Source organism: Hibiscus syriacus, unplaced genomic scaffold (assembly GCF_006381635.1).
Source record: "Hibiscus syriacus cultivar Baekdansim isolate YM2019G1 unplaced genomic scaffold, ASM638163v2 tig00111715_pilon, whole genome shotgun sequence".
Taxonomy (NCBI): Eukaryota; Viridiplantae; Streptophyta; class Magnoliopsida; order Malvales; family Malvaceae; genus Hibiscus; species Hibiscus syriacus.
Window position 1 is genome coordinate 695,143 of NW_024063160.1, and position 72,089 is coordinate 767,231.

Below are 72,089 nucleotides of genomic sequence, written 5' to 3' on the forward strand. Positions count from 1 at the left end.
TCAATTAAATAACATCTGTTATTTAAATAATAGTCTCCTGAGCCATTTAAGAAACTTAATTCATGTTTTGATTATGCTTTTACTAATGAAAAGCCTAATGAGTGAGTCAAATTTTGCTTCCAGGAGTGAGCCTAAGAGCTTAAGGATGATTAAGCAGGAAAAAAAACGAATATGAGTATCATTTTGTTATCTTTTGAATCAATATGTATTGCCCCTTCATAGAAAGAGTGTATTCAACTCGCTATTGCTAAAATTTTATCGTTTGATAAAAAAGAAGATTGTTAACCATAGATAATGAATCCCTGCATGAGACCATGGAAACAAGTTAAAGAGACTATAGTGTTGTTGTTTGCAGGGTCGTGTCATTTAAATGATGCCACATCAAAATAGTTATCCATGGATTCCATCAATTTTGCCCCATTTCTTATACACATAAATTTTTCTCATCTATTAAAGCACGAGTCTAATTAGGATTCTTGTAACTTCAATAGTGCACCGTGCCATTAGCTCTTAGGCTTAATTTTTTAATCGAAGTTTTTATGGATAATACTTCTACTAAAGCTATTACCTTAGGTTATGATCTAGGTGAATATACCCAAGCCTTTTTTTTCCTTGTTTTGCCTTACATTCTTACTTCATTTTTTCCGAGTTCATTATATTTTCTTATCTTATCCTTGTATTCAATCTCTGGTTTACCTTTCCTTATTTTCTAATGAAGAATTGATTGTTGGAAAGAGAAATTAATGTGTAGTTGTTGCTCTTTTTGGTTTTGTATCTCTTTCAGAACATAAAGGAAAGAAGATAGGACAGTGATTTTCATCTTATATTTCAAGGAATTCCACTCAAGGATTCAGTAGTAATACAAATATTGAGGCGACATTAAATTACACTTAGTTTTTCTAACATTGTTTGCATAGTAGTTTCTGTTGCAGAAGACGGCTATCGGATAGAGTAAAATCGCAACTAATAATTTGAGAAAAATAAAAATAAAGATAAAAGAGACACAAAATTTACGTGGAAAACCCCTAAATAATATAGGATAAAAACCACGGGAAACGGTAGAAGAATTTCACTATGAGAAAAATAGGAATTACAACCTCTCTCGATCTACTAAGGAGAAAACAATGATAATTCTCTCTTGATAAAAAGGAGAAAACAACTCTCAAGAAACTCTCTAAATTCTCTCCAGTATTGGAAGAAATCTAGAATGCTTTGGGATGGTTTTGAAGCTAAATGAGCTAGGGTATTTATAGTTTAAGCTTTAAGGACTAATTTGTAAATACCCTAAATTGTAATGACTAATTGCATAGTTTTATCATCCAAAATTTTCAACAATTTGGTGGCCAAATTTGACCAATTTTGCCACCCCATTAATGCCACCAAATTATCACCCATAATGTTGACTAATGATGTAATTTGGTGTTCCAATTTTCAACAATCTCACACTTGAAGATTTGATTGGAACAATCATATCTTCACACCATTCTTTCTACCTTGTACCTTTCATATTGCTTACGTATCTGACAGGCCACAGGAGGATCGACACCAGGTAAATTTATCAGCGTTGATCACCTTCGTCATAAAATCTGTTATGTTGTCTTTGGTATGGATCTTCTGCATATCTACTGTCCCTTCTTCCACCTTTTCACGAATGAAATTGTACTGAACTCATATGTGCTTTGTCCTTGAATGAAATGTTGGATTACTTGCTATATGCAAGGCGCTTTGACTGTCACAAAACAGAGAGGCATACTCTTGATTGTGCCCAAGCTCCTCCAATAGCATATTTAACCATATTGCTTCTTTATTGGCTTGTGTAACCTACTACATATTCTGCTTCTGTTGTGGATGTAGCCACAACTGACTGCAATTTTGAAACCCAGCTTACAGCTCCACCAGCAATTTTAAACACATATCCTGTAGTAGATTTGCTTTTATCCAAGTCCCCTGCATAGTCAGAATCTATATACCCATTTATTAGTAAGTTTGATCCTCCGTAATATAATGCAACTGTTAGGATTTTCGGAAGCTCAAATCGACAACCGGAACGGTTTGTAAAGAGGAGTCGGAACGGTTTTGTGTTTAGGGAGTAAGGAGATTAAAGATAGAGAATTGTACAACGATTTATAGTGGTTCGACTTTCTCAACCAAAGTCTACGTCCACTACATTAGCTCCTCACCAAGGATTTTCCAATAAATTCACTAATTTGTTCTTTCTTTTGAGGATAAAGAGTAACCTTACAAACTCCCTAGTTTTTCCGGGGTAAACTAGAACTTTTTCCTAGCTTTTACAAGGGATTAGCTAGAACATTTCCCCTTTACAAAAGGATAAGAAATGTAAACAAGAAAACCTCTCTAAGGTAGGTGTTTACAAGATTGATCTTACAAGAAAAAAATATATACAAGAGAAAGATGAAATAAGAATGAAAAACTCTTCTCTTGTGTTTGATTGCTTGGATAGTTGTTCTATTGCTTCTTCAAGTGTCCTTAGCTTGTATTTATAGCTTGGAATGTGTTTGAAGTCGTATATAGTCGTTGGGGATGTTTTGGAGCTGTTTGGGGATGAGAAATAATTAATAAAATAGCTTGGAGCGTGGGGGGAATCGATACCCCCTCATGGGGAATCGGTTCCCCCTGGGGGGAATCTGTACCCCTGGACAATCTGATTTTTCTTGAAACCCTTTAAAAAAATATTTTTGGCTCGATTAAGGCTCGAAATACTTTGTAAAATTGTTTTAAAATAGTTTAAGTATAAAACACAATTTTACACTTTAGTAAAGATTAAAATGAACTTTGAAAGACTTGGAGTAATATTTTGATATTCGAATAATTACATCGAATATACTTAGAAAATCTTTTGTAAAATCTTAAAATTTATTTAACTTAATTTGTTATATCGAAACATTAAAATATTTTCAACAGCAACATTTGAGGTCCCTTTGATGTATCTCAGGATCCTCTTTACTGTATTCCAATGCTCTTTTCCTGGATTCGCCATGTACCGACTAACCACTCCCACTGCTTGTGCAATGTCTGGTCTTGTGCATATCATAGCGAACATTAAACTTTCCACTGCTGATGCATACGGTACTCGAGACATCTACATCCTCTCTTCTTCACTGCTAGGACTCATACTGGAGGATAATTTGAAGTTAATAGAAAGAGGGGTATAAATTGGCTTACAATCTTGCATGCTGAATCGTGACAAGAGTTTCTTCAAGTAATTCTTTTGTGAAAGCCAAATCTTCCTATTGCTTCTGTCTCGGTGAATTTGCATCCCTAGAATCTTGTTTGCTGATCCCAAGTCCTTCATTTCAAATTCCCTCGCCAGTTGCGCCTTCAATTCTTCAATATGATCTTTGTTGGGTCCTGCAACCAACATTCATCCACATACAACAGCAAAATAACAAAATCGTTATCACCAGACCTCTTGAAATAAGCACAAGGGTCTGCATTAAGTCTGTTGTATCCAAGACACATAATGAAAGAATCAAATCTCTTATACCAACACCTCGGCGCCTGCTTTAGACCGTACAGAGATTTGTTCAACCTGCAAACCAAGTTCTTCTTTTCTTTTTCTTCAAAACATTCAGGCTGGAGCATATAAATTTCTTCTTCAAGATTTCCATGAAGAAAAGCTGTTTTAACATCTAGCTGCTCTATATGTAAGTCCAATGTAGCGCACATTGCCAAGACTACTCGAAATGTTGTTAGTCGAACCACAGGAGAAAATATTTCATTGAAATCAATACCTTCTTTTTGAGCATATCCTTTGACCACCAGTCTTGCACGATACCTCTCAACTTGATCGTCACCATTTCGCTTGATTTTGAAGACCCATTTGTTACCAATTGGCTTCCTTCCTTGTGGTAGTGGTACAAGGTCCCATGTATTATTTTTATGAAGGGCTTCAATTTCTTCTTGCATCGCCATCATCCACAGTGAAGCATATGAGTTGTTTATTGCCTCCTGGTATGTTGATGGCTCACCGTCCTCTGTTAAAAGGCAGTATGCAATATTATCTTCTATAACATAATCTGAGTGCCAATTGGGACATCTTCTCACACGATCTGATTGACGAGTTGTTGGAGCTTCAGAACTCTCTGGTTCTTGTTCATCATGTGCTGGTTCTGCTTCAGAAGAATCTCCTTGTTCAAACTCTTTTTCCACATGTATTTGAGTAGTCTCTGACTTTTCAGCGCTATCATCGTCTTCTTTTCTTTGTAGTTTATCTTCTACAAAGATAACATCTCTACTGATGATCACTTTGCGGGCAGTGGGATCCCACAAGCGATACCCCTTTACTCCATCAGCATACCCCAAGAATTTACATTTCCTAGATTTTGGATCCAACTTTGAAATTTCTTGGGAGTTGTATATCACGTACACTATACTTCCAAATACATGGTGGTTTGAATAATCAGCTGGTTTTCCAGTCCACATCTCCATTGGTGTCTTCAGCTCTATTGCCGTTGATGGAGCTCGATTCACAAAATAACAGGCGGTATTGACTGTTTCTGCCCAGAATGATTTTTCTAGGCCTGCATCCCTCAACATTGCTCTTGTTCTTTCTAACAAGGTTCTGTTCATCCGCTCTGCCACTCCATTTTGTTGAGGAGTGTTTGCCACTGTGAACTGTCTTTTGATGCCTTCTTTCCTGCAAAAGTCATCAAATTCTTCGCTTGTGTATTCTCCTCCATTATCTGTTCTGAAACACTTGATCTTATTTCCAGAATCAAGTTCCACACGCGCTTTGAAGTTTTTGAAAGTTGAAAACACATCTGACTTCTTCTTAATAGGGTGCACCCAACATCTCCTGGAATAGTCATCAATAAATGAGACAAAGTATTTTGCTCCACCTAGGGATGTTACTGGTGCTTGCCATACGTCTGAGTGAACCAATTCTAGAACACTTTTGCCTCTAGAATTTGATGTGTTGAATTTCAACCGGTGTTGCTTACTTGTTATGCAATGCTCACACAAAGTAAGTGATACATTTGTTAAGCTTGGAAGTAGCTTTTGCTCCACAAGGACTTTCATTCCTTGTTCTAACATGTGTCCAAGTTTCTTATGCCATAGCATTGTAGAATCTAAACTACATGAGGCAACAGAGGCTTCTGCTTCTAGCAATGTCTCTCCCTTCAGCATGTACAAGTTTGCAGCTATCTTTTCACCTTTCAGCACCACAAGCACTCCACGGAACACCTTCATGATTCCTTTCCGTGTTTCAATCTTGCTAGCATTATTATACAACAATCCGTAGGATAATAAATTTTTCTTCAGACCTTTCACGTGTCGCACATCTCGAACAACTTTAATTGTTCCATCATACATCTTCAATTTGATGGTTCCCACGCCAACGATCTCTAAGGCATGATCATTGTAACTATACACAGATCCTCCTGAGACAGGTTCATAATGATGGAACCATTCTCTTCTTGAGGTCATGTGATATATTGCTCCCGAATCAATTAGCCATATATCTGCAAATCGTTTTCTTCCTTCCACGGTGGTTGACGCTTCACAACATAGAGTATCTCCATCATCTGAAGTGTTTGCGGTATTGCCTTGTGGATTGGAGTTTTTATTTAGACTCCAACAATCATTCTTCAAGTGACCCTTCTTTCCACAGTTGTAACACTTTAAATTTTTCTTGCTTCTCGACTTCGATCTACCATGTTTGTGACTGCTACTTTGGCCACGTTCTGTTGATCTCCCTCTCATCGTTGTCATCGTTGTCAATGCTTTTGCTTGTTGCAGATTTACTTGTCTGTCTTTCTTGTTCTTGCACCGATTTTCTTCTTGTAGAACAACAGCTGCAACGTCATCGAAGACTAGATTGGTGACATTACTATTTGTCAAGTTGATGATGAGTTGATCATACGAATCTGATAGACTTTAAAGTAGAAGTTCAACTCGTTCTTGTTCTCTTATTTTACAGCTTAAGGATGTAAGCTGAGAAAATAAAGTGTTCAGTGTATTTAAGTGCTCCGTCACTGAAGTAGATTCTGGCATACGGAGAGAGTATAATTTTCTCTTAAGGAAAATTTTATTGTGCAGCGATGTGGCCTCGTACAGTTTGGTGAGATGATTTCATATCTCCTTAGATGTCTTCTTCTCCTCGATACTTGACAATAATTCATCTGCTAATGCTAGATGAAAGTTTGCCATAGTATTTCCGTCCATTTCGATCCATTTGTTGTCGTCTGTGAAATCTACTGCCTTTCGCTGATAGCTGCTAGACAACCGTCTTTCCTTAGGATGGCCTTCATCTTCAATTTCCACAATGAAAAATTTCTCCCATTGAACTTTTCAATATCAAATTTCGTTGCCATTGCTTCGTTTACAGATAGCTCCCACTATTTCACTATCGTGAATAGTTCTCTGGAACCTTCAAAGAATGGGTAATAACTTCTTACTTTCTTATGTTGGAGGATCCACCTTTTGGTGGCAACCACAAAGTTAATAAGCAGATATTACACACTCTAATCTGGCTTGGATACCAATTGTTGCGGAAGACGGCTATCGGATAGAGTAAAATCGCAACTAATAATTTGAGAAAATAAAAATGAAAATAAAAGAGACACAAAATTTACGTGGAAAACCCCTAAATAATATAGGGTAAAAACCACGGGCAACGGTAGAAGAATTTCACTATGAGAAAAATAGGAATTACAACCTCTCTCGATCTACCAAGGAGAAAACAATGATAATTCTTTCTTGATAAAAAGGAGAAAACAACTCTCAAGAAACTCTCTAAATTCTCTCCAGTATTGGAAGAAAGCTAGAATGTTTTGGGATGATTTTGAAGCTAAATGAGCTAGGGTATTTATAGTTGAAGCTTTAAGGATTAATTTGTAAATACCCTAAATTACAATGACTAATTGCATAGTTTTACCATCCAAAATTTTCAACAATTTGGTGGCCAAATATGACCAATTTTGCCGCCCCATTAATGCCACCAAATTGCCACCCATAATGTTGATTAATGATGCAATTTGGTGTGCCAATTTTCAACAGTTTCATTGTAGTTTTGTGTTGCAATGAAACCATGATTGACAGGATGGTATATCAGAAATTTAAACAAGTGACAAAGAAGAACGTGTGAGAACTAAACCTGGAATAGAAAATAAGTTCAACGGAAAACAATCTTCAGCAGAGAGAGCAGGCTATAGCAAGTGTCAAAAGGTCTAAAGAGTTTTTCACATGAATTAGGACCTAAGGGTGGTAAAACATCTGCACATCCTCGAGCTCACAGTTACAACGATTTAAAGGTACTGTGTTGGTATTTTTCAAGAAAGAACTTGGTTAATAACATGATTTTCTCTTCCTCCATGACATAAAATAAAATCTAAAGGATTTTTGCAATTTATTTTCAAAATTATTAACATTCTAGACATTACATGAAGAATTCATAGTATTATTTACTACAATGTAGTTTTCTCTTTTCTTGAGAGGTTTCGCCTATATTGCATGTTGAAGTAACAGCTTGATTCTAATATTTGTTTCTCAATCTCATTAATTAGATTTTTGATAGTTTACCAGTTTGCTGTAGAAAAAATTGTATCACTTTATGTGGATCACTGTTATTGCAATTCTGAATGAAAAAATAGTAGTACCATTATGAAACCTTAATGGAGAAGCTGGTGCTTAACTGCTTATGTTTCTGATTTTTTTCTGAAATTACTTATGTTTCTGATACTTAGCCACAATAGCAGTTCTATTGGACTCTTTCATTTCTGATTAATTTGCAAAATGTTTCTTTTCCTTTCTCTTTTTATTAATTGATAATCAGGAACTATTTGGTTCATTACATTCAAGATTTGATGCTGCTAAAGAGGTGGTAGACATGGAGCTGGCTACTTTTGCTGCAGATGTGATGGATTTTCTTCAGACCATAAACTCCTCACCTCCAGAGGGTCGCAAAATGGCAGAGGATCTTTTTTATCTTGCTCAACAATGTGTTCAAATGACCTCTTCCGAATTTCGTGTTAGATGTGAAACAATAGTTCAAGCTTTGACAGAAAAAAGACAACAGTGTCAAACAGTATTGGTGAAGTGGCTGTGCACACGCGTGCTCTTCATTTTGACACGTTGTACAAGGGTTTTGCAGTTCCAGAAAGAGAAAGAACCAATTGATGAGAATTCTATGATCAAATTTAAGAAATGTTTAGAAAGCATTCCTGCTGTTGAAACGAGTTGGGTTCTCGCTTCTGATATTGCTGATTCTTACTCGGCTAATGCTATGTATCAGAGGGTTGGTGGTGAAAAAAAATTGCAGGGACAAAGTGAGGTGTCTCTTTTCCCCAAGCCAGCTGTACAGAGGGACATAACTTCTGGAAAAGATTCCACTATTCCTGAGAAAATTTCAGCTACACAGGGATCTCAACCTGATTTTACTTCACACGAGCGACCATTTTGTCAAGCTGATGGCAATTTTGTAGGAGATTAAGAGAAAAATTTCAGTTGTAGTTCACTTCATGAGCACAATCATAGTTTTCATGGTTCACTTATGGAGCCTGAACAGACACTAGATGGATCTGACTCGGTGATCTGTAGGATATGTGAGGAAGCTGTTCCTATTTCTCATTTAGAATCTCATTCTTATATATGTGCATATGCAGATAAATGTGCACTGAATTGTATAGATGTAGATGAACGCCTTGTAAATCTTGCAGAAATATTGGAACAAATTATAGAGTCACGGAATTTGAATTCCATTGGGAGCCCTGAGAATCCAAGAATGCAAAATTTGAGCTCTGCAGTGACATCTGAAGGTTATTCTCCCAAGATAAGTGAGTGGCGAAACAAGGGTGTTGAAGGAATGTTTGAGGACATACATGAGATGGACACTGCCAGTATTGAGGATTCTCATCTGGCCTCTATTGACTTTAAGGGTCATCTGGGCATGAGGCTTGGAAACTATGGAGCATCATCCTCAACTGGGAGCATGACATCACAATCATCTAACAATACTCCAAGAGGAAGTCACTTCGATTCTTTCTGGTTGGAACATAACAATCTGTCTGAGCTAGAAGATGTACAACAGGTCTGTTGATCTAGAGTATTTCGGATTTTTTACTTTGACATCGTCATCCCTTTCGTCTTGGTGCAAAAAATATCCATAACGATTTGCCAAAATGATTAATGAATTCCTCATGAATATTATAGAACTAATATGTTAATTGAGCAGTTCTGTCAATTAGAAACTCTCCATTTATATATTCACCCAATTGGTGTCCCAATTAAATTGATAAATATAATCTGCTCATATATTTGGATAAAGCTATATATGCATATGCATTAGTTGCATGTGTCTAAATATATACTTTCTTTCAATCATTTTCCTGATGTTACGCTTGCCATGAGCTTCTACCTTGCATCTAATGTTGTAACGTCAAAGTGTGATGCTGTGTATAGGTTGATCAGCCCTTTTTTTTTTTTGTATCTAGCAGATGGTTGACCTTTCAGATATAGCCCATTGTGTAGCAGGCACAGACTTGTCCAAAGAAGGGTCTCATGAGTTATTGCTTGCATGCATGCAAGACTTGCAAGATATTTTACGGCATAGTAAGCTTAAAACTCTTGTAATAGATACTTTTCGAGGCCGGATAGAGACCCTTATGAGGTAGTACAGTGTTAAAGAATAATATTTGTGATACTGAACACATATCTCAACTTATGAATCATTCATCTTGTTTTTTAGCTACTCATGCAGAGAGAAATATATACTTGCATGTGAAGCAGCAGATATAAAAAGCCCAACGAAGTGCTGTGAACAGAGAGAAAACTCTAGAGTCTAGACTTCTCTCAGAGAATGCATCTCAAAGTAGTACGGTGTCAACTTTAAATATGTCCCACAAAGAGAAAACAACAATAGATGATTTTGAGATCATCAAACCAATTAGCAGAGGTGCCTTTGGCAAAGTCTTTCTTGCACGCAAAAGGACAACAGGCGACCTATTTGCAATAAAGGTAAAAAAAAACTAAAAATTCCTTGATGTTTTTTCTACCAACGGAAAACAAAGTCAACATTCAGTACTGTCCTCTTTTTTTTAAAGAATCTATAATGTCTGTTATATTATGCATTTATATGGCAATGAAAATGTTGAAGAATCTTGTTTCAGTTTCTAAGAACTGAAGTTGACAAATCATGCGATTGCTTAATTGACTTCTAAGAATAAATTTGGGACTTTGTGCAGCCTGCACATCTCTTGAGTAAGTTGTTTGGAAGTTGCACTCAACATTTTGCTTTCAGCGCCAGAACATACTACCAATAAGTTCTATTTATAAGTTACAAGATTTTAATTTCCTTGTAAAGCGTTAGATAGATGAACTGTAATCTTGAGCTTTTTTTCTTGGAAAAAGAAATGTCTTTTTTTGTTTTTTAGCTTGATGCAATTTTGCTTCTTATGCAGGTTCACAAGAAATTGGATATGATACGTAAAAATGATATTGAGCTTATATTATCTGAACGAAATATACTAATAGCAGTTCGAAACTCTTTTGTGGTAATTGCCAATTCAAGCATGCATGCTTAGAGCTGTTACATTGTTTACTCGATTTAAATAAAATGAATTTACCGCATTTTTCAAGTTTATCTTGTTGCTCACAATTTCTTTTTCGTCTTGAACCTATTTATCCTTGTTATCACTTGACAAAGATGGTTAATGTTGTAACTACTTGTAATTTTCTTATTGCCCAAACCTCTAAGAATTATGCTAGTTGAATAAAAGAAGTAAGCTTACAATTTCAGGTTCGATTTTTTTATTCATTCACCTGTAGAGATAACCTCTATTTGGTTATGGAATATCTCAATGGTGGTGATCTATACTCTTTACTCAGAAAATTTGGATGCCTTGACGAAGAAGTAGCTCGTACATATATTGCAGAGCTGGTTTGTACCTGTCGTAACCGTCTTTCGGTTGGGCCCCGGAATTGGGCTTCGACTTGAAATAATTGGGTTAGAGTCGCCACCGACCATTTTAAAATGAATTTAGGTGGGTCGGACACCATCTTACCTGATCTGCGTTGTACCAGAAATGTGTCGGGTTCGGGAGTCGGTTACGGTCAAGGAAGGATTAGCACCCTTGAACCGCCCTTTCGGTACCAATTAGTTTATCGGTTGTCTTTAATGGCAAAAATTAAAAATTTAAATTGAAATTTAAAAACTCGATTCAAATTACTTACCTTTGATCAGTTGAAGTTACCACTGAAAATGTCGAAAAATGTTAGATGATAAAATAATAATTAAACATTAAATAAATAAATAACAAAACAATAGAATAATAAAATAAAAAAAAACGAAATTGAATAAATAAAAAAGGTTAAAAATAATATAAAAAATGATGTTAATTAGTGACCAAAATAAAATTTGCATAAAACCTTGGGCCAGATTCGGAAATATATAACTTGGGGACTAAAATATAAGCATAACAAATTAAAATTCCAAATTAAAATACTGAAAAATAAAATTTAGTGACCAAATTACAAATATGACAAAACCTGATGGCCGAGGACCGAGTTTACCCGTGAAAAAAAAAATACACAGAAGACCCCTAGGTGAAACGGCGCCGTTTTGGATCCTGCATAAATACATGATACCAAGGCCAAATGGCCTAACTCTCTTCATTCTCAACAATAGCTTTCTCTCTCTAAACAGAGAGAACCTTTGGTTCTCTGATTTCTCTCTACATCCTCATCGGAGAGGATGACCGGCCCCAGGCCGACCGTCACCGCCGCCATTGCCGGCCACCGCCGGCGGTGGCCGAGAAAACGAAAATACCCCCCAAAGCTTCCTCTCAACCTCTCCAACCCAAAACCGAAGCCCAAACACCTAAATAATGCCCCCACCGGCGTAGATCTAGGAAACAAACTTTGTTTTTTACCTTTTCCGTCGGTGACGCTTCGGGTTTCGATGGCCCCTTTCTTCTCTTGTGTTGTTCTTGATGAGAAGGGCTTCGGCCTTTTCGTTTCTGTTGATGTATCTGTATTCTGCTTTGTTTTTTTGTTTTTTTTTTGTGGCTGTGTTGGCTTCGATTTGTTGGCTGTATCGTTTTTGTGTTTATTGATGGTTTCTGTGTTGGCTTACTGTGGATGTAGTTTTGTGGTTTGATTTGTTGGCCGATGATTATCTGCTTGCTGTGGGTTCTGGTTTCGCTCGGTTTTACTGTGGCTATGGCTTTCGATGTTCTCGCCCCCCTCCCTGTACTGTGTTGGTCGTGGGTTTTTATAAACCCCACCGGCCGTTGTGAGTCCCGACGATCTCGGGATCGTGGTTGTTGTGGCCAGTCATCCCGGGATGGGTCAGTCCCGGGGATCTCGGCCGGCCGTTGGCACTGTTGACCCTTTGGCTCCCTGCTCGGTGACTGAAAACTGGGAACCCTAATCCCTTGCCGGGCTAGTTCAGGCCCAAACTTGGACTGGATTCTTGAACATGGACCCTGCACAAAAATAAATGAGAGAAAAAAAAATTAAAAATAAAAATAAATAATAATATATATATATATATAAACGTTTTCAAAAACATATAAATTTTTAAAATGTTTTTTAAAAAACTATATATTATATATATTTTCAAAATGGTTTTTAAAAATTATATATTATATAAATGTTTTCATAATGTTTTCAAAAAGTATATATTATATATTTTAAAAACGTTTTCAAAAACTATATATTATATAATTTTCAAAAAATATATTTTCAAAATGGTTTTTAAAAATTATATATTATATAAATGTTTTCATAACGTTTTCAAAAGTATATATTATATATATTTTAAAAACGCTTTCAAAAACTATATAATTTTCAAAAATATTTTAAAAACTATATAATATACATATTTTCAAAAAATGTTTTAAACTATATATTATATATGTATTTTCAAAAACAATTTGTAAACTATATAATATATATGTGTATATATGTATAAAAAAAATATGGACGGAAATTAGTGTCTACAGCTGCCCCTCTTTGTCCTTTTTCGTGGAACGAAAAATAGGACAAAGATAAAAAGACACAAATTTTCGTTCAGTGGGGTTGAAGAAAAACCCCCTGTCGGATTGAGCTGCGGATGACCCCTCCGTCGTGAAGTCAAGTTAATCTTGACATGATATGGAATTGAATCGGAATGCGACTTCTTGTTGCCCAATTGTAGTCAACCTCGGTCTTGTCCTCAGTTTAAGGACCTTGGTTAAAAATTCGGCTGGAAAATATTTCTTTGACTTCACCATCTGGTTTGACAAGCCCTCGAGCTGAATAAAATCGAACTCGAAAAGTCTTTGTTGACAAATAGCTTTTCTCGACTTAAGCTATGTTGCTGGAAAACAGTTTCTTGTCACTGAGGCACGGTTAACCCAGGTCTTCTTCTCGATTTGAAAACCTCGATTGCAGCCGAACAGTAATGTGATTCTGATTAGAATCGAACTCGACAGTTTTATTGACAGATAGCCCTTCTTGCATTGAGCTATTATGTAAGCTTGATTTGCCTCTAAGTTGAATATAATCGACCTCGGAGGTCTTTAACAGATAGCCCTTCTCGACTTAAGCTATGCTGCAAATGATGTGCCTTGGAGCTGAGCGTAGTCGAACTCGAAGGTCTTTTGGTCACAGATAACCCTTCTAGCCTTGAGTTATGCTGTAAATGTTATGCCCTTGAAGCTGAGTGTAATCGAACTTAAGGGTCTTTGGCAGATAGCCCTTCTCGACTTAAGCTATTCTGCAAATGATGTGCCTAGGAGCTGAGCGTAGTCGAACTCAAAGGTCTTTGCTCACAGATAACCCTTCTAGCCTTGAGTTATGCTGTAAATGTTATGCCCTTGAAGCTGAGTGTAATCGAACTTAAGGGTCTTTGGCAGATAGCCCTTCTCGACTTAAGCTATTCTGCAAATGATGTGCCTAGGAGCTGAGCGTAGTCGAACTCAAAGGTCTTTGCTAACAGATAACCCTTCTAGCCTTGAGTTATGCTGTAAATGTTATGCCCTTGAAGCTGAGTGTAATCGAACTTAAAGGTCTTTGGCAGATAGCCCTTCTCGACTTAAGCTATTCTGCAAATGATGTGCCTAGGAGCTGAGCGTAGTCGAACTCAAAGGTCTTTGCTAACAGATAACCCTTCTAGCCTTGAGTTATGCTGTAAATGTTATGCCTTTGAAGCTGAGTGTAATCAAACTTAAAGGTCTTTGGCAGATAGCCCTTCTCGACTTAAGCTATTCTGCAAATGATGTGCCTAGGAGCTGAGCGTAGTCGAACTCAAAGGTCTTTGCTAACAGATAACCCTTCTAGCCTTGAGTTATGCTGTAAATGTTATGCCCTTGAAGCTGAGTGTAATCGAACTTAAGGGTCTTTGGCAGATAGCCCTTCTCGACTTAAGCTATTCTGCAAATGATGTGCCTTGGAGCTGAGCGTAGTCGAACTCGAAGGTCTTGGTGGCAGGTAGCCCTTCTGGCCTTGAGCTAAGCTGCAAATAGTTTGTTTAAAAATGGATTCCCTTTACGGGTCGAAAACGGTCATGATTCTTCCGGTGGTTCCCCCAAGCTGGTTTGGGAAAACCTACTGATAAATTCTGACAGCCGGATATCTTCCGTCGTGGAATTGAAATCTGGTTTGAAAGTGTTAACTGAAAACATGTTGCTCCTGGTTGGTTTGAACCGAACTAGATTTGATCTGAAGTGGTTCTCGAACCCATCTGAAATTGGTTCTGAGATCTGTAGTTATGTAAAGTCGGTTGAGGTGTAGCTTCTTGCTGCTGAGTTACACCATCATTCTTTAAAGGTGCTTGCAAGTCGAGTAACCTTCATCCTGAAGTCGAAGCTTGCCTCTGAAAGCTGCAAAATTATGTACGCTAATATGACGAATGTGATGCACCTAAGTATGTCTAAGATGCATGCAACATGAATAAATTATGTGTTATTTCTTGGATGGAGTCTCGTGCTTTGCCTGCCAATCTGGTCCATGGAATCGATCGTGCCCCATTTGCTTCTCGAGCTTGGGCTTTACAGACATTTCATATCTGAGATTGTTCTGTTTGAAAACGTTTTTCTCCTTTTTCTTGTTTCAGGAGAGAGAAATGTAAAGTATTGTTCGCAATTGAATCAAATTGTAAATGTGAGTTCAAAAAAATATCGAAGGAATCAAGAGCTCTTTTAATGCTTTCAGAGTTACAAATCTTTGACAAATGTTCAAAGGGACAAGTCGGCTTTAGGTTGGCCTATGTTCTAAGGTTTTTTGGTAAACATGTCATTTTTTTTTAAATATCGCCACATGCTTTGGCACTTTAATTGGGTGCGGACAAAATGACACAACTAGCATGATCAATTACTAGACCTTTTATCTCAGTCCTCTGAAATCTTTCATTTGTTCAAGCTTTGTAGGCTCTTCCAACAAAGGCAGTGTAAAAAATATCGGTCTAAAAATGGAATTCTTGAGTGCTTGTGTGTAGTCAACTATAACAGGTGTTCCTTAACTCCCTTAGTCCATTTTACCGAGAATTTCTTGCTTAGATAAATTTGATTTAATTTGGCGTCATCTGACTAGCTGAATCCATAAAGCCGGGGTGTTTAACCAATTGCTTTAGAGGGACAGCTTAATATTATAATCACAGTTATCAAGTTAACTGAAGGGTTCATCTCATCACAGAGTCTTCAGCCTGACAAGAGCAGTGGAGCAAACACCGAATTGCCAAGTGTCCGAGCAATGTCATGGTTTGAACGTAATCTACTCATAAGGCCAGGGCTTTCAAGTTTCCTCTATAACCAATTGCCTTAGTGGAATAGCTCAGTTTTACGGATTTAATTTCTTAAGATTGTCAAGAAGGACCTGTTATAGTCTACGTGTTTGTTGAAAGTAAAAAAATTTCATCTTTAGAGTTCAATTTTCAAGCAACTGACCTAAACTAGATTTACATACTCGACTCTTTCATTTGTAAAGATCATCATCGTCATTGAACATCTTAAATAAAAAACATAGTAATTGTCATATGCAAATGATGCCCCATGTTGTCCGCACCTTATGAAAGGAAAAGGGTATATTGGTTAATTACAAGAGCGGGGTATGGTGTTTGAGGGTATATTCTGGATAAGGTCAAAGTCATTGTTATTAAATCATGTTACTTCGTCAAAGATTCATAACTTTGAATCATTTACAGAGTTTCTTAATTCAAATGATATGCAAAGAATTACAAATTTGCAAATATGATCCATTGCTTGACATCTTTTAAAGTAACATAAATTTGATTAAAATGTTCTTACAAAAACTTTGAGGAAAAAAAATGGAAGAAAAACAAAGTCAAACAGAATGCCTCAAATGATGAAATGACATTCCTCACTTGGATGCCCCCAAGTTGTTGAAGTCGATCCAGTTCTGGTTACGCATCTTTTGTACGACCCTCTTAAATGCGTAACAGTTCTCAATTGTGTGCCCTGGGACTCCGCCGTGATATTCACAATACGCATTCTCGTCATACCATTTGGGGTATGGGGGCTTCATGGGTTCTACTGGATATGGTGACACCACATGGGTGTCAAGAAGTTGCTGGTAAAGCTCTTTGTAGGTCATGGGAATAGGGTCGAAATGTTCCCTTTCCCTTCTGGACTCTTGTTTAGAAGTACCTAACGGTACAGCCGCAGTTGGTTTTGGGCTGGAGATTGTAACACCTTTGCTGGAGTGTTTGATGTTGTTAACCTCTCCATCCCTCTCCCTCATAGGAGGCTTCTTACTGGCTTCCCCTTCCTTAATCTTGCCTTGCTTTATGGCCGACTCAATCATTTCTCCGGCCATAACCAAGTCTGAAAAACTTCCTGATGTGATCGCCACCAGATGCCCAAAGTATGGAGCCTTCAGAGTCTGTACGAAAAGTTTACGGGTTTCTTTTTCGTCTAACGGTGGATGAACTTGCACAGCCAAGTCCCTCCATTTTTGTGCGTACTGCCTGAAACTCTCGTTATGCTTCTTTTCCATGTTTTGTAGCATAACTCGATCTGGCCTTATGTCATTGTTATGCTTGTATTGTTCCAGAAATGATTTGGCCAGGTCCTTCCAGGTCTTGATATTTGATCGGCTTAGCTGGTTGTACCACCGAATGGCTGAGCCCGACAGACTATCCTGGAAGCAGTGGATCAGGAGTTGGTCGTTTCCTCCATATCCTGTCATCTTTCGGCAGAACATGGTGATGTGAGCGGATGGACAACTGTTTCCGTCAAACCTCTCGAACTCCGGGGACTTAAACTTCGGAGGAAGAACTAAGTCCGGGACTAGACTAAGTTCTGCTGCATCAATTTCATGGTAGTCACGGTCTCCTTTGACTATATTCATTTGGTCCTCCAATTGTTTGATTTTTTCCTCCATCTTCCTCGCTTTTTCCTCTTCGTCCAAATCCGGTACATGGTAATAACCCGGATTGTTCCTAGGGTTAAATACAGAGGACAAGGGCTTTGATTTTGCAGCAGATGAATCCCCTCGAAGTTCTGGTAGGATTTCAGGTGAGATAACCACTTGCGGGGTAGGTTGTATAGTTACCCCTTCCGGTGAACCTGTCCCGGGCGCACTGGTCTGTTGTAGGCCAACTAACTTGGCAACGATCTGGTCAACCAAGGACTCTTGGTTCTTTGTGATTGTTTCCAGAATATTTCGACTGTTCTGGTTTATCTTGTCCTCTAACTCCTTCTGTAGTTTTAACATATTCTCCTCGATTTGTGTAATTCTGGCTTCCATCCTCTTCTTTTTCAAACGAGTGTTATGTGGATGGGGGTGTGTCCAATACTTGAGGCGGTGTATCCAGTATTTGCTCCCTTTGATGAGACATGTTTATGTTAGTTAATGTGAATGCAGAGAAAATAATAAAATGCAAAGAAAAATAAAAAATGCAAAACGTCTAAATATATGATGCATGAAATGTTCGAGGCATTGATCCAAAAAAATGTGCCTGTTATTCTGAATAACCCTTATTGGTGACAAAAGTGTTACGTCTGAAGAGACAAAAAACTCTTTTTGATGGTACGAATCCTGTACAGCGTCTGACAAGTTGATTCGTCTTTTTCACTAGTTGAATATCCTGTCGAACCATTCCGGCTCCTTTGGCTAAAATGTGCAAATAATGAGATGCTTGCCCCAAAAACGATCTCGAAGGACTGCATCTTCGACTTTCACTTTCTACCGAGCTTGTTTCTAACGAAAGTGTCATTGGAGCCCTCCATTGAGAGAAACTATCCGAAGCTTGCTTATTGAATTCGTCAGTAATGGTATCTAGCTCAGCTAGTGTTTCACTATCTTGTTCTTGTAGTTTTCGAAAGGAGCGACCGGGTCAGTGACCTCTTCCTCGTCTTGCCCCTGCAACTTTTGCCTCTGAGTATTCTTTGATCACGGTTGGACTTCTGAGCTTTTTATCTCTTTGTATTATAACCCCTTTGCCCATTAATGCAGATTATTTACGTTTAACAAACACATTTTTGGTGGATCAACACCCCGTTTTAAATGATGCGAATGATAAAAACATAATAAAAGAAGACAAAAAATAAAAGAGTTAGTGAGGTAAATCAAAACAATAATAAAAATGAAAAAAATCCTACCCCACATGATATCTACCCCACATGCTTTAATTCCTGCCCGGACATGATCTCTATCCCGCATGCTAATTTCAAACAAATCCTAACCGCATATTTGTCTAGTTCGCATGCTTTTGAACAGAAAATAAAGCAGGAAATAAAACCAGCCTAGGGTTTGGAATGAGGTTTTGGGGTGGGCTCTAGTTCCCTGTACTCTCCCGGTTTAGGTTCTAAAAAACGGTACTCGAGTTCTTCTTGTCGGTGCCCCCTTGGGCTTACCAGACCCTTAGTCCTAAGCCCATTACAAGCTTATGTGGACTAAGTTAAACTCGAGGGGAAACATTCCCTTATGCCCATACGGAGAATAAATTCACACGAAGGCATAAGGTATATGAATCCCGAAGGTTACTTGCTAGGCCCATACGGTGAATAAATTCACACGAAGGCGTCGCTTTCGCCCCCACTTAAAACGGGTTTGGAGCTCGGGTATAGAGCCTGAGAAAACTTTGAAAAATCTGAAATCATTAAAAAAATGTTAGTACAACTATTTATTTGAAAAATAATCAAAGGTAAATAATTGGAACCGAATAAATAAATTTAAATTTAAATTTACAATTTTCGCATAAAAAGACAACCAGAAATTAATTCTGGCCTGACTCACTTACCTGTCCCCAGCAGAGTCGCCAAGCTGTCGTAACAGTACCTACACGTTCTGTATTAAGGAAACCAATCTAATTATTGTATGAACTTATCTAAGGGTACACAGCTTTATCTAGCACTGACCGCTGTTCATCATGACACTGATATATGGGGAGAAGATGCTAACAGATTCAATCCCTTGAGATTTAAAGAACCTCGAAAGGATTTAGCCTCGTTTATTCCATTCGGTTTAGGGCCTAGAATTTGAATCTGCCAGAATTTAGCCGTGGTGGAGATGAAAACAGCTATAGCTATGATTATCAGGCAATACTCACTGGCGGTGTAATCAACATATGTTCATGCCCCTATTCTGTTCATCACCACGCAGCCTCAATATGGTATTCAGATACTCTTAACTAGGATTGTGGAATAAGGAATGGGTTTTGAAACTCACAAGGTCTCTTCTTTAACGATGTGAAATTGATTTAAACGATGGTATGGTTTTTATTATGAGAAGTATTCGCTGACTCTGCTAATGTATATGGTTGCATTTACCAATTGATGATAAATGTTTCCTTTGGGAAGATGACACTGAAATAACAATCAGCGTTGGTTAAACAAGGAAATTAATAAAATTGAATTGACTTCAAAGGCAGAATTTATGCAATTAAAAACCAGAGAGCAAAATTATTGACATTCTGATTAAAAAAAAGGCTGCTCTTGTTATTTGCAGACGTTATTGACATTGGTTCAACGTTGGTTCATTTCTTTCACCAAAGCACTTTGAATGTCTGATTCCATCTTTCTCAATAATCAATAGAATGGTGGTGAAGCACATAATCAAACAAACATGTTCTCTGCTACATTAAAACCAAAACTGCTGTACAGAGTAGTTCGAGGTTGTTTTACTCAGTCAGGTCTGGGTAATGCCATTCAAGTCTTGTTTTTCCTCTTACAAGAGCTCCATTGTCCCAACATAATTACCATGGGGGAAGATGAGTGACCTAATGTTAATGTCATCGGATAGAAGGTTGTTGTCATGATTAGAATTATAAATGTATGACGCAACCACTCTCAACCTACTTGCATTAATCTTTGCCGATTGAATCTGAATTTGGAAGCATTTTGCATTCAAGGTAGGCCCTGGATTGATTCAACCACCAATTACTCAAGAAAACAGGTCAGATGGGTCCTTGTGATTTTGGATTGGGAATTGGATAAACTTTTTGATCCATTCACCATTGATCATTTTCTCCACCATGAAGATCTTAGGACTGAAAGGGAAATCATGGTTTTGGTTTAAGCTCGGACTCAACCAGCACCAAAAAAAAGCTTGATGAATAACAATCGCCATTGCAGACAATTGATCATTGAATGACATATTTGACGGAACAGCCTGCCCTTCGTATTTTCTTTGCCATTTTTCAACTCTATTGCATGGATTAATTTGTGGCTTCGAATCCTTGATCGACCTGTCAAACTTTCGAGCATTTGACCCCACACTGTGTGTGTCTTTTCCCTCGAACTTTCTCTACCAAAAACATTTTATTTTCTTCTCACCAAACCTCCTTTGCTTCATCAGCGGGAAACAGGATCAGTTCACCGCAGTTTGATTCAACTAACTGTCGTATCACGTTGACAGTTAAAAGCAACCTTGTCTTGATTTTCTTTTTCGATTCTGAAATGCAGAGATTTGCACAGAGAGAAAGTGTTGTTTTGGGGTATAGTCCTCAGAAGACATTCACGGATCCAAATTCTTCCCCCGATAACCCACGTAGAAACTTAGATATAGATTTTAAAGGTGTCTTCGGTGGTCCACCAAGGCGGCCATCAACTCAAGAGACAATATATGGTTTTGGTGAAAACCGAAGAATTGATGAACTGGTGGTTGCTGGATCATCACGGAATCCATGGTCTGGTTCGAGCGAAAAGCCGGTCTTCGGTGAAGAAGAGATGGCCCGGAGAAGGCGCTCGAAAACCGATTTCTTCCGTGATATATTTAGAGGGAACGAGCCATCGAGTGCTTCAAGGAAGTATGAAGTGAAGGACTCTTTTGCACCTGGTTCACAGTCAATGAGTCCGGCTTTGCCACCAAAGCCTGAACCTTTTGGCAGTTCATCTCCTCCTCATTTCAGGTCCGGCTTGCCTTCATATGTTTTATATATTACAGGGACAAGAGTTTAGAATGATGACATAATTCACTCCCTTACCCACATGTTAGAGATCACAGCAAACCCATATGAAACATTTTCAGTTCTTGCAGATATTTGCTTTTTCATGCTTCTTTGTTATGATTAATCTTCTAGTTTCTGATGCATTTGTGTCTTTCGTGTTTTTGTTGCATTGATACATTCTGACACGTATTCCAAGGCATGAGAACAGTGTTTAATTGGTAAAAAGTGAAAACTTGGTAATTTCATATGTTTCTGCCATTGGTTTAAACTTTACTTTGGCTGCCTTTAACAGACATCCAAACCTTCCCGCTAAATTGAGCAAAGGAATGGACCTCCCCATGTTTGGCTCTTCCACTCAAACCCCTATGTCTAAATTCTCAGGCCAAGCAAACCAAGATAAAGAAGAACCGAGAAACGGTTTTCAATCCTCATATTGCTTTAGTGAAGGTAATGAGGAGTCAACAAACTCGACTAAGTATGCGGAAACGGAGAGAAAGGGCAATTCGAATGAAGATTCAAGTAGTTCGGGGATTTTGAAATATGGCAACTGGTTTAACTTCTCAATATACAAATGGGCAAACAAGGGAAGTGTACCGGTATCCAATCCACCAAGGGGAAGTGACAGACGCAAAGGAAAGGATAAACTGCAGAGGAGCATAAGTGCTAATGGATGGATACCACATGAAAGCATAGCAAAGGAACCGAAAGATAAACTGCATAATAGATTTTTCTCTTTTGATGGAAGGTCATCAAGTTGTAAATCTTTTAGGGTAGAGCATGTCAAGAATGAAAAAACAGGCTCTCTAATCGATTCAAGAAATGATGGCGAACTCGGTCGAATTATCGAGGAAGACAACATTACCAAGCCTGAGTTAGAAATCATAAACGACCTTAAAAGTACTGTTAAGAATGTTTCCAAGGGAGAAGTTTCAGAGGATGGAAATGCAACTCAAGAACCTCAACCGAAACATCTGAATTTGCTTTTCGATGATGAACGAGGTAAGTGTCATATTCCACTTCGACATGATACGTTTTGGTGCTGATGCTGTTGTTCCTTATAATGTTTTATTCTATTACATATGTAGGCAATGGTGAAATAACTAAAAATTATGGAAGCAAAGGCATTCCTGAAATGAATGCCAAGAAGTTTTTTGAAATTCTAGATGGTAAAAAAACCAAAAAACAGGATGTAAAGAAAAGGGCTACTTCCAACGTGGAAACAAGTGCATCGAGCGTGAAACATTCCCCTAGGAAATCATGGGATAATGGAAAAGCCAGAGTCAGAGGAAAGGTCAAAGAATTAATCAAAATTTTCAACCAGGATGCTTCATCAAGACCTAGAACGGATGCTGCACTATCTGAAAATCATGGCTCTAGTCGGAAGGAAAGAGACAAAGTCAGGCCCGAGACTGAACCAAATATTATCATGAATACAACAAGGGTAGAGAAAGTTCACCTGAATAGCGTGATAAAGAAGAAACCACATTCAGATATTCCTGTTGCCAGTGATATGTGTAAGGGAGCATCCGAGAAGAACCTCAATAGCTCAGTAAAAGAAAGTGGTACATTTTATCTGTTTGCTTTCTTCACTCTAAATGAGCTTTTACTTTTTTTTATGTTATGGAATTCTGCATAATCTGCTTGTGGTACTTTTGAACCAAGTATATGGAGGGAAGTTCATTACGTATATAAACTGCAACAGATAAAATATTTTCTTGTTTTACATCATTTGATCTTTCAGTTAGCAAACCATGAGTTTGCAGATGTTCAATTCTGATTGTCGACTTTCTCTGTTGGCACCAGTTGCTGATAACTCCAAGAATATTGTTGAGGATCCAGCAGAGTTATTTGAGGAAGATTTTTGGTAGGTTACTCGTCTGTTTTTACATTTATGTCTATTTTTACATTTCCTGATGGTTGATATGAAAATCACTCTATCTGTACTATGAGTCTACATACACTTCCAATGATAGTAGGAACCAGGCATTTTAAACTGAAACATGGGGCTTCTGTTTATACAAAGGTTAATAAGTGAATTGGCCCCAAAGTCCATAACTATACACCTTTGAATAATTTCCAACCTGGTTACTTGTTTAGTAGGGAAGATAATATTTTGGCTGAACCCCTACTAAGCTGGTTCACTTTTGGCTTTATGAACAGATAGAAGACCCGACTCCGGAAGAGAACAACTTGCCAAAATTTGGAATTGATCCTTTAGAAATGGAGGTAATAGAGATTATACTAAATAGTGTTAGAACCAATTAACATAAATCCATGTTGCTTCGCATTTTTCAGCTGGCTACTCATTGATGCAGGTCATAGATGATAAAATACGGAAATGGTCAAACGGAAAACAAGGCAATATCCGTTCGCTTTTGTCAACTTTACAATATGTAAGTAGTAAAAGATCCATATTTTCTCAAGTAATTAAAGCTCTTTAAATTATTGGGTTCATAATTGCTTCTTGCCAACAGTAGCTTAATGGTTAAGGTTTCTAAAGACAAAAAATGGCCTCAAATACTCGAAAGTTTTAGGCATAGTCACAGAGTTGAATAACATTGGTTGTATACATAGGTTCTTTGGCCCGGTTGTGGTTGGAAGCCAGTTCCTCTTGTTGACATAATAGAAGGACCAGCTGTGAAAAGATCATACCAAAAGGCTCTACTGTGTCTACATCCAGATAAGCTACAGCAGAAGGGTGCTGCATCAGATCAAAAATACATTGCGCAACAAGTCTTTGATATTCTGCAGGTATTATGTAAACTCAAGTTTTGTGGCATATATAAACTTTTTCTTTTCTCAATTTGATCCGAATGGATTCATACCGAATAGTCTTCCGTACGTGTATTCTCAAAGAAAACTTTTATTATATGTAACAAGTTCTTTTCTGGAGCTGGCTCACCAAACACGTTTAATATGATCAATTATTATACTTGAAACAATCTCCAAGTTTAGACAACTGGGCCAACATCACCGGCACATCCGTATGGACAACCACAAGGTGAAATTTCATGCATATGGGATGATCGGTTGTTTGGCCACAATTTGTTTTGTCGGACAACATTTCTTCTTATTAGGACACCAGCATTTAAATGTGTCAATCTTTAGGTTCTTAATGTCTGAACGCCTCTGGTAATTTCAGGGTGCATGGACTCATTTCAACTCACTTGCTTCGGTGTGACTTACTGTTGGTTCGACTTGCGAAATTAGATGCTCCATGCAAAGAGGATGCATAGGATTAATTATTCTTGCTTTCAGACACCATTTTGATTCTTCATACGTTGTGTAATTACAGAACAGTTCTCGAACAGTGGTTTATATGATATTTCATGCATGTATACTTGTTTTTGAATTCAAAATCTTAGTAATCATTTGAGGCATGCCATATGATTCAAGAAGAGAGATTTTCACCTTCTTTGTACTTATTGGTTGTTTTTACCTATGTTGTCTGAATGGCATGAAAAGAATATAAAGGTGATGTACGGATGGTCAATTCTCTCTGTTGATTTATCTATCATTTTGGTATGTATATAAATACCAACAAATACTAATCGATCGATAAAAAGATGGGTGAAATCGCTCCTATTTCCTCAGAGCCATTCGATTCTCCTAGGGATCCGAAAAAACCTTGTCAGCGGGATGTTCCCCCCACCCCGGCGAACCGCCTCCTGATCCCTCCATAGCACAATCCCCACTCTTCATGGACTGTAATGTTTCATCGACCTCAAAGTCCCCGGTTTCTTATGAGGATATGGTTACAGGTTTGTCGACTAACCCTACCCATGATAAATCTGAGGATCGGATTTTTGACGTTGAGGAGTTTGATTTCGACCTTATGGAGGATGACATACGTGTAGGAATTTATTTCATTGATTTCCCTGAGCGGGTACAGTAATTGGCGATTAAGAGTATGGATTTTACTTTTATTGACAAAGTTTTAGGCCGAAGAGTTAGCTATATATAATACTCTTCATAATAGAATATATTCAATTTAGAAGCCTTCGCCCCCAGTTAAGATGATTGATATTGAAAATGATTATTTTCTGGTGAAGTTCTCTTGTAGGCAGGACTTTTATCGGATGGTCCTTGGACTATCTTCAACCACTATTTGACCGTGGAGCCGTGGTCCGTTGATTTCTTCCCGACTCAATCCCACCCTAGTTGGATTATGGCATGTGTGAGGTTTCCAGGATTGCTGATCACCTGTTATAAGCGGAGTATGATCGAGGCCATTGGGAATCGGATTGGTTCTATTGTTAAGGTTGACTATCAGATTGACAATGATCAACGCGGTCGATTCGCCTGCATGGCTGTGAGCTTGAACCTACATAAGCCCTTTCTCCAAAATTGATATAAACGATAGGATTCAACTCGTGGAGTACCAAGTATTACCCACCGTCTTTTTTAATGTAGAATATAGGCATGTGAAAGGGTAAAATGGTTGAGATAATGTAATAGAGATTTTTTAATTCTTAATATAATCTAACATAGGTATTATTTTCTCATCTAGAATGAATTGCACAATATTAATTTAAAGACGTCAGGTACTCCACGCGTCTTTCAAGTTAAATATGAAGATTTCACGATTACATGACATCTTTAGGCAAATGAAGAAGACAACACGACTGCATGACGTCTTCTACCAAATAGATAAGACCTCAAGGGTGAACTGCGTCTTTAGACTATAAGAAGTAATACTTCAGGAAATAATATGATGGATGTCTTGTATAGGAAAATTATTTTTCTCACAACCCTGTACAAGCGAAGAAGCTTAAAAGACATCTGTCCAACTATTGCTCCTCAGATAGCAGAGAAAAATGATTCTTCTGACGCTCCTCCCTTGGCAATGGGCCCTATTCCTCCCCCGATTCCAACCGAAGCTTTTGATCCATGGATGATTGTAGAAAAGAAGCAGCGACGCAATCAAAAGAAGGCCCTTAAGGTGTCCTATGAGGCTGCAAATTCTGGTATTGTTCCCTCCACTTTCAGTCCATTTGCTTTGGATTAAGATTCCATTATCGTGGCTGATGTCTCACCCGAATCAAATAACCCACCTGCTCAGCATGTTGCTGGTCAATCCCAGGCTAGTAGAAAAGATGGCAGCCAAAGGTTGGCTCAGAATTAACGCAGTTCCTACTATGCAGAACAATTTCTATCGAAGAATTTCCATAAACCTTTATTGCCTAAAGTGCCCGAGTCTGGTTGAATTTGTCGAACATCTAGAGCGCGATTGCTCGTTTTTAAATGATGTCTGGCCAGGACTACATTATCAATGATCGACTATGGGATCCCTATGGTTTGTTAAAGAATGGCTTGGTTATTTAACAATTACCCAACAAACAAACATGGTGAGATATCGACTATTTTTGGACAATTTAGTATCCTCGAAACCGTAGTTATTATTCAAGAATTTCTACTTTCGCAAGCGAGATTCTTTCTTTCACCAACTCACACTATGAAGAGTTTGAGACTATTAACTTTTGGCTCAGTAGTCCACTTACTGTACCTTCAATCACATGGACACCGTCTCTGGCCCCGATGGTCAAAGCAAACTTTGATGCCAGTTTCTCGCAAGAAAACAATTATACATGGTCAGGTGTGATTATACGGAATGCTGGGGGTTTGATTTTGAGAGCTTGTAGACGCAAAATCGAGAGGATTACCTCGGCGTTTGTTACGGAAGTGGTGGTTACCATACACGCGATTCAGCTGTCTCTCGATCTAAGAATCATCCATGTTGTCATTGAGGGTGATTCTCGCTCGGTGGTGAGGCGTTCAACGTCGATGAACCCAGATTGGTCAGAAATCGACATTTAGATTCCGGTAACCAGGTAGTCTATCTTTTGGCTACAATCAATAGCAACGGGGTCAACGATCAGTATTGGATGGAAGAAGTTCCACGACGAGCCTTGATTCAGGCGGATGAAGACAGAAGATGGATCGATCCTCCTTAGTTCCTAAAGGTTTCCACAATTAGATTATGCAAAGGCTTTGTTCTTATCTTTTCTGCTTTTTTTTTGCTGTTGTTTGTTTCACCTTTGCAAGGAAAGAAGGTCGGCTGCTCTTTCGGATCTCTTCAATTTCTTTTTTTCTTTGTTCATGTTTTAAACATTTTTACTTTTTCTTTAGTTTGATGGAGTACTTTATTTGTTGGTGTGCACAATTGAAAACCATTACTTTTCCTTTTTTTGGTTTAATAAACTCTGCAACCAGATTTTTTAGTAAAAAAAAAAATCCAGGTAAAATGTTGTGGACATGATGCGTTCTTTTAATTATCGTTTAGGGTTTGATTTTACTGTTTTTTAAAAATACGGTAAAAATCTAGTATTAAAATATCTTTTAAAATCATCTAATTAAAATTTTAAATATTTATTACGAATTAAGTGATTTTAATAATTAAAAAATTAATTTTAAATACATTATCTATAGAAATATTTCAACGTTAATTGTGAAATTATTATCCTGAATAACTCTCCCTCACGTGTTATTACGGAATTACAAAATGACAAGCCAAGCCAAACAATGCAATAGGGGGACAATTTTGCCGGAACACGCGTGCGTCAGCATCCTATGACAAACACGTGTGATGTTCACTATCCCCATGAAATATTCATTTCATAAACCAAAGCCAAGGTTATTAGTGATTGAATTTATTATTCCACTATTCATTCTTCTCAATATTATTTAAAATTACCTAAAGACTATTTTCAGAAAAAGAAATCAAATTGTTCATTAAGATTAAAATTATATACTTAATAATTGATTTTATTAAATAATGTTGAACCAACATTTTGAGGAAAATAATAATAATTTATCTTCTCCAACTTGTGGTTTTCGTATTCCAAAAATACATGGATGTCTAAAAATATATTAGTAAATGTCTTTGTCCAACCAAGACACCCATTGAGTACCCCATCACACGTCCACTTAATACAAGTTTTGGTGTTTTTGGCAAACATTACATTTTGTTGACAATATTCTTATTAAAATAATATATTTTTGGATCCAAGGACCCATTTTTTTTTTTACAGAACTTATAGATTTTGAAGTATTAAAAATTGCTATTTTTCACAATTTTCCTTTGAATTAACCAATATAAGATCAATTCTTGATATTATTTTTGGATAAAGGAAATAATTATACACTTGGTAAGAAAAAGGGCACAAAATGGTCTTCGTGAGTCGGTGACAAAAGTGAAAATTGTATTTTGTTTTTTTTTTATAAAAAGAAAAAACAGTAATACATCCGAAAGAAAGCGTGGCAGTGATTGAGCTGCGAAGTGGGACAAAAATAAATTGAGGAAGAAAAAGAAAGAAAACGCAAATTCTCAAAGCTTTCAGTTTTCAGAAGGCAAGGGGATTGAGCTTATTGAAAAGGGAAAGTACAGTCGTCTTCCTCCGTTTCGCCACCACAAAGCAAATGAAACGTTTCTTTCAACGCTAGCTGTGTACGATTTATGTAATTGGAGGTTGGTTTTCAACTGACGCTTCATGGCCGCCTTCCTTCTCCGGATCTGTACGCTCTCTCCTTCCCCTTTGTTTCCTTTAAAGAAAATGTTTCTTTCTTTCTTCTGGGGAGTAGGATTCGTTTGTTATAATTAAGGTTTTAAATCTGTATGATCTGCTTTGATTTATCCTGTTTTCTTCTGGGTATGGACGGGTTCTAGTAGATCTGAATTCTAAAATACCAACAAAGATTTGCTCCTTTTACCTTAATATAAAAATTTAAAATGTTGTTTGGGTGGTGCAGAAAATCTATTTTTCAATCGCTTTATGGTTAAATTTACTGCCAAAAAAGGCTACTATTTTTGCCCATTAAAATCAACTTTATTTATCTTTCCAAGATTAGATCACACTGTTCTGGGTTTCTTTTTTCTTCCCCCTCGCTTCAATCGTTTTCGAGGATTTGTATGGTTTCATGTAAAATGCATTGGATAGTAGAAGCATCGTAAAGTCAATAATTTTTGTACCTTTATCCTTTTGTTTTCGGATTCCATTATTCTCTTTCGTTAATCTCTATTAATGTACCCCAGGTTGTTGTATAAGGCATTAATCTCGCTATTGGAGCAATATGGATTTTGAGTCCAAGAAAAGATGGAAATCTATGTCTCTGCTGCCTTGTATTTTGAAGAATAAATCAGCCTCTCGTTGTTTTTTTACCCAAAGTGAAGCCGGCTAGTTTCGAACCAGGCTGCGCACCAGTGTATCTGAATGTGTACGACTTAACGCCTGCTAACGGCTATTTTTACTGGGCAGGCCTTGGTATCTATCATTCTGGTGTGGAAGGTAGCCTTCTTTACTTTTAACATTTTAACATGTTGGTTTTTCCACCTTTGTTGTCACTTCCATCCGGAAATGAAGGTTTGGCTTCTCATTTTTCCAAATATAGAATCTATTTGAACTGGATATGCAAAACATGGAGTTGACAATATATTATCCACGTCTCGTCATTGAATCTATTTTCTGGCAACTCAACCCATGTACACTGTGCAGTTCACGGTGTGGAATATGCATTTGGAGCTCATGACTACCCAACCAGTGGTGTTTTTGAGGTAGAACCACGACAGTGCCCGGGCTTCAAGTTCAGGAAATCCATTTTCATTGGGACCACATCCATGGACCCTATCCAAATAAGGGAGTTTATGGAGTGCAATTCAGCTAGGTTCAATGGGGATACTTACCATTTGATCGTCAAGAACTGTAACCATTTCTGCAAGGATATCTGTTACACGCTAACTGGGAAACACATTCCTAAGTGGGTAAACCGACTGGCAAGAATAGGTAATTCTTATGACATCCTACCACTTGCAAAATTGTACCAATATCCCGATGTTTTTTTTTTCTAGAAAGATGAACAATTCGGATAACATTATGTTTATAGTGATAGTGAAAAACTGATCATATCTTTCGTTTGTGTTAGGTTCAATGTGCAACTGCATTCTTCCTGAGGCACTCAAGACTTCGGTTGTGAAACATGATCCGAATTATCAACCATATGATAGTGAGAAGAGGAAGTTGAGGTGTGCCTTCAGTTGTCTTTCTTCAGTTTCAATGCGGCAGAAGTCTTCGGTACATTTTCAATCACCGTTAAGAGGCTGTCTACGGCCATGGGAATCGAAGAAATCGAGCAAAGTTTTATTGAAGGAAAGGTGAGACAGTAATGTGGAACGTTGGGGCTCCATAAGCTTAGTGATTGAAGGTTTTCATTTTTAGTGTAGACGTATGTAGTTTGTGGTGTATGTTGTACTGTCTATAACAGTATTGTATCTACGGTGGCTGATGAAGTCCTGTCCAGAGAAGGCCCGTGTATTAATGCAATATTTTTTGTAATTTGACGATGACAGAGATAATGGGCTTTCCTTTTTCCAATATTTTGATAACCATTACTTATTTTATGATTCCAATGAGTTTTATATAAAGAAATTATAATAAAAAAAACCATAGACAGATCACGAATGGACATCGTATTTTCAACATTTAAATTTGATCACGACACAATTCAAACTAAACTTATTTGATTGTGAGTATATTTTACATAAACGTCATTGTCAAAGTTAGAATCAAGTGTGAACCGTCAATCTGAATTTTAAAATTCCAATTATCAAGATTTAAACATGAAACTTTTAGGTGTTAGCGTACAACTTTAATTATTGGTGGTAGACTTTATATGTGACCTGTAAAATTCAGAATATCTTTTATTTTTTGTACTCCAAAGAGTTTATTTATTGGGAAAAAAGAGTTGGTTTCTTGTACGTACCATCAAGAACCGTTATCTTCACCATCAGGTATAACTTGAAGACTGGAGTTTCGTTCTTATCTAGAAAACGATTAAAGAAATAGAATAATGAGGGAGCAGTAAGGCTGGCAACGACGTTTTTATTTAATCATAATAATGGAAAATTGATTCTTGCTTTTGATTTCTTAAGATTGGCGGATCTTCTCTACTCTAATGCCTATCACATTGAGGCGAAGCAGTCGAGACTTAAGGTAAAGTTTGACCGGGAGTACGGATGGCTTAATCACAAGCAGCGTATACATTTCCACATTGTGCAGTAGCAGAGCATCATCTAACAGAAACAACGAACTACAAGCCAAGCACAAATCTTGAACAACTGACAGTTGCTTCATTAGTTTCTTTGCTCTCAATTTCTTTCCCCTTTCTTCTTCTTCCTTACACCCAACTCCTCCCAAAATCGCCATCTTGATACTCGAATTCAAACTAGCCTCTTCCTCATTCAAACTAGCCTCTTCCTCATTCATCCTCTTTAGTTCCCTAAGCTTAAGGCTAATACTTCCGATATACCCAATAAACTCGGCCCAAGCACTCATCTTTTGTAAATTGCGGGAATGTTTAGCGTCAATTAATCCCGATTTTGCCAACCAAATAAATTGTTCGACGAAATAGTATAAACCTTCGCCGCCGTAGGCGATAATTGAGAGCAAAGTCTCTTCTTTTGAATCCAAATGGGGGTTCCTCAAAGCGCTAACGTCTTGAACGAATTTCCCGAGCCGAAAGCTTTTCGACTCAGCCCGACGCTTGACTCGAAACTCTTGAATTGGCCAGTTAGTGGGGCAGTTTCTGGGAGGACCGAGGAGGCTAGTATGATCTTGGTAGCGTTACGAGAGATTTTGAGGAGATTGTCGACGCCGTCTCGCCTGACGAGGTAAGCTTCCAGATGGTTCAGGAAGTCCCCTTCTTTGGCCTTCGATTGGGGTTGCGCCGGAGCAACGGTGGTAGCTTTCGAATCCATGGCGGTTCAGAGAGACAAGACAAGAAGCAGGAGGAGAATGTGGGTTGAGGGGGGGGGGGACAGAAGAATTCTTATTTAAACGATGACGTGCGGATGCATTCGGAGCAGTCAAGCTCAGCAAAGCGGGTAAGACGACTGTTACTAATGGTATGTGAGCCAAACCCGAAGTCCAAAGTCCGAAAGATGATTTGGACCCGTAAATCATTCCAGAGTGGGTAATGTTCAATTTTTGAATGGGTCTGGTTCTGGGTAATTTTTTATGGGCTTAGTGAGTCAAACCATAAAAGCAATGATGGTTGGTTATCTTTTTCTTTTCTTTTTTGGGTTTGTAACAAGTAATAACATTGAAATTTACAAGTCCATCTGTGAATACCCTCTATATACTTTTCATGAAAAAGAGTGGGGTGTTCCGATTCATGTTGACAGGGAGCTGTTTGAGCTACTCGTCTTTTCACAGGCCTTAGCAGCTGGCCAACAAGAGAGACATATTCAGGCTAAGAACTGAACAAGATACTTGTTTGATTCTCTTATTTTTCCTATCTTTAGTTTTCCTTTTCTTTATTTTATAAGATGTCATCAAGAAAGGAGACTAGAAATTGTTGGATTCTTTATGCGGGAAGCTTTTTGATCCATCATCAATTGCACAGTTTACCGAGAAGAAGATGCCGTCGTTGAAAGTTGATGCATGGTTGACTTGACTGTTGTTTTCTGAACCAAAGCGTTAACGTCTTTTTAATACTTATTGTAAAATAATATGATGCAAATAAAATAAAAATATATCACTTTTTTATTTTTATTAATTTTACGTATGTGTTCGATTTAAATTTTATTTTTGTATATATTTTATTACATGTATTATTTAGTATTAATTTTTGTAAAAGGTTTTCATTTTATATTTTTTAATATTTTCTATTAATTTTGTCATATAATTTGATATGATATTTTGTTTTTCAACTCAAATATGTAACATATTAAAAAAATGTAACAATTAACACATATATATTTATATCGGTGTAAGTATATACATCTCTCAACCTAAAAGTAAACATATACTTACACGAGTGTAAGTATGTATATCTTCCAACCTATAAATAAGCACATACTTACACCAATGTAAGTATGTATATCTCTCAATATTTAGAACCTAAAATTAAATTAATAACTATATTGATATAAATATATTTTAATGTTTTCAAAAAGATAGAAAATTATATATGATAAAAATTATATTAAATTATTTATATACAAATTTTATTAAAAATATATAAATTTAAAATAATAAAAGAAATATTTCTATGAACTTTCATTTATTAAGAAAGAAAATCTATTTCAAGGATAATTTAATAAAATATATATTTATTTTATATTATTTTATTCAAATACTGTAATATTATATTTTTATTAAATAAATAAAATAGTATAATATAATATTTCTAATAATACACTAAGTAATATACTTTTATGATAATTTTATTTTTAATAATAATTTTATATTACGCGAATTAAAATAAACCACCTAATACAGTATCTCATCCTTCCTTGTCAGTCAGTCATTTGGTAGATGACAAGTATGGTATTTTCACGTCTGATGTGATATTAAGCATGAAGTGTTTCAATCCTTGTCAGTGCTTTCGTTGCGTGGGACCTACCGTTGTTTATTCGTTCGTGCGAGTGACCGGAATTGTTAATGATCATCTCGTAACCAAGAACTCAATGCAAATGTCAAAATAAACAGATGGAGATGAAATTTTAAATTAGGATGTCATGATTTTAAATTATATCTAAATAAAGTTATATAAATCAATGTATAATATTAAATTTTGATATGTAAAATATAACGTAAGTAATATAAGATTATCAAAAAACTGTTAAAATAATAACTAAAAATACTGAAATAATGATAATGAAATCATACTTTTAACTGAAAAGAAATATTAAAACAATGAAAAATAATTAACTTATCGTAGAATGAAATAAACATTAAAATGCATTGTTGCAATAAAAAAATTATATAGCGTTAATGTAACTATTCAAACGAAAAAAATGAACTTATTAACCTATCATAGGCAATAACAACAATTATCTCAAAATTTAAAACCAACTCAATATCTTCAATAATTTCAAACATTAAAACCATAAACTCATTATCAATATCAAATAATAATTTTAAAAATATTAGAACATTGAAAGCTAAAAAAAACAATGAGCAAATTTCATTAACTGTTAGAATGTGATTTGATTCGATTCATTTTTCACAACAACAATTGTTTAAGAATGAAGATGGTAGATTAGGGTTCATAGAAAAAAATTAGGAAAAAGATAGGTGAATTTGGTTGATCGAAATCTTGGGAATGGTTTTTTAATTTTTTAATATTAAATATTTTATAAAATAAAAAGATAGGATTAGAGTGAGGTAGAGTTAAATTTTAAAAGATAAAATATTTCGAGAAAATTATTATTGACTTGTGTGTAGGAAAAGTAAATTTTATTTTTTTTTATTTTTTTAAAAGACGACACATTTTTTAAAGGGGTCAATAAGTCATTTAAATATATATAAGAAATTTGGAAATTAGTCTAACTACTGAATGCCTAATCTCATACCTTCATCTTGGCTACTCCCACTGATGTTAGTAATGAGAAGTTTGTAGCAAGAGACTGACAATGACCAGATGATCCGCTATATTCCTTTATTCTTTCTTCATCCTCTTCTGTATGTTCCTTGAATTAGTCTCTGTGATTAGCATTACTTTTTTATTGCCTTAAACCTGATTCTGTTCTCATCATTTGGTTGAAAAAAGATTCAATCTGGTTATGCAAGTACAGAAAATTAGATAAATGAAACCATGGTGGATGGGCCATGCCTTGAATGGAAGGTCCGACGCTGAATCAACCAAAGAGATGTAGATAAGACCACGCCGGACAACTCCAATCAGGAAGTGGAGACTGGTCTTGCAATATCTAAAACATGTTCTCTAATTATTATTTGGCGTCTACCGTTGTAGTGAACGTGGGATTTGTCGGGGGACATCCCCACTCAAGAGGCAGCCAACTCCAGCGTTAAAAGAGAACAGTCCTACCGTTGTAGTACAACTCATATGCTTCTTGGTTAGGTGATTGCCACGTAAAGAGAATGAAATCTCAGCACCGAATATCGAAATATTGATTACTAACAAGATCAATGATTCTATTCAACCATTAACAGTACAAAACCACTAAAACCATATCATTCTCTGCGGTTTCACCCAAGACTACAAAGGCCTAAAAGGAAAGATTAAGCAACTCTATCACAACCAGAAATATCCCACAGTATCCACAAATAATGCTTGTGAAAACAACCCGATTCCCCAAGAATTCATCCAGGGAATACGGGTATCAACCGACTGAAATAGACCCAGAAATGAAACAATGCAGAAGACAAAGTGACTCTTCAACCACCTTTGTTCTATGATTTCGAGCTTTCAACTGAGTGGATGAAACTACAGGACTGAGAATGCTCTTCGGTATACGACTGCAAGAACTGAAAATGAGGAAGGTGAAACGGCTTTTCCTTCTGTTGTAACATACATTCACAATATCATTGGACCATCAGCCTCATTTTAACACCTAACTTTCCCACTTCCAAGAGTGAGCTCCAGATCATCCAATCCTACTTCATGAATCCTCTCTCCTTCCCATGGCTTTACCTGTACACTTTCAAACTGACACTCCGAACCTCGCTCTTTCTCTCCAATCAATTGTTGGGTAAACTTTGTGGAGCCAAAGGTTTTACAAGATAAATGTTGGCGAAGTCGGCACTTGAGATGTAGAAGGTGCAAACTTTTGAAAGCATATCCATTGACCAGATTCAACAGTGGATGTATCCGATTCATCGCATTCAGGTATAGTAGCAGGGGCAAGGAACTGACGATGGGTTGGACTAGCTGGCGCAGATACAGCATAAAAAGGGTAGCTAAAAGAGGCCATGGACTCTTTTGCAATGGCCTCCCAGTTGGGAATTGGCTTAGGGTTCCTTGAGGTTGGAGATGAAAGGGGTGGTGTCACAGGAGCACTGTTTGAGATTCTGAGAGGACGCAGAGACGACGGAATGGCACTTTGAAGGAACGGAAGGAGACTAGACGAGTTATTAGCATCAGTCCTAGTGGGACTTGGAAAGGAAGAGGAGGAAGGGCTGACTTGACACGAAGGAATTGGACTTGGAAATGCAGAAGATAATGGACTAGGGTATTGGGATGAATACGGGGTAATTTTAGCTGAACTGCCAGGTATATCAATTGGAGGTGGCTTACAACCCTGAACAACAAATCCAATTAAAAACCACAGAAATTATCAACCTGGAACTGGAATTTTTCATAATCAAGACTCAGAGCATCATACAGCAAAAAAGGACAAGAAATAGCAGCTAATCAAGAAAAGTAGTTCAAGCTTCAAAGTCCAGTTAATAAAAATTCACTTTTAGCACAGATCAATAGATTTTTGCCAAATCGGAAGCAGCTCTTTCCATAAATGACAATCTTTTATTTTTCCCAATGTCCCAAGCAAGCAAACAGAAGCAAAATCAAAATGAACTAACACATGTCAAATTAAAAGGATAAAAACCCAGAAACCATAGCCAAATAAAATCAAGATGGGAACAATATTAAACTAGATTATAACCCGAAAAAAGGAGAAGAGAAGGGGGGAAAAGTTGCATCTTGTTCGAACAGATCTACCATTATGTAAAAAGTGGAAGGACGCGAGAGAAGGGTAAATTAGATACCTTTCGATAAGTGGTGCCATCTTCTTCAACTACCCAACCACCCTCGGCACAAAGAGCTTTGAGAACCTCATTGTTATCACAGAGCTTGGGCAGATTGTAATTTCCTTGAGCTCTAAGCCCAGTATATATCTTCGCAGCAACAGCTCGTCTCCTCCTCTCCCTCCTCCTGTTATTCTCTCTCTCCCTCCACGACGGCTTCCTCCTTGGCAACGGCGCCGGCGTCGGTGTCGACGTCGCCCCATCTGACGTCATTTCTCTGATTTTACCTACAGTTGTGAAGATACAGATGAGAGGGTAGACGATAATTAAATATTGTTAAAGGGGAAAACAGACTGGAAGGAAAGGCTCACGAGGATTACGCTTTTCTTTCGCTTGAAAAAAGAAAAGCGTAGATACACACTCTCCGATTTTTCTTTTCTGGAAGTTATATAGTGCGGGCGTGTACATCAACGCTTGCCTCAATAAAAAATAATATAGAAGAGAGGAATTGAGAGCGTTGGATGTTGTGTGTGAGCGGGAGATTATGGGAACACGTGGAAATATAGAGAAAACGTGGGGAGGCGGGACAGAAAGGGGTGGCGCGTGAGTGGTGTTACGAGGGATGACCAGATAAGGTAGGAAGGAAGAGAGTATCAGACAGCTCATCTGATCAGTTTCTAACACCAGGGCTTTTATCGGTTTCTTTTTATCTGTTTGCGCAAAACAACATTACATTTATTTAAAATGATAAATTCTACCATTGCTATTTTACTATTGTCCTCTTTCATTTTAGATATCAATTTTTAATTTGATCAATCAGGTCATTTAATTATTTAAATGTTTTAATCAAACTTCATGTTAATATTTAATAGAAAAATTAATGTGATTGTTGGAAAAAATATAATTATATATTTAACCTTCAATATTTATACTTTTTATTAAACTATGCATAATTTTAATTTAAATAAATAAATTTAATCTTCAATTAGATGATAATAAATTCATTGCATCATTAGAATGTACCTTTAATTTTAATTAATTTAATTAAATTAAAATTGATTGATTAATTATAAAAAATTATATTTTTTAAAACTTATCATTTAGATATAATAAGCTTAAATAAAAAAAATATTATTTAGACAACTCGTCTTGTAGACGTGATGAATTTCTCATGTTCTGTAATATTTGTCGCATATCTAAAATTAATTTTGGGATGGTCTAATGGACAATCTTTTTTATCAGCCTAGCCTATTCGACTAAATTTGCCTTTAGTACTGTATGGCTGCATAAAATGGGTTTAAGGCCCTTCCAAAACTAATGAACCGGTCCTGGTTAAGTAGCTAACCCATTAAAACATTTTCATCTACGATCAGAGCTTTATCATAATAAATAACCACAACTAACACTACCTAACAAAACAATTACAAGAACCAGGCGTCGTTTTCACCTAATTTATCCCTCATCCTATGTCTACTACCTAAATTCCACTTATGTTAGAGTTTTACTCATTTGCAGTTGTCGTATTAACAGATTCGTTATTTCTCAACGTAATCGATTTTTTAGCAAAGTTATCGTTATGTTATAACATATATTTATTAAAAGTTTTTATTTTATTTTATTTTTGCTAGGTAAAAAGAGAACCATGCGAATAACATCAACTTTATATTTATACATGTGGGAATAAATATATTCACTATAATAAATGCTTTAACGCCTCCAATTTTAATGACCATAGTGTTAGAGGTTGATTTGTGTCATATTTTCTCACTCTAGGTTTTGTTTGGAAAAAAAGTTACGAAAACTAATGGTAAAATTGTTATATTAAACCTATTACAATAATGAGTAAAGATATTTAATACTAAAAATTGGGATAAAAGTGATAGTGAGATGAAGGACATTTGATTGTGAAATTCAGTTTGAGATGGCAATGACCGAGGGGGTAAAAGAGAGGACAAAAGAATATAAGGGATGTTTAGATTAGGGAATGTGGATTGGAATATGAGATTCTCGTGGGAATAAAATTCACATTCCAATATTTGATTGGTCGGGAATCTCATTTTCGGTAATGTTTTATTACAAATAGTAGATTTTTTGGAGGTATATTACCGGGAATGTCATTACCTCCCTTTCCTTATGTATTGTTGGATTACTGGAGTTTTGGACTAAAATGCCCTTAATTTTTTTCAAAAATATCATTCTCCTGTCATTAAATAATAAAAATTCTACGAATGTTAAATTACAAATTTATCCTTAAAATATTTTAGATTTACAAAAAAAATTATAATTAAAATTTAATATAAATTTCAGGGGTTAAAATAAAATTTTACCCTTTCACTAAACCTTTTTATATTTTCAATTTTGTAAAAAACATATATATAAATTTTATGAATTTAAATCTTTTAAAGAAAATATATAAATATTTTTCAACTTGTTAAAAAATAAATATATAAAAGGATAATTTGGTCAAATATATATTTTAATAATTTTTAATTTCTTTAACTAAACACGATAATCTTGCATTCCTATTAAACCAACCAAACACAAAATACAACCATTAATCATATTCCCTAGTAATCTTAAATTTTCATTTATAATCTTACCTTCTATGAATCAAACGCACCCTAATAGTAAAATATGAGGTGAAGCCCCTTGTTTTGTCTGTTGTTCGCTATCAATTCATGTCTCTTATGGCCACGCCCTTTTCCTTTCCGGGGCTGCCTGCCCATGCATGCATTGTATCGTACAAGCTACAAAATATGCTTCTTTTGGTAAAACTATCTCGCGTTCTATATAACATATTTAAAGGCCTTGTGTTCTGTTGAGCATGAGTCTCATTTAGTGTAAAATCACGTTTTTGAGAATACAATTTAGGAGTTTTTTATTTACTTCAGAATGATTAAGCGCTGAATGATGCAAAGACTCTGTATGAATTAGTTCTGAATGTGACATGTTTGATAATGGCTCTGAATCATTCATAATGTACTTCTGTATTGAATCATTCAACACTATTTTGTTGAATCATTCAACACTATTTTGTTAAATCAGTCAGCACTAAATCATTCAGAGGTGCGAAACAAACACGTTAAATGATTAACGATTCAGCATTCAGCGCTGGATGGTTCTATAAGAGGCAAACAAACAACCCCTTAATGTTTCAATAAATGACCTCGCGCACTACAAAATGTGATGTGCCCGAGATGGAAATTTATCGCATTCGTAAAAAATTGAAATTTGAAATTAGATTCCACGACCCCGCGTCCTACAAAGTGCGAGTTCGTTTTGAATATGAATCTTTTCACCGAACCTTGCGTCTTGTAGAATGTGATGTTCCTTAAATCTTGCTTAGGAGGGGGTGTGATCACTCCTATAAATACGCATTGCTATAATAGTAGAGGTTGGAGACACACACACATTTCATTTTTCTTGTGGGAAGGTGACTATTACCTTTGAAGATGTTGCATTCCATGTTGGAAAGTCTGTTTGACGGAATGCTATTATTGGTATTGTCGATGGGTATCTAGGTCGACTTGCGTGAGGAACTGCTTGAAATTTCTCCGAATGATCACAATTTAGATGGAGGAAGATCAATATTAAATTTTTACCCAATAATTTTACGCGGCTACCCCCAATGCTGCTCCAATAATTAAGTAGGTAATTTTTGAAATTTATGTTTATTTATTTTTATTTTTTATTTATAATATTAAAATTTTATTTTATGTTATTATAAATTTTTTACGATAATTTTTTATTTTGTAGTGATTTGCTTTTGCTCTTATTTTACGAGTTATTGAAGGGATCTTGATGCCAAATAAATTCCGAAAGAAAGTGCATCTGATGTGGTTGTATCATCTACGTGTTTTGTATGACTCTAAATATAAGAGTTGAGGATCGACAATGTTGACATTTCTATTCTGGGAGCTTTGTAAAGCTTTTAATCTGTACAAACAAGTTATTAGATGGTGTCTGAGTTGTTGCAATCGTAGGTTTGGTTATGAATGGCATTTCTACCGTCGATTCCTACACATCCGACCCTATTTCAATTTCCATTACTCCGAAAATAATTAAAAATAAATTATGTTTATATATTTAGATTACTATACGGTTTTTTAAAATTAATTATATTTGTTATATTAAAAATAATTATATATATTTTTAGGTTTTAAAATTGTTGATCGATAAAATGAAAGACGATGTAATAATTATAACTTGCTGATGAGAAAACTTCTTATAGTTGAGTTGAGACTTTCGAATAAATACATTTTTTATGATATGGTGATAAAAAAAATGTTACGGTAACATAAATAAATATAAAAACATTTTTGGACTATTTCGTTAAAACCAAAATGTCTTGTCACTTTAATGACAGTAATTTAATTATATATTGAGAAATATAAATTTTTTAATAATTAATAAGTAAACGAAATAAATCTTAAATTTGAGTAATCAATAGTATAATTTATAGTAAATCTTAAATTTTAGTAATCAATAGCGTAAATAAAAAACAATATCGTAATTCATATTTTAATAATCCTTTTCATATTTGCAGTCAATTAAAGAGTACTTGTTCGAAGGGCTATAAATGAGATGAAATAGATTGCGAGTTATTCGAGATCGATTCGGTTAAGGTTCGATAAATACTTGGATCGAATGGACTCGATTCGAGCTTGACTCGAATTCTTAACGAGTATAAACGAGCTACTTACTACTCAACTCGAAAAGCTCTTGAGCAGTTCGAAAATATAATATATTAATATTTTATTTTTTAAAATAAATATTAATAATATTAACATTTATGTGTTGATTTTTTTAAAAAAATACAGTAAGACTATCATATATTTAAGGTTCAAGTTCAAGTTTGAGGCTTCAATCTAGTTAAGTTTAAGAAAAAAAATTCATTTCGAGCCTTTTCGAGCTGCTCACGAGCTTCAATTCAGGATTTCGAGTTAAAATCGAGTTTAAAAATTTTAAACTCACAAATTTTCGAATTGAGTCAAGTTACATTTCAGAACTTTTGAATCGAATCGAACTCAACGATACTCGAACTCGACTCGATTTGTTTATACCCCATAGTGCAATAATGATCATAGAAAAAGAATTTGTACCGTTGTCATGTGCTTTCGTAACTAACTCTTAATTATTATTTAAAATTTTATTTGGCAAGTCATCTCAAAATTCGTTAAATTATAGTGCTCAAGTGTAATGATTTCCATTGGATAAGGTTGTCCGAATTCCAACCCCCAATAGAAACAGATATTAAATTCTAAACTTGGCTCCAAAACTTTTAGATGTGAACAAGGGGTGAGACCGTCATTTTGATTTTCTCCTCAAACTCCATTTGCCGCAAAACAAAGCTACGGGCATTTGCTCTCTGTAGCGCATGATTGAAAGAGAAAACTTGTAACATCCTTACGTGGCGTTGAATGACTCGTTCCTTTGAGGTCGTCCGGATTGATAACGTTACCAGCCAATAAGCTGGTTTTTATGTTCTCTGTTTCTCTTTTGTTCTCTCTCTCTCTCAACTGTGTTTTTACTTTCCTGATAAGTCGCACATTCCTCATTGATTTCTCTATCTTTCGGTTACGAAAACATCATGTACGAATCCAGCGATGCATAAGCTTCTGATCGATTGCAATTTTGATACTTAATGCTTCCATTTTCAACCGAGTTTGACTCCTGTTTGATTCACTGAGTTGGGCAATCTTTTATAAGAAAAGAAACATGTTGGAGGCAATGGAGAGTTCAGTCAATGGCGACGGTTTCTCGCAGTTACAGAGCTATGGGGACAGTAGCGAAGAAGAGCTATCGGTGTTGCCACGTCATACTAAGGTGGTCGTCACTGGAAATAACCGTACTAAATCGGTGCTCGTTGGTCTTCAAGGCGTTGTCAAGAAGGCTGTTGGACTTGGCGGATGGCATTGGCTGGTAATTATTTGTTATTTATTTTCAGTTTTTCTGGAAATGGGAGGGGGTTTAGTTGTATCTGGGCATTTTTATACTTCAATTCTTTTTTTCTTTATATGTAAATATTTTTTAAAAGATTTAAGATACCTAAAATTGATTTTTTTTGAGGTAATGTGGATTCAATTCGAGGAAATTTTAACTTTAAATGCTTGTTAGGATAAAATAAACCTTTACGCTTCCCTTATTCAATTATTTATATTTGTCTTTTTTTCTTCCTTTTGGTGATTTTTTCTCATAATATTTTTTTTTCATTGTGTTTTTTAAGTTTAATTTTCTCATGGAGATTGCAAGTTTAGTCGTTTCTTGTCTAAATTTACTTCAATTTTGATACTCGCTCTGCTATCTAATTAATTTTCCATACTTATCCAGATTTGGGTTTAGGGATGTGGGTTTCGATTGCATGCAAATGCCTGTTAATGGATCTGTTATTTTTGAATCGTTTTAGCAATTGTACGATGATATTCAGAATTTTCACAATACATTTTGATTTCATTGGGGTGATGATAATTTTTGTGAAAGAGATAAATTATGAAATTATCTAACATTGAGGTTATTGCATGATGGTGCTATTCATGTATTCTTGATTGATTTATCTTAGAATGTTGCTCAATAAGAAACCTTTTTTCTTCTTCTGAATTTTGAATTTCTTGGGGGGGGGGGTTAGCTGCCCTTCCGCTATCAACAACTTGCAATCATTTTCATTCTCAACTTTGCTTCCTTGGTTTTTAAGAAAACCGCACCCCGTTTTCTGTTACATTCATTGGTGGATTACATGAGCTAGATTCCTGGAAATATTCAGACTTTTATCTTCATTTTTGCTATTTTCTCAACTGTAGCTGAGCTAGTGGATTGAAAGACAATTTGACAATTGCAATTTTAACAGATAATTTTGTCATAATCCTGTAGGTTCCTAAGCTATTTTGACTTGGTAGTTTTCCAATGCTATGATTTAATTAATTTGTTAAAATTTTAATAGGATTTCCATGTCCATTTCCCGGCTGTTCTTTTGATTCCAAAAAACACGAAACTTGTCTACATGTTCGTCCACTTATCGGGAGCATAGGCATTAGGCATTTACCTTTTAGCTGATAGTAATATTTGTTTCCCTACTTGATGAAACCGCAGGTTCTTACCAATGGCATAGAAGTAAAACTACAGAGAAATGCCCTCAGCGTGATCGAAGCCCCTACTGGTAATGAAGAAGACGATGACATTGAATTTGAAAACATGCAGTGGAACATATCAGACATGGGTGAGTTTATTTTTTTTTATCTCGTTATTTCAAAAATTGCATCTGCTTCCAAATTTTAGTTTCTCATGTGAGTTCTATATGTTTCAAAATTCAAACCGAGAACAATCTTCAACACCGGTCAGTAATTTGTCTAAATTGTCCTGTTTCCTCCTTTTTTGTTCATATGTGCAAATTTTCACAAGTATAAAAGATATGTTTCTTATACTTTTACCGACTTTTGGTACTATGAATATTGAGCTGCTAGGGTCTTGTGTGAGACCTTTATATCTTGGAAGCTTAATGGGTTTTAATCTGTAAGGTAGAGAGCTTCAATATTTTGATTCCAACAGATTTATCTTTTGATTGGTCCCCCAACACTTATTTAAATATATACTGCTTGTTTCAACTTTTGATTTCCAGCTTCTGATGACACTCAAAAGTCTCACAGATCAAGGCGTAAAATGCATAAGTTGCTCGGGTCTTGTTACAAAACAGGGAGCAGGTCTCTTTCTTGTGACTCACAGTTTAAGGGGTCTGTTTCTGCACCCCGGGGGTCCATGGTAAATGAGTTTAAGAGCTTATATTTTCTTTTTTATTTATTGAACATAATAATGTACTGCCAAATGATGTTAAGCTACTTGAGTATGTATTTACATTATTATGTTTACCCTGTAGAAAGTTGACCTCAGCAAACTAGAGATGGCTGCTTTATGGAGATATTGGCGACACTTCAATCTTGTAAGTTTTTCATGGAGAAAGAAGTAATTAGAATTATCAACCTTGTCTGTAGCACATCTACGGTAAAACAATAAATGGTTTAAATGTCATTGCTTGCTATTGCTATTGCCAGGTAGATTCCATTCCCAATCCATCGAAAGAGCAACTAGTTGATGTGGTTCAGAGACATTTCATGTCACAGGTAACTGCTCTCCCACTTTGATTTTGTTTATTATTTCATTTTACCTGATTGTATTGTCTTATTGAGCTGTGAAATTAACAATATCCCTCGTAGAAAACGTTTTCTTGAACGCTTGCCAAGTTTCCATTAAGACAATTGTGTTTTAGTTTTTTTTTACACTTGGTGTTTGAATATTAAGGATGAGACGATTTGTGATTATAATATAAAAATCATCATCTGTTGGTGCAGAAAATAGATGAACTGCAGGTAATTGTGGGATTCATTCAGGCAGCTAAGAGATTGAAGACTGTTTGTAAATGAACCGAGGAAGACAGCCCCTAACAGATACTAGGGTATCCTAATGTCATCTTCCCGTGAATGTGATATATATATATATATATATATATATATATTTGTGATGTGTGGTATCTCTGTTAATTAGGCTTAGTAATTTTACTATGTTATAGAGGTTGTTCCATTTTGGTAGACTAGTTTATGTAGATATAAAATCCAAAACATCGTTACAATGCAAGACCTCTTTAAGATCTCATTGTGGGTTTCCTTTCTAAAATTAAACACCCAGGTTGTATTTTATAGCCCAGGATCAAAATTAAATAATAACGTGGGAATTTTATTTAAAAAATATTTTATGTGTTGATGATAAGTGTCGACACAAACACGAATCAGACAATAATAGCATACATGTAGGAACTTTAAGACAAGTGTCCAGCCCTTTTGCTGAAGTTCGAGCTATTGCTCGCTTTTGTTCCAAAGCATGCATTGTTGATTTCTTGAAGATTCCTCGAGAGACAAATGATACATGCACCATAAGGTATATATCAAAGGAAGATGGCCATTCTCTTTTAATTGATTCACACAAGCAAGCCTTGGAAAAGAGGACCAAAATAACAAAAAGAGGACCAAAATAACAATAGATTTGCAACGACTTTTTGAATAGGATTTAGGTGTTATTTGGTTAACATATCTTTTGGAGATGCAATCGACTGTCTCTTAGCTTTTCAACGGTACTTGAAACGTATCAATTCGATGTCGAGTACTCAAAATACGTTCATTTTAGTGAAAACAAAACATGCAGAAATTCTTATGCGTGATTAATACGAGATTTTATAAATATTATAAATTATCAATTTTTTTATTGATTATTTGTAATGTAATTTAAGGTACATTATAAGAATAATCCCTTTTGTTTTTGGTCTGAACGCATTTGGTCACCAATTTAAAAATTAAAGGTTCATGGTCTCTAACATTATCGGCCCGTTCGATTTTATTCCTTAAAGTTATCGGTTCATTCGATTTTAATCCTTCGACCTTTAATTTTTTAACGAAAGTATTATGTGACAATTAAAAATAAAAAAGAAATCCACATAAGTCACTAACTGTAAGTGACGTGGAAAGGTAAACAAGAGAGGAAATTTGATCATTGTTTCTTAATAAGCGAAGAAGCCATGTCAGAAACTAATTGTAAAGATTCAAGGACCACTGTCATGGTTAAGAACATACCCAATAGGTTTGCCATTTTCACCAACTCTTAACATGATTGCACTTGTTTTGATATATTTAATGGGTTTGAGTTTTTGGCATTTTTGCGGTGAAAATTTATTGTTGAACATGCTCGACATTCATTGTATTCACTACAACGAGCAAATTATTAACACCGATGATGATTAACCTTTACCTTCTTCCCACCTCCTCATTGATTTTAAGTAATATTATTTCATTTCCTTTTCTTTTTCGTTGAATTTGCTTATTGATGGAATTGAAAAATTCCAGCATTAAGTGTAATGTGAGATATTGATTTATGAATATGACTTTCCCGCAAACAACTTGGAGACTTTACAAGGCCTTCCATAATCAACACTGGAAAGTGTTCAACTCTAGAAAAATCTGCGAAAAGCTTGGAGTTTGTGGGCATATGAATTTACAAAGACTAAATAATGGGCTGGATTAGAAAGAGAAAAAGAAGTGGATTACAAAATATTGTTCAATAGATTTGGGAGCAAACTTGTCTCATGTGCAAATCGTCGAAGGAAGTGGGTTACGGGGAAGAGGAGGAGGAAGAAGAAGGAGAAAAACAAGCGATTTAAAAAAAAAAATTGCCACATAATACTTTTGTTAAAGGGTTAACGAGACTTAACGGTTGAGGACTAAAATCGAACGAATTAATAATGTTATGGACCGTTTATTCTTAATTTTAAATTGGTGACCCAAGTCGGTCATACCGAAAACAAATGAGACTATTCTCATAGTTTACCCTATAATTTAACATAGGATGATGTATTATCTTTTAGGATTAGATTATTATTTTATTAGGAATTAAGATAAGATAAAGTTAAAATATTATTTTTAGTTTATTATTATTTTATTAGGAATTAGGATAGAATCAAAAGATTATCTTTAGTTGATTTTTATTTTATTCGGTAGTTACTTAAATTCATGAAACTCCTTACCCTATACAAAGGAGTCTCCATTCACCATTGTAAAACATAATTCTTTGATTAATAATAAAACAAGATTTCGTTTTTGCAAGAGTTTATTGTCTTGTGCCTTTGAAGTATTCTTCATTACTAAGTTCTTCATAAGAGAGATCTCCACATCCCAGTTTGCATTCTCATTGCGATTAGGAGGGTTGGTTAGAGCCGATTATCGGGTTTACCTAATCAAATGTGATTAGGAGAGTTCGTAAGACAATTATATATCAATCATCATCATCGTCATCATCATCAAATTACCATTCTTGCCCATCATCATTAAAACTTTAATTTTGGCTAAGTTATCCTATCTTTAGGAGGTTGTATTATATAGCCCATGATCAAAATTAAATAATAAAAACGTGAGAATTTTATTTAAAAACATTTAATATGTGTTGAAGATAAGTGTCGACACAAACATGAATCAAACATTAATAACATACATGTCTGAACTTTAAAACAAGCATCAGGCCCTTTTACTGTAATTCGAGCTATTTCTCGCTTTTGTTCCAGAGCATGGATTGTTGTTTTCTTGAAGATTCCTTTTGAGACAAATGATACATTCATCACAAGGCATATTGTTGAGTTAATCGATTGACAGATTTGGCCAAGAGGGGGTGAATTGGCAATTAAAAATTTGGTGGAAGCTTTTACAGAAAATTGAAAGTAATTGCACAGCGATTTAGAGTGGTTCGACTTTCTCAATCAAGTCTACGTCCACTACCTTAGCTATCCACACTAAGGATTTTCCAACAAATTCACTAATTTGTTCTTTCTTTTGAGGCCAAAGAGATAACCTTACAACACCCTCAAGAATATACCCCAATTCTTGAGAATACTCTTTCCCAAAGAGAAGATTACAAATTTGCAAACTTACAAGGAAAACCTCACAAGGTAAGATGTTTGCACAATTCTAGAACAAGAAAAGAACACTCAAAGATAATTACAAATGAGCACAAATGGTGTTCTTGAAAGCAAAATGAATATTGAAAGGAAAATTGGCTTGATTTGCACAAACTTGGTGTTTGATGCTTTCTCTCTTGTTTCTCTATGATTTCTTGTTGATCAAGGGCTTCAGAACTTGTTTAAATACACCTTGAATCACTTATGAACGTTGGGAATGATTTGTGAAGATCATATAGCCGTTTTAGTGTGAAAACAATTAATAAAACAGCTTAGAGCGTAGGGGGAATCGGTTCCCCCTCATAGGGAATCGGTTCCCTAAGTGTAAAATTCAAATATTTTGACCGTTGAACAGGGGGGAATCGGTACCCCCTATGGGGGAATCGGTTCCCTCCGAGCATTCTGGAAATCTCGGAGCCAAACCATTCAGGGGGAATCGGTTCCCTCTGAGCAATCTGGAATTTTTGACTTTGAAATGGTTCGAAATACTTTGAAAGATTATTTTGAAATTGTTTTAAGATTAAAACTTAATTTTACACTTAAGTAAGGATTAAAAATGATTTTTGAAATATTTGGAGTAATGTTTTGATATTCGAATAATTATATCGAATATACTTAGAAAATCATTTGGAAAATCTTAAAATTCATTTAACTTAATTTGTTATATCGAAATATCAAAATGTTTTCAACAATCTCCCCCTTTTTGATATAACAAAATATTTTAGTAATTTTAAGATTTTGAAATCAAGTTTTGAAATTACTCCCCCTTACTTTAACACTTCTCCCATTTATCATTTTAAAAACACATACTTCTCCCCCTTTTTGTTAAATCAAAAAGATTCAAAGAAACGTGAAAATCATTTAGCCAATTGATTAGGTATATGTATGCATAAGTTGCTAAGATCACAATCAAGAGAAACGTTAGCCATTAGTTCCATAATCAATATTCATAAACAATGTGATATGGAAAAAATGGTCATATTGTTAATAATGATGTAAATGATGCAATAATGAATGAATCACACCAAACATATAAGTTCACACCATCCATAAATCCAAACAAATTCACAATCCACAAATTCAAATATTCCAAAATATTCAAAATGTTAAAACAATAAGTTTGGATTTCAAAGTAAAACATTTCATCACATATCCGGATCAGGAGGAGGAAAACGAGCTCGCATAGCGGCCATTTCGTTAGTGTGGTCATTAATACGTGCGTTGGTTGCTTCATTATTTGCACGCATTTCCCGAAGAATTTCTAATTGTTGAGCTCCCATTGTGGATAAATGGGACTCTATAGAAGTAAAGCGCGAATCCATAGTCGCATATCGGAAATCAAATGTCTCCATAAAAGATTGAAAATATGGAGGTATTTGAGTCGATTGTTGTGCGTGCTCCTCGGGTTGCTCAGGCTCATCTTCGGCTTCATCGATATCCCTCATTAATTGTTCAAACTCTGGATCTTCGTCAGCTTCGAGTGGAGCTTGTGAAGAACTAGCTCCCGGAGTAGTTGCAGAAGATCTAACCCATTCACCGGTTTCTTTATTTTTGACCCATCCCACTCTTGTTAAAGAAAGAAGATTGATTTGTTTCTTAAGAGGAAAGGAGGCATCTAGACCAACTCGAAGCTCGGCTTTAGAAAAGAGATTACTAAGGATACAACCGTAAACTAGTAAAGAACAAAGTTTCTTATTTGGCACTAGGTTAACGGTTTCAACAATCTCAGCAAAGATAATCTCGGAAAGGTTTATTTTTATATTGTGTTCAAAACAATACAACCACCAAAGATCTAAAGCTCTGAGAGTAGAATAACGACCCCCGGATGGTCGAAACCACCAAGTGATCATGAGATGAAGAAAACACTCATGAAGATCTAAAACACTTGCACTATCATTTCGTTTATATTGTGAGCCTAAAACTTGTTTTTCATTTGATAAACCTTCATTATCCAAGCCTAAGGCATTGACTATGTAAGCCGGATCAAGATGGAAATATTGACCTAGGAGGTAGGAACGTACTCCTATGGTTTTGTTTTTGTCATGATTTTTGATACAAACGGCATTACAATAGAAGATACGAACAAGTTGATGATAGACAACGGGTTCAAGTTCGAAAAGTTTATCAAATTTCCATTCGTGCAAGATAGGGAGATATTTAAAGTTAATAGCAACCATAGCTTGAAGAGATGGGATACGTTCTTCCCTAATCTTATACGAGTCAAAATATTTGTAAAACCAATAACGATAATCTTTAGGACCCGGTTGATTGAAACAAGAATTTTGGATAGTCAAGTTAGGATCAAGATTTGGAATAGGATTTTGAGGAATAGGAGGAGGATTTGGAGGTGGATTTGGTTGACGACTAGATGAAGACCTAGCACGTTTAGGATTGGACATGGTGAAGGAAATCGGAATAGATTGGATAACCTGCAATTTTTAAAACAAATGTATGTAATTCAATTAATCCAAAAACTCAATTGAGTCCTCAATATTTCAAGGTTCTCTAAATCAATCCTAATGGGCAAAGTTTTTGAAAAAACTTTTGAAAAATATGGTTTTGAGAAACAATATATGTATAGTTTTCATAACAACAACATAATTTAATCAAAACACAATAATTTGAAAATTAACATTTTTTTAATTTCGAAAATTTGAAAATTTTTGGAAAATTCTTGTGTTTTTGATGAAATTAGTTGTAACATCTAGTTTCTAATCACTAAACAATCAATGCCCGATCACTATTTTAACCTAGAACTAATTAAAACTAATCTTATGTTCAAAATCAATGAAATATAGAGTTTAGAAAAATTTACCTTGAAAGATGAAGATTGAGGGGATTTAGATGTTGTTTGCACGATTTTAATGATTCCAACAGGTTTAGAAGATGATATTTGAATTGAATTTCGATTAATATCGTTGATTTGAGGCAAAAATGGAGATTTCAGAAAAGTTGAGAGAGAGAACGGCGGAAGAGGGTTTTGGGGTGTTCTGCCCGATTTTAACAGAACCCCAGGGGGTATCGATTCCCCTGTGAGGGGGAATCGGTTCCCCTTCAAAGGGGGAATCGGTTCCCTCATGGGGGGGATCGTTCCCTCTGCACCAAAATGCTAAAATCCGACTTTTAAGTACACAAAATGCTAAATTAATCTTCTCTAGTGGTATAGGCAACTCATATATTGAAAAATAATTATGTTCAAACAATTAAATTAATCTTTAATCAATATTTGAACATAAAATTAATTTTTCATCAAGAATCATAAACTCCCCCTAACTAATAGCAATGAATGCAATCAAAAATTACTATTATGAGCATTTTTCAGTATTTATTAAAAGTGCTGAATTATTTTAAACACTAAGTGAAGATAGGTCAGTTACACCTAATTCTCTCCTAAGTGTCCAAAACCTTTCCTTATCTAAGGGTTTTGTAAAAATATCCGCTAATTGATGCAAAATATCAACAAATTCTAGAACTACATCTTCCTTAGTGACATGGTCTCTAATGAAGTGATGTCTAATTTCAATGTGTTTAGTTCTAGAGTGTTGGATGAGATTTTTAGTGAGACAAATAGCACTAATATTGTCACACTTGATAGGAATAGTACCTACTTCAATTCCATAATCAAAAAGTTGTTGTTTCATCCATAAAACTTGTGCACAACAACTACCGGCTGAAATATATTCCGCTTCAGTGGTACATAATGCAACACAATTTTGTTTCTTTGAAAACCAAGAAATCAACATATTTCCAAGGAATTGGAAAGTACCGGAGGTGCTTTTCCTATCTAATTTACATCCTCCATAATCCGCATAAGAGAAGGCATGCAAGCTAAAACTAGAGTCTCTAGGATACCAAAGTCCTAAACTAGGAGTGTCCTTAAGGTATCTAAAGATTCTCTTAACAGCTAGTAAATGTGATTCCTTACGACATGATTGAAATCTAGCACATAAGCAAACACTAAACATAATGTCCGGTCTACTTGCAGTTAGATAAAGCAAAGAGCCAATCATTGACCTATATAATTTAACATCTACACTTTTACCTCCTTCATCTAAGTCAAGCTTTGTTGAAGAGCTCATTGGAGTGTCATGAGGTTTCCCATTTTCCAGTCCAAACTTCTTGAGCATATCTTTGATGTACTTAGCTTGATTAATGAAGATGCCATCTTTTCTTTGCTTGATTTGGAGTCCCAAGAAAAATGAGAGCTCCCCCATCATGCTCATCTCAAACTCACTTTGCATTAGCTTAGAAAATTCTTGGCAAAGAACATCATTAGTAGAACCAAATATTATATCATCAACATAAATTTGAACTACTAATAAATCTTTACCTTTATGCTTTAAAAACAATGTAGTGTCAACATTTCCTTTTGAAAAACCTTTTTCAATTAAAAAATTTGACAATCTTTCATACCAAGCTCTAGGAGCTTGTTTTAAACCATAAAGAGCTTTTGTCAATTTAAGAACATGATCTGGAAATTTTGAATCTTCAAAACCTGGAGGTTGTTCCACATACACTTCTTCTTTTATAAAACCATTTAAAAATGCACTTTTAACATCCATTTGATATAATTTAAATTCATGAAAACATGCAAATGCTAATAACATTCTAATTGCTTCCATCCTAGCTACGGGAGCGTATGTTTCATCATAGTCTATACCCTCTTCTTGAGTATACCCTTGAGCAACAAGTCTAGCCTTGTTTCTCACTATATTACCACTCTCATCAAGCTTATTCCTAAATACCCATCTAGTACCTACAGTAGATTTATTACTAGGCCTTTCAACTAATGTCCATACTTTACTTCTCTCAAATTGATTTAACTCTTCTTGCATAGCCATAATCCAATGTTCATCATTTAATGCTTCTTTACTATTCTTAGGCTCTATGCATGAGATAAATGCAACATAATTACAAATATTTCTAAGAGAAGATCGAGTTGTTACCCCTTTTGATGGATCACCTATAATTTCACCATCCTTGACATAGTTGTACTCTCTTGGATAAGATACTTCTCTTTCTTCAATGGTTGGATTCTCAAGAGGATCATGAGTTTCCTCATTTTTCGTTTCTTTCTTTGATGATGGTTCTCCAACTTCATGTCTAACATCATTTGTATTTATAACACCTACATCATCATTCACACAAGAATCCTTCATTGGAAGGGGATTATCATCGAAAACAACATGTATAGACTCTTCTACAACTAAAGTTCTTTTATTAAATACTCGATAAGCTTTAGAATTTAAGGAGTAATCCAGAAAAATTCTTTCATCACTTTTAGCATCAAATTTGCCAAGGTTTTCTTTACCATTGTTTAAAACAAAACATTTACATCCAAAAGGATGAAAATAGCTAATGTTAGGCTTTTTATTTTTGAAATTTTCATATGGAGTTTTCTTTAAAATTGGCCTAATCATTACTCGATTAACAACATAACAAGAAGTATTTGTGGCTTCCGCCCAAAAATATTTTGGCAAATTATTTTCACAAAGCATGGTTCTAGCCATTTCTTCTAAAGTTTGATTTTTCCTCTCAACAACTCCATTTTGTTGAGGGGTTCTAGGTGCTGAAAAATTATGACTAATACCATTAGAATTACAAAATTCAATAAATCCAAGATTTTCAAATTCAGTGCCATGATCACTCCTAACACTAGTTATAGAGTAACCCTTTTCATTTTGGATTTTTTTTTAAAATGTGATGAACTGTTCTAATGCTTCATCTTTAGTACTTAAAAATAGAACCCAAGTATATCTAGAATAGTCATCTACCAAGACAAATGCATATTGTTTTCCACCCAAGCTAGTAGTCCTAGTTGGCCCAAAAAGATCTACATGGATCAATTGTAATACTCTACTAGTTGATACGTCATTAATGGATTTAAAAGAACCACGCTTTTGTTTTCCTTTAGCACAAGCATCACAGATTTTATCATTATCAAATTTAAGCTTAGGCAACCCTCGAACTAAATCACCTTGAATTAGCCGTTGTAAAACACTCATACTAGCATGTCCTAGTCTTCTATGCCATAACCAACTATCATGTTCATCCTTAGCAACTAGGCATAAATTAGTCATATCAAAAGAATCTAAATGCACCATGTAAATGTTCCCTATTCTATGACCAACAAGCATAATCCGATTAGATGCAATGTCAATGACTTTACAACCATTAATTTTAAATAAGACATTGAATCCTTTATCGCATAATTGACTAATACTCAATAGATTATGCTTTAATCCATTCACATATAAAACATTCTTAATTTGTATGGAAGAGGTATTACCTATTGTACCAATACCTTCAATGTGACCTTTTGAATTGTCTCCAAAAGTCACTTCTCCTCCATTTTTGGCGTTAAGCTCAATGAACCGGCTTTTGTCTCCGGTCATGTGTCTTGAGCATCCACTATCAAGGTACCATGAATTTGAATTTGTTTCCCGTGCCTTGTAGCAATGCTCATTTCCCTTAGAATCTTCCCCAAATGCCATCAAGCACAAGTTAGCTACTTTTTGTTCCTCTTCATCGGAACTTTCTTCATCGCTCCATGTAGCCACATGAGCCTTGTGCTTATTCTTTGATTGACCCTTTTTCTTCAATTGTGGGCAATCATATTTAACATGCCCTGGCTTTTTGCATTCGTAGCAAATGATTGGGTCATTCTCTTTCGGTTCATTTTTGAGTCGTTTGAATTTTCTTCCTCGATAAGGTCTCATCATTTTTCTGAACCGTTTGGCAAACAATGCCATTTCCTCGTCATCGTCATCGTTATTCGAATCACTCTCATCTTTTGTGGATTTGAGAGCAACTCCAACGTTTTTCTTCTTCTCCTTCTCCTTTGGTGTCTCGTCAATTTTGTCGAGGTCCACCTCATCTTTGAGCATCATTTCATGAGTGAGGAGTGACCCAATTAGCTCTTCAAGAGTTAAGGACGTTAAGTCCTTAGACTCGATGATTGCCGTCTTCTTTGATTGCCACGATTTTGGGAGGGAGTAGACTAACTTCCTCACAAGCTTTTCATTTGAAATGATCTCTCCATATGATTTGATACCATTGACAACCGTTGAAAATCTATCCGTCATAGCTTTGATATCTTCATTTGGTTTCATCCTGAAATTTTCATAGCTATGCGTTAGAATACTAATTTTAGATTTCTTTACCTCATCGATACCTTCATGAGTGACTTGAAGTTTGTCCCATATTTCTTTGGCGGTTGTACACGATGAAACTCTTCCGTATTCATCTGGTCCAAGAGCACAAAAAATGATATGGATGGATTTGGAGTTGAGCTGGAACATTCTTGTCTCTCCTTCACTCCACAACCTTGGATGAGTGAGAGGTTTGATGTATCCTTCTTCTACAGCATTTCATGCTCCCATGTCACTTGCTTGAATGAAGTACATCATTCTATTCTTCCAATAGGCATAGTTAGCTCCATTGAAGAAAGGAGGCTTGTTGACGGGCATCGAGTCGAGACCGGAGTCGAAGTTTGAGCGGAGGCCATTGATGACTTTGATTATCGATATAACTCTTCCCGAATCGACTCAAGAGGCGATTAAACCTTCAAATGAGTTAGGCTCTGATGCCAATTGTTGAGTTAATCGATTGACAGATTTGTCCAAGAGGGGGGTGAATTGGCAATTAAAAAATTTGGTGGAAGCTTTTGCAGAAAATTGAAAGTAATTGCACAGCGATTTAGAGTGGTTCGAATTTCTCAATCAAAGTCTATGTCCACTACCTTAGCTATCCACACTAAGGATTTTCCAACAAATTCACTAATTTGTTCTTTCTTTTGAGGCCAAAGAGATAACCTTACAACACCCTCAAGAATATACCCCAATTCTTGAGAACACTCTTTCCCAAAGAGAATATTACAAATTTGCAAACTTACAAGGAAAACCTCACAATGTAAGATGTTTGCACAATTCTAGAACAAGAAAAGAACACTCAAAGATAATTACAAATGAGCACAAATGGTGTTCTTGAAAGCAAAATGAATATTGAAAGGAAAATTGGCTTGATTTGCACAAACTTGGTGTTTGATGCTTTCTCTCTTGTTTCTCTATGATTTCTTGTTGATCAAGGGCTTTAGAACTTGTTTAAATACACCTTGAATCACTTATGAATGTTGGGAATGATTAGTGAAGATCATATAGCCGTTTTAGTGTGAAAACAATTAATAAAACAGCTTGGAGCGTGGGGGGAATCGGTTCCCCCTCATAGGGAATCGGTTCCCTAAGTGTAAAATTCAAATATTTCGACCATTGAACAGGGGGGAATCGGTACCCCTTATGGGGGTATCGGTTCCCTCCGAGCATTCTGGAAATCTCGGAGCCAAACCATTCAGGGGGGAATCGGTACCCCCTTGGGGGGGAATCGGTTCCCTTTGAGCAATCTGGAATTTTTGACTTTGAAATGGTTCGAAATACTTTGAAAGATTATTTTGAAATTGTTTTAAGATTAAAACTTAATTTTACACTTAAGTAAGGATTAAAAATGATTTTTGAAATATTTGGAGTAATGTTTTGATATTCGAATAATTATATCGAATATACTTAGAAAATCATTTGGAAAATCTTAAAATTCATTTAACTTAATTTTTTATATCGAAATATCAAAATGTTTTCAACACATACATTAAAGGAAGATGGACTATCTCTTCCAATTGATTCACATAATCAAGCCTTGGAAAAGAAGACCAAGATAACAATAGACTTGCGACGACTTTTTGAATTAGATATGGGTGTTATTTGGTCAACATATCTGCTGAAGATACAATTGATTGTCTCTTAACTTTCCAACGGTACTTGAAACACATCAATTCAATGTCGGGAACTCAAGATACGTCCATTTTAGTGAAGACAACACATGTATAAATTCTTATACGTAATTAATACGAGATTTTGTAAATATTATGTATTATCAATATTTTTATTGATTATTTGTAATGTAATTTAGCATAGGATAGTGTATTATCTTTTAGGATTCAATTTATTATTTTTTAGGAATTAAGATTAAGTTAAAATATTATTTTTAGTTTATTATTATTTTATTAGGAATTGGGATAGAATCAAAACATTACCTTTAGTTGATTATTATTTTATTTAGTAGTTACTTAGATTCATGGAACTCCTCACCGCATATAAAGGAGTCTCTATTCACCATTGTAAAACATATTTCTTTGATTAATAATAAAACGAGAGTTCATTTTTGCAAGTGTTGATTTCATTGTGCCTTCGAAGCATTCTTCGTCATTAAGTTCTTCAAGTTCTTCGTGAGGGAGATCTTTACACTCCGATTTGCCTTATCATTGCAATTATGAGGGTTGGTTAGAGCCGATTATTGAGTTTGCCTAGTCAATTATGATTAGGAGGGTTTGTAGGACAACTATCTATCAATCATCATGATACATGCATCACAAGGCAGGCTCACATCAAAGGAAGATGAACTAACGCTTCCAATTGATCCACACAACCAAGCCTTGGAAAAGAACATCATAGTAGCAAACTTGCAAAGGCTTTTTGAATGGGATGCTGGTGTTATTTGGTCGACAGGTCTTCTGGAGATATGACCAAATGTTTTTTTTAACTTTCCAACAGTTCTTGAATAGCATCAACTCGATATTGGGAACTCAATATATGCCAATTTTAGTGAAGACAACGTGTGTAGAAATACATATACGAGATTAATACAGAAATTACTAATTAATTATGAATTTTTATCTTAAGATAGAAAGGTAATTTGATTTTAATGATAAAACCATGATAGCTTATCACATACCGTGCCACCTATCTCATTCCAGAAGCTTATCCTGACCGTTTATCTTATCCTACAAGCTAAAGGACTTAATCAAGATTTCAAGCTCTTTGTTTCCATCACAACCATTTGATCAAACACTACATCAAGGGCTCACATCCATGCCACCAACTTCATGTAGATTAGGATTTCTTTTATTTTTTTATTTTATTCTTATTTTATTACCTAGTTATGTTACAACAAGGATTCCTCTAAACCTATATAAAGAAGGCTCCTTCCACCATTATAATCATCAAGTTTTCTTCAATAAAATAATTTGAGAGTTTTCTCTTTACAAGTGGTGATACTTGTGCCTTCAAAGCTTCTTCTTCATTACGTTCTTTTCAAGTTCTTTGTGATAGAGATCTTCACACTCTGGTTTGCCTTTTCATTGTGATTAGGAGGGCTAATTAAAGTTAATTATTGAGTTTATCTTTCCATTGTGACTAGGAGGGTTTGATAAGACAACTATCCATCTATTTTCATCATATCCATCATCATCGTCATCAATTTCATGCCATACCCATCATCTCCATAAGTTTGCGACAACACATACATACCAAGGAAAATTTTAAACTCAATTTTCTCTTTATCCATTCATTATTTTTCAATTCCATTTTCATATTCATGTTCCATATATTATCACCTATCTAACGCCTATAATCTTGTTTCATTCTGTGTCTAGATTAAATTAGCCAAAAACCCTAATTTGGCTAAATTATACTATTATATCTTTTTCATTATCTTTATCTATCTTTATCCTTTATTTTCCATTATCTAGTTTTTTTAATCTTCTATTTGTTTCAATTTCAAGCAACTCTAATTCTTACATACCATCTCCTTTTCGTCGCCCATAACATCTCGATCTTTCTCTCTCGTTCTTTGATCGATTCTAGAGTTTTCTAGGTTTGATTCTTTGATAAGAGAAACAATCGTTCATCCACTTTCACTTCTCTATCAATTGGTATTATTTTTGGGTCGATTCTTGGAAAGAATCAACAGTTCTTGTTCGTTCTTACAAGTATACATCGCAAAGGTACCCAACGGAGCTAATTCACACAAGATCATCATTTTCAGGTTCTTTTTCAATTTATTTTAAATTTCTTCTAGTAAGTTTACTGTTTTTCATCAAAAAGAAAAAAAAAAGAAAAAAGCAAAAAAAAAAAACTCTAAAACTCACAAACGAATGAATTTGGGGCTTATTTTTCTACACGTACTTGATTTGTCCTAAGAGATGTCTACAATCTAAAATCCAGGTCAATCGTGTTGTAAATCTATTGCGTAACAATGGCATCAATCCTCTTCCAAGTTGTTGCTTTGGTGTCCGTCATGGTGGCGACAACTTCCGTAAGAAGAGTGATGTGATCAATAACAAGGTGGGCGCAGGCATGGAGCTTAAAGATGGTTACCCAATTGTTGTATTGGCTACTTTCGAGATCAAGAGTGACGGGGATGATTGTTTTGATATTAGTGACGGTGGTGGCGGGGTGAATTTTTAAATTAGCGCATAAAATGTAAGAAAAAAAGAGACCACACTGTTAAAACCATGAAGGAATGTGATGTCCTATATATTATTATCAAATCAATTTATACAATGTGCAAGTTACAATTTAGTTCGATGTCACAGGGAACTAGGCTAACTTACAGGAGAATTATAAAATAACCTATATTCAATAAATTAGCCTAACTTATAGGAGAATTTCCATAATAATATCTATCAAACATAATATCAGTCTGTAATATTAAACTCTACTACGACTCAAAAACAACAAACAATTATTCAAATGGATAATATAACTCAAACCAAATGAGAAACAAAAAGTAAAAGAAAAGAAATTAACGAGAGGTGACGAAGTAAATAATTCACAATCGATCTATGCATGAGAACTTCTTCATCTTATCCAAAGAATATGACGTCCAGAAATCTCCAGTAAAAAAGATTTTTTTTCCATCTAAAAATGAAAGAGTATTAATCACCAGTTAATCTCCAAGATTTGAGATACCTCGATAGAAGACGACAATAACATAAGGAGGACCTTAACATTCGTTTGATGATATACATGTCGAGGCCGTTTTTCGGTTGGGCTCAGAATTGGGTTTCGACTTGAATATTTTAGTTAGAGTCACTACCGATCATTTTAAAAATATTTAGGTGGATCGGACACCATCTTACCTGGTCCACGTTTTACCAGAAATATGTTAGGTTCGGGAGTCGTTTACGGCCAAGGAAGGATTAGCACCCTTAAACCGCCCTTTCGATACCAATTAATTTTCCTGTTGCCTTAATCGCGAAAATTAAAATTTAAATCAAAATTTAAAAGCCCAATTCAAAATGCTTACCTTTGATCGATTGAAATTACTACTGAAAAAAGTCAAAAATATTTTATTCAAATATACCCAATTTCAACAACATGCATCAAAATTATTATTCAAATTCTTAATTAAGGCCAAAAGAGAGATGATTATTGAATCAACCAATTATTTCCTTAAAGTCCAATTTTGAATAAGGACAATTAATTAGAGTGTCTAGGTGTCAAAACTAAGGCCAATTAATAAAATAATGAATTTCATGACATTAATAAAAAAACCAATTAATAAGTTATTAAAAAAATATGTTAATCGAAAAATGGTCGTAATTAAACCGACTTAATGCCATAAGAAAACAAATCTAATTACGTGAATTAATAATTCAATTAAGCCGATTAGCCTAATTAAACTAATTAGTAACATAATCAAATATGAGCTTATAACACTAATATTTTAATTTAAATTAATTTAATCAATTAACAAATTATTAATCAACTACGGAAGTGAATATGTAAACAAATACCATAAACGACTCTAACCAAATCAATTAACCCTCTCAATTAATTTAATTAATACCTTAATCGTCAATTCAATCACATTAAACCATGGAATTTTCTACCAATTATGTAAAGAAGAAAAGCCACGTTCATTACCAATTAATAATCCAAATCAAATCACGATTATTGGCAAACTCATTAAGCTCGACTAATGTTTAATTTAACAATAATACCATAACAACCAAAATTAAGCAAAATAAATTCAATAATGCTAACCAAACAAAGATGTAATCACATTTGATTCTAAACCAATTTACCAGGGAATGCAAAACCATATATCACGATTTTCATGTCATACTTAATAAAGGTAATTAAGGTTTTAATTATTCCAATTCATACCATAAAAACAAAGCCAACATGGAATTTAATCATCCAACTCAACCATAGAAACGAAGCCACGCATATTACCTTCTTCAAGCCTAGAAATTCTTCGTTGAACGTTTGTTCGCCTGAGATTTGAAGGATGGCTTGCCGTCTTATGCTTTTGCGTTTTACTTCTATTGATTCTTGGAACTTTTTCTCTCTTTTCGTAGATTTCTCTTCTCCAAGAATTTTTTTTTTTTGAAATAAAAATTAAATTTATGGACCAAATCGAAAACAGTGACAAAAATGGTTTACATATCAAAATAAGCATTCTGCAGTGATGAGAATTGAAAGTAACCAATTCCTTGACAACACGAATGGAAAGAGAAGTAAAGCCTCACTCAGCAGCAACCTTGTCGTTCAAAGGATGATGCGAAGAAGCAAGTTTGAAGTCAGTTCCTTCGAACAAACTATTCGATTTCACAGCTCCTATGTGCTTCCCCAATGCTGACAGCAAACCACCGACGATGACAGTAACGCCATTAGGAGAGAGACGAACTCAGCCGAGAAGACCCAGAGAATTGCAGTTAGAATTGTAGAAGGAGAAGTGAGAATTGAGATCTGGGATGGAAGCGAATTTGTAATGGAGAAGTACTCCATATTCATCATTTGACATTTTCTTCGGTTAGAGTGATTTTTGGTTCTTCTGCTCTCCTCCAAATCGGGCCCCCTTCAAGTTTTTCTTCAGTGTATCATCCTCCCTTTTTCCTTATAGCAGCAATCAAAACACCAAGCCAAGAGAAATAGGCCAAATGGTGGTGTGTTATAATATCCTTTGAATGTGGTGGCTCCCCCAAACCGTCTGTGCTTCCCCTGGAAAAGATGGCCCTTTCTAAATAAAAAAAAATACTAAAAAGTGGATTTGGAGGAGAAAGTGGCGTGTGGAGAGTAGTGGAATGAGTAGACGGGGTAGTGGGCTGTTTGTGGTTGAGATAATGGTGAGTGCTTCGGATAAAAATGGGTGTTTACAATACAATATTCATCTTTTTGTCGAAACAACCAAATGATATCCCCATAAACCGATTCGAAAAGAAGAATTATTCCTAAACCAAGACAAGACCCACAATCATTTGATGGCGTTAGAGCCATTGTAGAATAAACTTCGAAATTAGTTAGCATCATTTTTTATTTTACATATTTGTTGTTATAAGAAATTATCATTAGAAAATATTTTAATCTTTTAGAAAATTATAATAATTTATCATTTTTATTAAAATTTATATATAGTCAACATAATATCAGTCAACAATATCGATTCTATTATGATCTTGAAAGAACAAATAACGACTTGTAGGGTCCGAATCTTTTTTCTCGAGGAGAAGAGAGCTTAGTAAAGAATAATGGTCCCCCTTCCTTTTAAGATTCAATTTCCTTTTTCACGTTTACGAAGTGCAGTCGTGACTGGGCATTATTTAGTTGGAATTTCATGATAAGAGTATCTATCTCATTTTTTAGATCCAATTATATATATATATATATATATATATATATATATATTGTTCAAACTAATATTTATCATATAGGTTATATAATGTTAAAAATATGTTCGTTAGTGGAGCATCTGGGTCTGAATTACCGTGAAATGGGCGGGCTTTGAAGCAGACAAAAGAGGATGATGGGCGGCTCACTAGTTGTTCACCGGCCGTATACAAATCCACAACATGAACAAATTGTAGCAGCTTTTGCAAACAAATGAAAAATGTTTTCATTTATCGGATCATGCTGTCTCAACCAAGGAACATGAATATAAATATCTAGGGACAACAAAATGCGGCTTAACCCATTGTTGTGTGGCACTGGCATTTTCGATGGAGTACAAAATCATTATAGTTTGCTGCCCACTCGGCGCCGTTCTATAAAGCTAATGACCCACAAAATTATGATATTTATTCATCCTTATCAACTAACATAAAGCCCCTCACTTCATTTTCAAAGCCTGCAAATAAACCACCTAACGTAATTCAACTCTTTGATCGACGATTACAAATAACAATTCTGCTCGCTTTGCAATTGGGGTCAAGGACTCCAAGTGACGTTTCTGTTCTTTAAAAAACCTTTTGGGGGACAAAGCTTGCTTTGTATTCTATGAAATGTTATCCAACAACTCTACTGGCTAAATGGAATCCCAACTTCACTTAATTAATTTATATAATATATAAGCCACGTTATTGACTTGTAGGTCCTATAAAATATGAAAGTGTCCTAATCCGGAAGTTTTTATCATTATTAACAGAGTTGCAGTAATTTAGATGTAAGCATGTTGGGCATTGGAGAATGATATCCTTTTCTGTAAGAAATTGCAAGGAGCTCTTGCAGTGATAAAGTCAGACTAAACTTTAATTCTGTTTAGATATAATGTATATCCAGTGATTTGTAAGGAAAAAGGCCCACTCCATGGTCCAATATGGTGTGAAGTGAAAGCATTCTTACGTCCCTAATCCCTAATAATAAATAGAAAATCCCGAATTTGTCTATTGTTGAATTATCTTTTTCTCATTATATTTATTCGTTAATTAATAATAATGATAAATCTTATTAAATAGTTAATAAATATAATCAAAATACGAGTAAAATTTACAAAATTTTGATATATTGATTTATGTTAACGATAATTTTTTTTAAATATTTAAACTATATAAATTAACCGCTAAGAATAAAATAAGATTATATAATAAAATGATTAAAAATTAGAAAATAAATAGAAAATGATAGATGCAAACTTATACTATTATTAATATTAAAAAAATATCATCAATATTAGTGTAAAAATATAATTAACATAAAATTAATCAAAGAAATGATGTTAAATATAACATTGAGAAAACTAAAGAACTTGCACCGAAATAAATAAGCTTGAGGAAAAAGGGCTAACCCACTCTTATATAAATAAGTTAATAATATTTTTTATTTCAAATATTTGACGCATTAAACATAATTACTTGAGAGAAAAATAACGAACAATGATGTAAATATATGGATAATTTTTCGGTAAAAATGTATTAAAGGTTCATGTACTTTTTAAAAAAATTAATGTGGTTGTCGTATTATTTTTTTCTCTCAATATGACTCTCTAACTCAGAAGATAAGTCTAGTGTGACCCTTTGACCAATGCTTTCCATCGTTGATCATTATTGTCTAACATTGTTTATTTTAAAAATTTGACACATTAAACATTAAATCTTGAGAAAAAATGAACTAATTTATAGTGTATACCAATATAAACAAGTTAATACTATTTTTTATCATCAAAAATATTAATTAATTTATTGTAATATTTTACAATTAATAATATTAATTTTATAATAATTAACATTATTACTGTATCTAGAGTTTATATTGTATAATTTATAGTCAAAAGCCAACACTAAATTTCTTAGATTAAAGGGCCGGTTTCTATAGTTTTTTTTTAGCCGGGAGAGCAATAAACAAGCGCATGCCTCTAAACCAAAAATAAATCATCACGTGTCTTTAGGCTGATAATTGTTTAGGGTAGGACCGAAACAGAAGTAAATCAAACGTGTCGTTATTTTTCTAAGTAATTATTACATGACAAATCGAGGCAAATTGCCGTCTGCGGCCCCTCTTCCATGTGGTTAATACTGAAAATGACAACTTGATGTTAAAAAGGTAGTTTGTTAACAAAAAAAAATCGAAATATAAATTTCGTAAAATAAATTATATTTTTAAAAAAATTATTTTAAAAATTATTTTACGGTATTTAGATTATGTTGTGTATTTAATTTTTTTTAATTATAAACATAAAATATAATAAATAATATTATTTATTAACAAAAAATATTAATATAATTTATTCAATATTATTTATGTCAATATTCTTATTAAAATATTGTATCTATAATTTTTTAAATAAAAATATTATGATTATTATATTTTCTTAAATAAAATTACTATAAACTATATTGATTATTTATTAAATAATAATATTATTAAAATATTAAAAATTATCATATTAAAATAAGATTATTATATTATATTTTAAGAAATATATATTAAATATTCAACAATTCAATCATATTTATTTTATAAAATTAATAAATAAAATTAATTTTTATTAATACTTTATTATATATTATTAAAATAAATGTATAATATTACATATTATAATAATATAATTATAACAATAAAATATAATATAATATAATATTATTAAAATTATCAATAAATATAATTTAATAATTAATATTTTTATTAAAATGATACTAAAATAATATATTAATATTAAATATATAAAATAATAATGTTTTGAGTGTTTCTTCTTTGAAGTGAAAAATTCGTAAAATGACTTACGAAAAATTAGATGGTAAGTCATTTTTCGGAAAATGCAAAGAAAATTCAGTTAATCAGGAAAATGAATTATATCGACCATTTATTTTCCGCCAACCAAACACTGAAAAATGAGGAAAATATTTTCCGAAAAATCAATTACAGATAAGCAAAAGAGATTTCCCTATATTTATGGCTCCACAAATACATTGTATGAGTACGCATTAAGAGCTGATTATGGTTTTAGGCATACCAAGTTGTACAAGATTAGTAGTATATATTTTCAATGCTTTTATTTTATAAGTATGATTTGCTTGAACAGTTAATCAGGATGCCAATGGTAAGTAATTTAAGAGATAAATGTTGAATAGTCAATTTTCCAAATATAATAAAATACCATCGTGTAACATACACGTGACATTCAAATTTTTTACGTGTAGATTTCAACCATTTATAAAAACTAGTTTACATTTTGACCAACTTATATTTTAAGTTCCACCTAAAGTGAGTTTTATAACTTGGAAGTCCTACCAATGACTTCCTTCTCTTAATATATAATGAAATTAATAAATAATCTACCAATAACTTGTTGGTCTAATGGGATTAAAGACTAGATCTATTAAGCAAGGTTAGAGGTTCGAATCCTGATGTTTACGAATAGAGCAAACTGGATTGGGTGGATCGTCCTCGTCTCTGCAATACTCGATCTGGATTAGTTGGTTAATAGATCGAATATCAATTATTAATTAAAAACCGAGTATCTTACTGTAGATTGATTTGTAGGGCTAGCTGGCGTTAGCACTAATAATTGGACCATCGAAGTACCCTTTCGTAACCAGGACTCCAAAGTTTTAAGCGTACGGCGTTGTGTAGGTTTCTTTTGGTTTAAACAATCCAAAGGTCAATATATTATTTTAAAATTTAAAGATAAGTTATTATGCCTTTTTTTTGTGAATTGAGCACCCTTTTGTTAACTCTTGTTTAATTCTATCATTATTGATTTATTAGTTATGTAAAAGAAACTTAACTTTTTTACTATTTATGTTTTTTATTTTTATTAAATTGATCCTTAAACATTTGTAAAGGTATATGTTAAAAAGTTATATTATTCAATTTATAATATTTTTTTAAAATTTGAGAGTTAAATTGATAAAAATTAAAAGCATATAGGACTAAGAGATCTTTTTTATATAGTTAACAGTAAAATTAAATAAAAATTAAAGGGATGACCGAACACTTCAAATAAACATAATAAAGAAACTTGATTTTACAAAAATATAATAATAAAATTTTAAATTTTAAAAATATAAAATATAAAATATAAAATATTTATTGTTACTTCTATATTTTTTTAAACCACTTAGACTTATTTTATAGGCATAAATGCATTATTACCTCCTAAGCTATATCGATACTGAGTTAAATTGATAAAAATTAAAAACATATAGGACTAAGAGATCTTTTTTATATAGTTAAAAATTAAAGGGATGACCGAAAACTTCAAATAAAAATAATAAAGAAACTTGATTTTACAAAAAAATATAATAATTAAATTTTAAATTTTAAAAATATAAAATATAAAATATGAAATATAAAAAACCTCCTAACACATTCCATCCTTTAATTTTTTTTTCTTATATTTATTGTTACTTCTATATTTTTTAAACCACTTACAATTATTTTATAGGCATAAATGCATTATTACCTCCTAAACTATGTCGTTATACTGAGTTGGCCCTAAGGTTTAAAATGTTAACTCATTTGCTCCAATTTGTTAAATTCGTTAAAAATGTGTGGATAAATTATATATTTAGTCACTCAACTATTTATATAGTTCTATTTTGGTTACTTAACTATTTTTGTTTTCGAAAGCATCATTAAACTTAAGTTTTGATTTCTATTTAATCACCAAATTCGATTAGATTTATTTTTAAAAATTACAATATATAAGAATTCATTTATATCACATATTTTTTACTCAACACATAAATTTAGTGTATAATAATAAATAATATTATAGCGTAAATAATAAACAACATATTTAGTTATTTGTACTTAAAAATTTAATAAAAAAATTAAATGTTAAATTAAAATATCATAAATATTTAAGAAATTAAAATATGAACGAGCCATTATTCATAAATTTAAATCTTGAAAAAAAAACTTAAGTTTAGTGATTAAATATACAACTTACCCACGTATTTTTTATCGGAATTAACATATTGAGACAAATGAGATAACAATTTAAACTTCATAGGACAAAACATTTCGAAAAATACTTTAGAAGGTAACTCGGTACAAATGATATAGTTTAGGAGGTAATGGTACATTAAAGCCTATTTTATACACAACAAATTTTAAGTAACCGTTGAAGCAAAATCAGTTTTTGAATTTCAGGCTTGGAGGAATAGTCCCTTTGGATGCCACCGTTCTCCGGTGCGTTAGAATTTTGTTCTTTAAATTAAGGGAAAAAATGATTGCCCTGGAGGTAGTATGCATCTTCGGTGGAGATTTCAGACGCACTGAACCTTTTCAATCCTATTGGAGCCTGGAGGCCACTAGTCACTAGACCTTCAGTGAGAGGTGCCCCTCTTTCATGGAGGAAATACGCTTATTGTCTGCAACCTTTTCTTCAATTTCGTGGGAAATGCCGCACAGCACTAAACATTCATTTTCAATAGGTAAAACCATGAAATATATAGGTTTCAATATCCCTTATAAAAAGGGGAAAAATATTAATATGGGACATTTGGAACCTAATCAAACCTTAACAAAACAGATTAAAGAAAATGAAGAATGTACTATAGTTATGGGTTTCTTGAAGTATTTTTTCCCTCACGCTTATTTAAACCATGCGATGAAAATAGCCCAAGCCTTTCTCCGGATCTTGTCAATTGCTCGTACTAGGGGAATAGAGCTCGATATCGCAGTAGGATTGTCAAGAAGTTTTGTTGTCTCGAGAGAATCACATTGCACATGTAAAAGTTCGAAGCCGTTATCCCAAACAAGCTGGAGTCCTATGGAGATCGCCCACAGTTCGGTTTGAAGAGGGCTTATTCCAATCGACTTGTTGAATCCAAGAATCCAGAGCCTTCGTGGTCTCGGAACACTCCTCCAATAGATCCAATCCCCGTGGTAAGAGAGACGGCACCATCAACATTCATACAGATCCAACCTAGCTCGGGAGCCTTCCAGTGGACAGGAGTTGAGGTTATGAGCTTTGTGGATGGAGAAATAGTCCTGCTTTCATAGTAGTAACGGCTCCATGTGATGTTCAAGAGGTTCAAATTAAATATTCTTATTGGGTTAAAGATTATTTAAACTTCAATTTTTATCTAATTTTTGAATAATTTAAAATTAGAAATCAAATGCTTGTATCGGACCTGGTTATGTATAATTTCTCTCGGATATTCAATTTAAATTATCAAAAAAATAAAAAAACTGATCAAATATTTGAATTTTAGATTAGATCAACAAATTAGGTCGACCAAGTCAGTTTTTATTATACTGTACTCCTAATATTATTCTCACAGTACAATAAATGATCTCATTATAATCAATATATTTAAATTTAAACATATAATTTATAATTAATCTATTAAGGATGCGTTTCGTAATATTATCTAAAATTACTTTTAGTTAAAGAATTTGTTTTGACAGTAAAGTCAATGTCAAACAGATAAAATTAAAAAAAAAACGGTTGAAACAATTATTTCAAATAAACCGCAAAAACTAGGATTTCTAGTTTTTTCAATTTCAACTTTACATTTAGAAGAAAATTTATATTTTTACCATTAACAATACATGCACTCCACTCATTTACCTTAAAAAATAAATTTAAAATTCAATTTTCTTTATTAATTATATATTTACATTTTATTTCAATAATTTAATATTAACCCCTTGAAAATAATTTGTTACTTAATAATTTATTTTAAATATAAATAAAATTTATGATTTATATATTAAAACATTAATAGTGAGTTATTATAAAATATATTTTTATTATAATTAAAATTTTATAATAATTTAAATTGATATATTTCATATATAATACTAATTTATTTTAAACTTATTTATAATATATATATGTTTTATTTCTATTTTTGAATGGTTAAAAGGATAAGTATATTTTATTTTAATTTTTAAATGAGTGGTTGTGATTAAATTGAAATAATTAAAATATTACTTTAAATCTTAAATGTTAAAACATATTGATATTATATTTTTTAATAAAATATTTTGTATATAAAAATATTATTAATGAGTTATCTTAAAATATTTTCTATATTTTTATTATAGTTTAAGTTGATATATTTCATAATATTAATAAGTGTAAATATAATTTTTTGACATAAAGTGTAAATATAATTTAAATGTTATATTTTTAATTTATAATATAATATTTAAAATGGACAATTTATTTTTTTTAAATTTTCACCAACAATCTCAAACAGTTAAATTTTAAACTACACTTTTAAATAGTAATTTTTAAAAAAAATCCACATTTCATAATTCGAAGGTCTCATACGAAAGCTGCTCTCAATCTAATATTGGGGGCAACCTACTATCTTTCCTCCTCCTTACCCTATTACATATGAAAACGTAGGACAATCATCCAAAATTGTCTTAGCCAACACACAGCAAATATCTTAACCCAAAAATAAAACAATTACTCTAAAGTCCCCCTTAAAAAACCAAAAAAGTTTAAATTAGTCCGTCCATAAAATTTTATATTTTAATAATTTAAAATTTTATTGTAACCATTCAAAAAACCCTAAATTTACCCTTGACCAGGCGCCTACCTACAATTGTCAAATTTTAACTTTATTTTATTTTTGAAATATTGAAAAATAAATAAAGGACAAGAAAATGATAAACTATTTAATTAAAAAAATGTACAGTCTCTACCAACCCCAACCATCTGTTAATACTTTAAATATATTTTATTTCCTCTCCTCCCATCTCCCTTTTTTTCTTTCTTTCTTTTGTTTGATTCAATGTCACTGTTTTTCATCTCTCTGCACATCAGAATAGAACAGATAAAATTCACGAAATTTATAAATTTTGTGTTTTTGGGCAGTGTTAATTTACTGCTTGAGAACAACCCATTTGTGTTTAGAAACAATTTGGAAGATATTAATCCGAAATATCCCCTTCTTTCTTCTTTTGTTTGTTTGGGTTTCTTCCTATTTAGAGAAGCTGCGTGAAATTAGGATTCTGGCGTTGAAATGTGGGTCAAAAAATTAGTTTTATTGATTGTTAAGTCTACTGAAGAATCGAGACAAATTGTATGTAATTAGAAGAGCTAGTATTTAGTTTTTGGATCTTAATGGAGCTCAGAATCCGTTTTGGATCAAGAGCTATAAACATATTTGGTTTCAAGCTTCGCTTTGCCGCCATTATATTCAAGGTAAATGTTGGATTTCACTTTTATTTCTTTTAAATAAAAACTATTAAACTGTAAAAAAGAATATTGCAAAACTGGTGTTATGTATGAATGTAAAGAAAACTTTCTTGATTGTTTCCTTGTATAAAGATGTTTCCTTTGGTACTTCATAGTAGTTTGATGTATACGTAGTTAATTTTACTTATGAATTACTTTCCGTTTTTCGTGGTTCCTTTCCTTTTCTGGAAGCTGTTCACTAAGGAACTATTGAAAATTTTAAAAGGTGCTGGGACTCATAAACTTGCTGCTTTTGCCATTCCCCCAATTTTTTTTTTTTTTTTACTTTTGAATTATTTGAAGTTGAAAATTTTGGGGTCAACTCTGCATCAAGTAGCTAAATTGGAGCTCATGCTTTGCAAAAATTTAATCTTTGCGACTGTATTAGCCATTCCTAATTTTGTTTTATTAGATCCGTTGTTGCATAGATTATTTGTTTTCTGCTTTTGGGGTTTCTTGATTGTGCTCCTCTTTAAAACTCAAACTTTATTGGTTTCTAGTGCAGATTTTATTGATACCCTTATGGTTTGGAGCTTCTACCGCCAAATTTAGGGAGCAACATCCGCAATGGGGAGTCCTAGAAAGAGGAAGTAGTGAAAATATTGTTTCGCACTCATGTATTCATGACCAGATAATTGAGCAGAGGACGCGACCAGGTCGTAACATTTATTCGGTTACCCCTCAAGTTTATGATCATTCCCATATCTCAAATCATCTTCATCACAAAGGAAGGTCGCTGCTTGAGATTCCTGAATTGCTTGGGCATACAAATGATGCTAAGAAACCTATAAGAATATATTTGAATTATGATGCAGTTGGCCACTCCCAGGATAGAGATTGTCAAAAAGTTGGTGACATTGTGAAGGTGGTGGTTCTGTTTCCTTGTAAACCCTGTAGTATTGTTTGCCTGGTCATGATTGTGAATCTAATGTTGGGTACTTGGTCTTTGTTTTTGTGATTTTCTGTTGCTTTGGCTTTTATTTTACCAGCTTGGGGAGCCTCATGTGAGTTCTCCTCC

At 34.3% G+C, this 72,089-nt stretch overlaps 3 protein-coding genes and 4 pseudogenes across 3 annotated transcripts in view; 5 read left to right on the forward strand and 2 right to left on the reverse strand.

The window, feature by feature from the left end:
• Positions 1-7,051: 7,051 nt before the first annotated feature.
• On the forward strand, positions 7,052-12,345 carry LOC120168185 (annotated as a pseudogene).
• An 8,498-nt stretch (positions 12,346-20,843) lies between these two features.
• LOC120168143 (J domain-containing protein required for chloroplast accumulation response 1-like) lies at positions 20,844-23,680 on the forward strand. Its single transcript, XM_039176968.1, has 6 exons — positions 20,844-21,310; positions 21,642-22,348; positions 22,435-22,911; positions 23,153-23,213; positions 23,510-23,575; positions 23,665-23,680. Coding segments are annotated over exons 1-5 (1,698 nt in total). The 5' UTR covers positions 20,844-20,858; the 3' UTR covers positions 23,511-23,575; positions 23,665-23,680.
• Positions 23,681-28,662: 4,982 nt separating this feature from the next.
• LOC120168147 lies at positions 28,663-30,693 on the forward strand (annotated as a pseudogene).
• Positions 30,694-31,207: 514 nt separating this feature from the next.
• LOC120168146 lies at positions 31,208-32,136 on the reverse strand (annotated as a pseudogene).
• A 3,126-nt stretch (positions 32,137-35,262) lies between these two features.
• On the reverse strand, positions 35,263-37,175 carry LOC120168144 (annotated as a pseudogene).
• A 5,154-nt stretch (positions 37,176-42,329) lies between these two features.
• On the forward strand, positions 42,330-45,474 carry LOC120168148. The gene is made up of 6 exons (XM_039176969.1): positions 42,330-42,756; positions 43,921-44,047; positions 44,447-44,586; positions 44,702-44,764; positions 44,877-44,945; positions 45,174-45,474. Exons 1-6 carry the CDS (start codon positions 42,553-42,555, stop codon positions 45,243-45,245), a joined length of 675 nt encoding a protein of 224 aa, XP_039032900.1. The 5' UTR covers positions 42,330-42,552; the 3' UTR covers positions 45,246-45,474.
• A 25,349-nt stretch (positions 45,475-70,823) lies between these two features.
• LOC120168233 (leishmanolysin-like peptidase) overlaps positions 70,824-72,089 on the forward strand; it is a 3,714-nt gene continuing 2,448 nt past the window's right edge. Inside the window, 3 exon segments of the mRNA XM_039177023.1 lie at positions 70,824-71,038; positions 71,577-71,936; positions 72,061-72,089. The exon segment at positions 72,061-72,089 is cut by the window's right edge and continues 112 nt beyond it. Of these exon segments, the coding sequence (XP_039032954.1) occupies positions 70,958-71,038; positions 71,577-71,936; positions 72,061-72,089 (470 nt within the window). The 5' untranslated portion in view covers positions 70,824-70,957.

Coding starts and splice junctions, on each gene's coding strand:
- LOC120168143 (XM_039176968.1), top strand. CDS start 20,859: ATGCAGAGATTTGCACAGAGAGAAAGTGTTGTTTTGGGGTATAGTCCT. Junction 22,349..22,434: donor GCTTTTCGATGATGAACGAG/GTAAGTGTCATA, acceptor TTACATATGTAG/GCAATGGTGAAATAACTAAA. Junction 22,912..23,152: donor TAGCTCAGTAAAAGAAAGTG/GTACATTTTATC, acceptor TGTTGGCACCAG/TTGCTGATAACTCCAAGAAT.
- LOC120168148 (XM_039176969.1), top strand. CDS start 42,553: ATGTTGGAGGCAATGGAGAGTTCAGTCAATGGCGACGGTTTCTCGCAG. Junction 44,587..44,701: donor CTGCACCCCGGGGGTCCATG/GTAAATGAGTTT, acceptor TTTACCCTGTAG/AAAGTTGACCTCAGCAAACT. Junction 44,765..44,876: donor ATTGGCGACACTTCAATCTT/GTAAGTTTTTCA, acceptor TGCTATTGCCAG/GTAGATTCCATTCCCAATCC.